The 72,089-nt window shown below is 37.6% G+C and overlaps 1 protein-coding gene across 5 annotated transcripts; it reads right to left on the bottom strand.

Moving 5' to 3' along the window:
- Positions 1-13,348: 13,348 nt before the first annotated feature.
- On the bottom strand, positions 13,349-69,521 carry LOC131439657 (uncharacterized). 5 transcript variants are annotated; one of them, XM_058610951.1, is made up of 6 exons: positions 61,953-62,232; positions 61,485-61,869; positions 38,202-38,729; positions 37,065-37,286; positions 36,380-36,604; positions 13,349-14,567 (listed from the first exon to the last, which is right to left on the bottom strand). In XM_058610951.1, the coding sequence occupies exons 2-6, from the start codon at positions 61,832-61,834 to the stop codon at positions 14,375-14,377; spliced, it is 1,518 nt and encodes a 505-aa protein (XP_058466934.1). In that variant the 5' UTR covers positions 61,835-61,869; positions 61,953-62,232; the 3' UTR covers positions 13,349-14,374. The 5 variants fall into 5 exon arrangements, with proteins under 5 accessions (XP_058466934.1, XP_058466932.1, XP_058466930.1 ...); XM_058610949.1 differs by lacking the exons at positions 37,065-37,286; positions 61,953-62,232 and adding an exon at positions 69,156-69,521; XM_058610947.1 differs by lacking the exon at positions 37,065-37,286 and having other exon boundaries at positions 62,083-62,247.
- Positions 69,522-72,089: the final 2,568 nt, after the last annotated feature.

The raw sequence follows: 72,089 nt of genomic DNA, 5'->3' as shown, positions 1-72,089 counted from the left end.
TAAGCTGTCGTTGTCCAACTTGAGCTCTTGGAGGAATATATACCGAAGCAATGCAAATGTCCTTTCCTTTAATGTTTATTTGACAAGCAACAACTTCTATACTAGAAGTCGAAGGAATGTTTAATCTATAAAAGGAATAACATTTCTTAATTCCTAAAAGCACTCCACCATACGGGGAGTCTCTGTCGAGACGTATAATGTTAAAGTCATTAAAATTTAAGGCTATGTTTGATGTAAGCCATGTTTCGCACAAAGCAAATACATCACATTTTTGACTATGCAACAAAACTTTAAATGAATCAAGTTTTGGCATGATGCTTCGACAATTCCACTGCAGGACAGTGATTGAATCATTTGCGGCGGATGATAAATTATCCATCAAATGATACAAAACCTGTAAGAGCTGGCCATTGAGCTGATAACTGTTTCAAAAAAGTTCTAGCTATTGGAAGGAATGCTGTTATGATGGTCTTTAGAGGTTCAGAAATATTGAATGCAGCGAAAATCCATTCTACAATTTCCGAAAATTTCAGTAATCCTGTTGGTGAATGTGAAATGGAGCCCACTGGATTATTGTCTTTTCTTGAGCTAGTTCCTGGATTGGTTTGTGAATTTGACAAACCAGGAGGCACAGTTTTTGGTTTTAAATTTGGCTTTTTAGCTTTAACACGGGGATCTTTTTTTGAAGGTATAATTTTAGGTGTCTTTTTTGGTATTTTGTGGTTTGTTAATCTCCTCTTAACAGACCCTTGAGGAGTGACAAACGAGGTATCTTCACTATTTCCGTCAGAGTCAGATTCCTCTGGCTCCGCAAGATTTGAAAAACCGTTTTCGGTTTCCAAAGGGGAGACATGTATGACCGTTTTGAGCATTTCTGCATATGTGCGCTTAGACCGTGCTTTTAAAGAAAGCTTCATTTTGTCTTTACGCAGCTTAAATGCAGCGCACACTGAAAGATCATCATGAGGGCTTTCCCCACAATAAACACATTTTTCAACATCTTTATCGCAAAGATTATCCTTATGAGGCCCTTGACATTTGATACATTTGGACTTATTACTACAGTAAGTAGCTGTATGTCCGAATTTTTTACAGTTCGTGCAATTCATAACATGCGGTACGAAAAGCCGAACAGGAAGACGAATTTTATCGATATAGACATGGCTAGGCAATGCAGATCCGGCCAATGTTACGCGAAACGAATCTGAGGGACGATAAGACTTTTTTCCATCGACAATAGATGCTGAGTACAATTGTTTGCACTCGAGTATCTTAACTCCCTCAAGCATGGAGTTTTTAAAACGGCCAACTCCATTTTTAAGTAAATCATCTGCTGTCAGACTTGCTTCAGTCACAACACCGTCAATTTCTACCTCCTTCGATGGAATGTAAACTCGATATTCAATAGCAAATAATTTACAGGTTACAATATCGTTTGCCTGTTTCAAGTCGTTAACTACAACTCGAATTTTATCTCTATTAACCTTACAGATTTCTTTAACTTCAGAGAAATGTGATGTCAAATCCTTTGTAATTTGCATCAAGTTTAAAATCTTTTCTTTTTTTCGAAGATAGACTATCCATGGCCCAGTGGTACCCTGTGGATAATGTTTAGCCCTCGGAGTATTTAAACTTTTACTAGTATCCGGAATCGGATTCGGATGATCTTCCATGAGATCATCCATTACATTAAATTTTTTTTGTAAATTAATAATACCAAAATAAAAACTTATGTTTAGTAAAATTTCAGATATAAGAAATAAAAAATAAATTAAATTAAATCTACCTTGTAGCTGATGTCTCTGTTCCTTTATCGTGAAGAACGACGTGAAGCTCTTCCAACGATTTCCAATTGGCAGTCTTTTGCTGTTTCCAATTGGCAGTCTTCTGTCGTTTACTGCTATCTCAGTTGCTCTGCCGTCGTTGTGAACACCACTGCACTTGCTGTACCTGACCCCAGGTACAGTGCTTTTGCTCTTGGTGGCGATCAAATGCGATGCTTGCAGTGTAGCACCTCGCGATATATGCCGTCTCTTTTGATCCTACGCAGCGTACAAATTCTGGTACCTGGTAGATCAGCACTGGGTTGCTTTAGCACCTCTGTGCCTTTGCACCCCTTCGTCTTCGCACCTTTATGCGATGGCACCTCTGTGACTCGTCACTTCTATGCTCTCGCACCTCTGTGTCTCTACACCTCTGTGCGTATGAACGGGATGGCCTTCGTTGCTAGCTTTCCAGTCGGGAAACGCCCCGATTATTGCGTTTGCTATGGGCAGTTTAACTACCTGAAGCTTAGAATTGTCTCGGTAGCAGCCGTTAACTCACGAGCCAGTACAGTCGAAACACAACCTCTTCGCTTGAATGGTTTTTACTGAATGTAGTTCTTCTTATTCTTCATCTCTGGGTGGTGTCACCTCACTTAAAATGACACCGATTGATGGTACAGCAAGTTAGACTATATTGCCAGTAAAATTTTCGTTTCTTTCCACTGGACTACAAATGAAAATCTCGATGCGTAACAACGTGGAGTCGCAAAAGTACGGGTAAAAATCTTTTCTCGCGAAATACTCAAATTCTCACCGTGTTCACTCGTTGAGGGTTCCACCGGAAGTGGCACAGAAGTTCAATGGCTGTAAAAATCACCAGCTACCGTTAACATCGTGGGTGTGGGTTTGTGAGGCTTACAAAACGGGCATAGTTGACAGATTAATTTATATCAAAATCATAATTCATTTTGCTTTGTAGTAAAAAATTGTCCCCAAAAAAAATTTCTCACGAATGTTCAAACTACTTACACTTGAAGGATTCACTGTTAACCATTTTCAAAATTGAATTTTACACACCGGGAATACACGTACATTGTTTGATGTTTGGTCAATTGACGTAAACGAACTGATGACACTGACTACACTGAATTTTGGTAAAACTTTTACTACTCATTCGGGTCGGGTACGGGTACAGGTAATTTTTAATCGGGTACGGGTAAATTTTTTTATTTTTTACGGGTCGGGTACGGGTAATTTTTTTTTTTATTGTTGATCGGGTACGGGTCGGGTACGGGTAATTTTTTAAATTTTTAATCGGGTACGGGTAAATTTTTTTGCTGATCACAAGGGTACAGGTCGGGTTCGGGTATAGAAATTTCAATACCCGACCATCTCTAATCTGCATGCATCACAAAGACGTCGACCTTCCGAAGTTCTATAAATTTTCAACTTTAAAATCACCACTTTTGAAATATAATAACCTATATTTTTTTCACGTGTTGTTTTCTTCTCCGGCAAAACAACACTAATTCTTTCGCCAGAAAAATTGCACTGACACTAATTTTAAAGTAAACGATACTAAATCTTAATTGTTCTTTTCTTTCAGTACATCCCAAAAAACTCAGCACACAGACCAATAAACAGAAGCAGGTAGGTATAGTTCTACCTTCTACACATATAAGTATACTCTTTCCGTAATACGTCATAATCAAAAATTCAATAACGCTTGAAAGCATTCCATTGTGACCTAAGCTTTTTCACTCATTTACACACACAAATAAAAAAAAAGTTTGATACTTTCTATATACATCTTTTGAAGAATGGTAACAGAGATTAGAGAACAATACACCGAAACCTGTACATCATTACAACACGAATAATAATTAGATCTCAGGGAACAGACATCCAAAGTAGAACAAACATTCTAAAAAACAACAGAACTCAGTACCGTTGCGTACGATTTTACACGCTTGAAATACTATAACACCATAGTTCGAACGCAAGTGTTCGTTTACGTTTGCTGAAACTGCTCACAGCTCCTCTGTAGACCAGTTGGTACTTAGTGATAACTTTTCAAATGGTCAGACTGGACTTTTGAAAACTAGACTTGTACGTCTGTTATCTGTGATCGAACATGTTAGCCATTTTAAATTGTCCTGCTGATCAATGGTCGGCAGATTCAATTCATTTTCGCTGCTGGTGCTTAATAACAAACTAAATTAAGCAGGCATTTATTTTTATACAACTTTGACTCTCGAGTTAAACGCAAGAATGGAGATCGTTATATATCCTGCTTATAGAAAATACAGTTTAGCGTACTAAAATCAAGTATATTTATTTCATTTAATATAAATTAGGTTAGTTGCGAATTCCTCTGTATCAAGTAATTCTCAAAAGTAGTTTGGCACACAATCGATGTAACTTCTGCCTTTATTTATTTGCACTTCTTTTGTGTACATTTGAGTATTTTCACGTCTGCCTTCACCTGATGTATATTATGATGGACTACCATCTTTCGTACATGCTCTCCGACATACTACTCTTTCACCACAGTGCAATTGTCTAGTATATTCGCATTTTCGTAATATATTGGAAAAAATGATTTATTAAATATAAGACATCAATGTATTGTATATTAAACAACGCTTAAGTAAAATGACGTAACAATTATATATCATTCTATTAACGTAAACAATAAAATGTCTATGATTGGAATATTGTATGCTTTACCAATAGAAAATATGAGAATTCTTCCAACCGCCGGGATTTTAAGTTCCATTACAATTATTCCGTTCAATAATATTATATGCTCCCAAAGGTTGTTATTGCCGTAAGAGCTTCACTCCGTAGTGACTCCACGAGGTTCTGATCCGTTGTAAATCAAAGTAGCCTTTTAGACATGTAACTCTTATGTCATTCCTAGTTTGAAGTCTAATGTTAACCGCGAATGCAGTCGAATGTAAAGAATAAAGTCAGGAGTCCATGAGAGTGAACGAAGAATTCTACAGATAAGCGCGAAGTAAAACTCAGTTTCCGGAGGAAAAATCACCCCCATGAAACATCCTGGAAGTCAAGCGAAGGAACATCTGTACCACATAAATGATATACGAAAGTATTATGAAAGGGTAAACTATTTTCCAATTTACCTATTATTCACCTCGGCGAAAGACCAAAAGCCGAGGTTTAAAAAAACTTATTTTCAATCATATTCTCCAAGGGGTAATCGTGCGCGTACTTTGGACTCAAATAAAATGAATCATTCGATCGATCTACTGACCTTCCAGGTTGCAACTCTAGTCTGATGACATCAAGAGTGGGAAAGTTCCGTGGAAGGCAGATGGACTCATCGTTTCATGACGAAAGTACTGAGCTGGATCGATAAAACCCATGGAAGAAATTTACTTTGGCCTGTCAAGACACGGCTGCTTTAGGTAATATTTGTATAGTTTTGGATACATGGCATTCTCTGCCTGTCCTGGTTGCCCAGAGGCTACCGAGACGGCAAATCACGTCTCATATGCATGTCCCTACTTCGCATGCAAAGAACATCAAACCGGAGAACAGCGTTCAGATAATGTGTCAGTACGTAGATAACTGGAATGCAATAACTAACGTACCATCACGGATTCCAGATATGCTGTAACGTGGGAAGGTTACGGTTGCTGATAAAGCGAGCGCTTCAGCACGCACCGAGGAATACGCGCATTCAGTTAGTGCTAGGGGTACCAACGCAAGAGCAGCTTGGCGCGGCGACTCTGGAAGATGGCTGGAGGAATATAAGATCCGTCATAAGTAGCACGGCCGTAACCGTACTAGATATGAGGTTATCGAATCGTGAAAATGACATGAACGAGGAACGATACAGACCGGCACGGAACAGATCGAACTCGGTTTTACTAAAAAAAAAATGCGACATAAGGAGGATCGTGATCGCGAAGCGATGGAACAGCTGTACCGCGCAAATAATACGCGGAAATTCTATGATAAGGTATAGGCCACACGCCACAGGCCGAAATGTGCAGAGATACCAGCGGTAGCCTTATCACGAACGAATGTGGGGTGATCGGCAGTTGAAAGCAGTACCGCATGAATGGATGGAAGGCGTGGTATGTCCCATCTTCAAAAATGATTATAAGCTTGACTATTACAACTACCGAGCAATCACATTGCTGAACAGCGCCTATAAGGTACTCTCCCAAATTTTTTACCGTCGTCTATCACAAATAGCTAAGGAATACGTAGGTCCGTTCCAAGCGGGGTTTACTGGAGCCCGCACCACTACAGTTCACATATTCGCGACAAAAAAGGTACTCCAGAAGTGCTGTGAATCCAACGTACCCACGCATCAACTATTCATTAACTTCAAGGCGGCATACGACACTATCGATCGAGAACAGATATGGCAGATTATGCACGAATACGGTTTTCCGGATAAACTGACGTGATTGGTCAAAGCAACGATGGATAGAGTGATGTTGTCCGAGTATCTGGGCTACGGAACGGCGATGGACTCTCCTGTTTCTTGTTCAATATTGCTTTGGAAGGTTTAATTCGAAGAGCGAGGATCGACACGAGTGGTACGATCTTCCGAAAGTCCGTGCAACTTTTTGGCTTCGCTGACAACGTTGATATTGTAATACATAACCTTGAGAAGATGATGGAAACATACATCCTGACTCCGGAACTTAACTAAACTAAAATATCTACTATTCAGGACACTCGATCTGGGGTCGTCGTTATCCAGTCCCTCTGTATTCTCGCTCAATCAATTATACACGCGAGGTCTGCCTCGCAGTCGACGACATGAAGCTTGCTTCAGATAGAATTGGAACAAAGACAATTGCCTGTATTTCAGTTATTTATTATTGAATTCAAGATCTTTTTTTATACTAATGTAGCGTTTTCTTCATACTTTTAAGAAAAAATACGGATAAAATTATTCGTCACGGTTTCGAAGGAATTCTCGAATTTTTCCTGTAACACGGCTCATTAGGCGGCGCACACCTTCTTCGTCCATCGTTTTAGCTATCTTATTCAACCAGGTCGTCATCTGATTGATGTATTTGACAACCTTTACCTTTGCCTTGAGTCTCCTCTTCATGATTGCATTTCTCAATAGGGCGGAACTGGGGGCAGTTGGGTGGGTTAAGGTTTTTCGGAACAAACTGGACCCCTTTCTCTGCATACTATTCTTGAACGACTTTGCTGTAATGACAGCTTGCCAAATCTGGCCAAAACATTACGGGATGATCGTGGGATCTAATGAACGGCATAGTTTGTGTTTGGAGACACTCTTTTTGGTATAGTTCCGATGTCATTGCCTTATTTGTAAAAAAAAAACTTTCGTTTTTTGCACAGCTGCAAATGCCCTGCCAAATCATAAATTTTCTTGCAAATTTGTCGGCAAAAACAAATTTAAATTTGGCTGGAACATCCCCCCGATCCGTTGCCAAGTAAAATTTTTGACCTGGGATTTGCCCGAAGTCAGCTTTGACATAGGTTTCATCGTCCATCAGAAGACACCCATCAAACCTGGTCGTATAGTTTCCGAGCACGAAGTTTGACCTCACTATTCTGTTTTATGTCCGATTTGGCTGTTTGCTAGCTCGATACGACTTGATTCCTTCCCGGAATCGAGTTCTCCTCACGGTACTATGGGCAGCACCGAATTTTCTGGCCAAATCACGGTCCGACAGATTACGATTCCTCTTAATCGTCTTCAAAATCATACCACGCAGTTTCCGGTCGACAGTTCCATTCCGACGATTGGCTTGAGGCTTCCGAATCGTCGTCAATGTTTCCTTATGTCGTTTGATAATGCGCCATACGGTGTTTCTGGATAATGGTCGTCAAATGGTGAGATAACTAAGTCCTCACAAGTCCCTATCTCATGCCTCCCCGAGCGGCTATGATGACATTTGGTCAATAGAACGGCGTCGACTGGGTGCTATCGCCTTTTGCGTTAGTAGCAGAAAGAGAGGGTGCGAACTGGCTTGTAGGTTGAAGCCCATCCTAAAGTGCAATGTTTATCATAGTATATTACAACATATAATTCTGTTGTTTATTACACCATGTATTATTATTATTATTTTTATTATTATTATTATTAGAAGAGCGTAGCTTACACTGCGACATTAACTGTTATATTATATCATAGCATATTGTTTCATATACTACCGTTTTACACTATTTTATGTTATTATATACTATGTTGTATGGTATTATACTGCATTGCATTATATCATATTATATTGTATTATATTTTATTATATTATATTTTATTATATTATATTATAGGGATTATTATTAGTAGTACTACGTACCTTGTTTCCCTTATAATTTATCATTTTTAATGTAAACTTTTAACTAACTATCAAGGTCGTCACAAGGTGAGCTTGGTCCTCACTGGTTCCTGTTTCATGCCTACACGTGTGTCTGTGGTGACAATTGGTCGAGGGAATGCGTTGATGGCAGAATGAGAGGATGATAAATGACATATAAATTCAAGTAATATAATATCATAGCATATCGCAACATATATATTATTATTCTTATTATGATTATGGATATTATTATTCTTATTAGAAGAGAAATATTCTACTTCCTGCAGTATTGCGAAGACAGAAGAGCATAACTGACACTATACATTAACTGTTGTTTTATATAATGTTTTATAATATATTATATTATATTGTATGACATTGTATTATTAAAATATTATTAATAAAATATAAAGGGTGATTTTTTAAGAGCTTGAGAACTTTTTTAAACAATAAAACGCATAAAATTTGCAAAATCTCATCGGTTCTTTATTTTAAACGTTAGATTGGTACATGACATTTACTTTTTGAAGATAATTTCATCTGCCACAACGTCGAATTTTCAGTGAATGGGCCCTAGAAAAGTTGGCAGAAAATCCGCTTTTTTATCGACAAATTTTGTTCAGCGATGAGGCTCATTTCTGGTTGAATGGCTACGTAAATAAGCAAAATTGCCGCATTTGGAGTGAAGAGCAACCAGAAGCCGTGCCCATGCATCCCGAAAAATGCACTGTTTGGTGTGGTTTGTACGCTGGTGGAATCATTGGACCGTATTTTTTCAAAGATGCTGTTGGACGCAACGTTACAGTGAATGGCGATCGCTATCGTTCGATGCTAACAAACTTTTTGTTGCCAAAAATGGAAGAACTGAACTTGGTTGACATGTGGTTTCAACAAGATGGCGCTACATGCCACACAGCTCGCGATTCTATGGCCATTTTGAGGGAAAACTTCGGAGAACAATTCATCTCAAGAAATGGACCGGTAAGTTGGCCACCAAGATCATGCGATTTGACGCCTTTAGACTATTTTTGTGGGGCTACGTCAAGTCTAAAGTCTACAGAAATAAGCCAGTAACTATTCCAGCTTTGGAAGACAACATTTCCGAAGAAATTCGGGCTATTCCGGCCGAAATGCTCGAAAAAGTTGCCCAAAATTGGACTTTCCGAATGGACCACCTAAGACGCAGCCGCGGTCAACATTTAAATGAAATTATCTTCAAAAAGTAAATGTCATGTACCAATCTAACGTTTAAAATAAAGAACCGATGAGATTTTGCAAATTTTATGCGTTTTATTGTTTAAAAAAGTTCTCAAGCTCTTAAAAAATCACCCTTTATTATATTATATTATGTTATATTATATTATTTTGTAATCTATTGTATCATTTTATGTTATATTAATTTCATTACACTGTTTCATTGTATTTATCAATATAAAACATTTTGCACGGGGGCGTAAAGAATAGGGAGCATCAGGGCATCGGACGAATTGATGACTGGACGAGGGATTGTGGATAGCCAGCCCAAGTCACTTGAAGGAAACTTGTTTCCTTCTGAAGGTTTGAAATGAGTTTGACGCGCCCTTCTCAAACAAACCATCAGGCGGGTTGAAGCATGTATAGCGATATGCTTCATCCATGCACTGGATATTGTGGTTGGAAGAGCATCTTTTACTCCCGCGGAATACGAGTAAGTGACTCTGCTTACATATCCGCCCAACACCTTTTGTTCGCTTTTCGGTAACAGCTATAGTAAGAAGGTGAATGGATGAGTCATATCGGGCCTACTGTAAGTCTACCCGCATCCACTGGCAAGTCCTTGAACTGATGGTGGCTTCACTTCACATCACATACGGTATTTCTGGATAATTTCAGCTGTTTAGCTAGCCTAGATGCAGACCACAAAGGATTTTCCAAATAACTGTGCACATTTTTTTCCTTTTTTTCGGCTTCCATGTTGATTGTTTACAAAGTACAGTCGATTTGCGGAATGTCAAAAATCATACGTGAAGCTGATAAAATTCCCGACACGTGAGCGACAAGAACTTCCAAATCTGTCCACCAGGAACGCCACAATATGAGCAAAAGTTTGTTCCAATTCTAAATTAAGCAAGCTTTATTTCAACTTTCATACTGAACACAACGTAGGACATTCTTTTTACCGGTATTACTGATACATGTCCAGGCATTTTATCAAAAAAATTTTATACTTAGCACAACTCGTACGCCATTCTCCATTGCCTCAACGACATGAACGAGTGTAGTAAAGTCTAATGTTTGTAGTACTTTCTAAAAAACAGAGTCCACAGAATACAGTACAGTGTTAGTATGAATAAGAACAAACGCTATTTTCAAATTTGAGAATTTATTACATCCTCTTCTTTTGACAGCCGAAACATAGCTTGCTATGTTTTATTCATATGACCTAATATATCATGGCCGTACAGGGCACCAGCATAAATCAAATAAACATAGATTTCCCAGTGTAATAGTAATGTAGTTGAGCAACCCGTGACACCAAAAGCGCCGTCTGGTGGAGAATGGGAGCGTAAATGCTCCTAAAATGCATGGAAAAAGTTGCCTGCGCATTTAACACAACCACAGTAGCTAATGGAAAAAAGTACACCCGTTTCTCACTAGAGGTGCTGTTAGTGTCACCGTACAATGGGAAATCTATGTTTATTTGATTTATGGCACCAGGTAATATCAACGACTTCTCGCTTGCTTGGCTGCCAGATGGCTGGCTAAAGGCAGGCCGTGTACAAAATAGCTGACAGTCATTCTGGTATCCACAAGGATTTCGCTACATAGGTTCTGTGGGAGACATAGTTGCCAGCCGTTTGCATACCGCTGGCAGCCAGAGTGAGCAGGACCGCAAGAAAACCGGTTATGATTCTTCTTCTTCGTTTGTTTTCAATATTTTGTTTTCTATTTCAGATTCTAATGATAGTTTACGACGACGGAGAGTTTAGATGTTGAAAGTTCCGAATCATTTACGAGTCTAGTGGTCCAACAATGTGATACTACGGGAGGAACATCCTCGGAACTAGATAACTGAAGGAATAAAGCGATGCCGGAGATACTTTCGTATTTTTTTATATGGTCGTTAAGACTGTCCCAGAAAGTATGGACACACTTTGATTTCGCTGTAAATAATTTACAAGTGTTAGATATTCAAATTTTATTCGATATACTGATAATATTAGACTACAAAAAACAGAATACTATTCTCAACATTTGCTACTTAGACATTGTAGACTAGCTGGCGCACCTTCTTGCGAACGTTCCTCATTGAATTCCGTACAGACTTCTTGGCAACAAGTTTTGACACTTTTTTCCAATCTTTTTCGAACTGTAGATTGGTTTCGACTGCCGAGACATGTTTCCTAAGATGTGCCTTCGTTAATTGGTCGAAGTTGTTTGCAATTTGGTGGATTCATGTCTTTTGGGACGAAAGTGACATTTTTGGTAGTATACCATTCTGACGTTGATTTCGAGTAGTGGCAAAAAGCAAAATCTGGCCAGAAGACAACAGGATCCTTGTGGCTTCGAATCATGGGTAGAAGTCGTTTTTGTAAACATTCCTTGATGTATATTTCGCTGTTCATTGAAGCAGCGGAGATGAAGGGTTTCGAAATCTTACGGCAGCTACAAATTGCTTGCCAGACCATAGCTTTCTTACCAAATTTTTCGACTTCAATCGATGTCTCGGACTGGTTTAACACTTGCCCTTCTCGCACCGTATAATATTGTGGTCCCGGCAAGGATTTGTAATTGAGTTTCGCGTAGGTTTCGTCGTCCATGATTATGCAGTTTAAATTTCCAGCAAGAATCGTATGGTACAGCTTTCGAACCCTCGGCCTGATCGATGCTTCTTGTTTCAGACTACGTTTTGGTTGTTTCTGATTCTTATAGGTTCGAAGATTCAAACCTTCTTTAGCAGGAAGAACATTTGACTTCGAAGTGCCCAACTAAAACCTCCTTCTGTCGCTCGAACGTCTTCAGTACACGTTTATCCAGCTGAGGGTTAGCAGGACCTTTTATCGACCCGTTTTTGGTTTATCCTCAAAGGTGTTATCCTCACCGAACTTCCTGATTGCATTTCGCACGGCTTTTTCAGTTACTTCTTCCATTTTTGCTATCTTTCTCAGTGACAGTTCTGTGCTCCATTTGTACACAATTTTTCGACGTTGTTCTGCTGAAAGTCCACGCAGTTCGAAACAAACTAATGGAAAAGAATAAACAACTGCACAAGTGGTTAGAGAAGAGTGTAAACAATGAGCCGCAGTCATAAAAATTGACAGATTCTGAACCATTGCGAAGTGGCAGCGGTTTTTGGTTGCGTCCATACTTTCTGGGACAGTCTTTAACTGATATTTTTCCTTCGCCTATTTCCTTCACTTTTCCCATTATTCAATCAAAGTCGACTCCAAGAAGAACACATACGATTACTGAATTGCTCAAAGCGACTCTATTAGGTTTTGCACGATGACGACACAAATGAACTGTCGATGAATCAAATTCATTTTTGACATCTGCCGTGTGTTTGTTTTGTTTTGCGACTGCAAATTAAAAACTAAAAAATTAAAAAGTGCCTGTTAAAAACGTATTCCACAGTAAAAAGAACTAAAAAGATTGCCCTGTATGTGTTTCCAGCATCAAGGAGCGATATTTGTATAAATCTGTTTAGTGTGAGGCAACTTGCAATTTTTACATTCAAACGATGAACCTCTGATGAACTTTTAAACTGTAAACAAATACACGTCGACTGTCAAAAAAGTTCATTCGGTTTTTTTTAGTTTATATCATGTTCGTGCAAAGCCTAATAGGTGAGTTGATACTTGATTATACCTTTGCCAAACAACCGTTAAATTTATTACACATAAAAAAATCTCTACTTGAGGTGCCTCGCGCCCCAGCAAACGCTTATAACTACTTGCGCAAAATTGTATGCAACCGTGATATTTTATGAATGTTCATTTGTATGGTTCGCAGTTTTTTGAAGATATTTTTTTTATTTTAGATGTTCTAATCATAATTCGCCTCTTCGGGCCAGAACAACTTTCTGACCCTATGTGCTGGGTTGGATATCGAACCCAGGCAGGCAGTGTGAAATGTATACCCATCACGCTATACCTGTTCCCCTTTGAAGGAAATTTGTTCTAGCTTGGATGTCTGTCCTGTTCTCCGTGCTAATAATATTTTAAGTGATTTCATTACCTTCGCACCTTCATCAGATCCCAGAAAAGAAAGACTCATCAGTTGAATTAAATCCATAGATTTATTTACAAACTCGCTTCTCAACAAAGCGTACGTAACGTGATATATAATTATCATTTTACAGCTAATACACATCTTATTTACTTAGGTTGTTCGAACACAGCTTAATTTATAGTTTGATCTCGCACCTCACAGCATCCATTCTGACAATCGAATAAAAAAGCTCACTCAAACCAATTACTATCAGCTGATTTTTTTGATTATCACCTTTTCGAGACTATAACTTAACAAGCTAGTGTTTTACTAATATGTTAAAATTTATTTTAAATACCTGTGTACTATTTACAAAACTTTACAACTAACATGAGTACGCCACTCATTGTTTTGATTATGGTTTATGTACGCGATTTGAAGTGGCGTTTAGTGGTATCGTAGATAATATTAAAAGCATCTAGTTGTTTTATTCATTGGCTTGTTGAAAAATAGCCAATCAGTCAGATAATTCAATAGATAGACAATAATAAATAGAAGGAAAGGTGAGAAATATGTATTTACAACACGAATTGGACATTACCTTTTTGTCATGGAATTTGTACCAGCAATCTAACAGAGCTATTTTGTATTATCTATTGGATCAGTATCGAAGCTGATTAGATTTTGCTGCCAGTAGTGACGAATGTAGATCTTGCTCTCATTATTTTTTGATTAGTAGTTTAAATATTCCTTAAGACACAAAAATGTAGAAACGTTCATAGTTTCCAACAATTCTTACAAATTAATAGGAATCATTGTTTAAGGAGTCAGTGGTTACGATGCCATAGGCACCAATTTGTGCTACTAATAAATTAACTTAGCACTCTAACCAATAAATAACAGCATTATAACGGCTTGCAGTCATCTGTTAGATGTTATTTTTTTTTCAAGTTGTCAACACGATTGCTTCCGTGTGGGTGGCTTCGATTCAACCAAAATTACTGCTCCACTGTAACGGCTTCTATGATCGAATCACTTTTCGCGTGACGTTGAAATCAGCATTGCTTTATCCGGGCTAACTGGGTGTTTCTGCGTCTAGTATTTCCTATTGTCACGTATATGCGCCCTTTTCCGTCGAACCTTTTTCTCGCACTTGCCCCACCAGGACAACTTTGTGCAGACCGATTCGGGCTTTAGAACAAAACATTTGGACTGCACAATGTTGAAGAATAGTTTCCCTACCATGTTGGCGTCGCTTGAGTCGGCCATTTTGAGACAGGTGCGGAACCTGATTCGAGAAGGGGAAAAAAACAATATAAATGTTTTAGTTATATGATATAAACGATTAAATAGTTTAATAAATTAGAAAGAACCCAAGCAGCTAACTGAAATGAAATAATTTAAAACAAAAACTCATTTTGTTACATTAAAAACATTTTTTTTGCATTTGATCAATCACAAATCATTTACCATCATCATACATTCTGTTCCTAAAAAAGAGACACGGATAGTTTGAAAGTTAAGTATTTATATAAATATTCTTTACAGAGTAATACAATTCTAACAATCAATAATTAAACAGGACAGTCACCGTCGCTGTGGAAAATGGCTTGGAATTTTGGAGACATGTTTCGACTAGATTTTCAGTATAACTTGCTGAAAGAGAATCCGGAATCTTCCGATTTTTCGAGATAACTGCTTCAAACTGTGAACATTTATGATAATGTTTGCGTTAAGAGTTTGGGAGGACCAATTTCAGACACGACAGAGGTGGCTTCGATGTTTCAGTTCATTGTCTTCATGATGGACAAAATTTCAGTAATCAGGTTCAAACATGATCTCGTCTGATTTTATCAAACTTCATTTGAAAATTTCGTATAATCACTGCCATCCTATTCTTTGTGAAATGTTCCACGCAATAAATTCTATGCTCTAAGAAGCACCCACTTTCAGCATTCACTTTTGATAGAGTGCCGTATGACCGCAATGAACGAAATCGGTACTGTTTCCCAAACAGGAACGCCCCACTAGATCCCATGTTCGAAAAAATGCTTAATTTGCGAAAATCGGCTCCGACGTTTTTATTTATCCGGTTTTTCAAAGAGCCTCTTCGACTTTTTAATAATTTTATCTGCATTTTACCGCAGAATACACTGATTTCGGTTCTGCCACGATAAATGCTCTCTCTTCTATCATTGAGGTGAAAAAACAACTTCGTCGTAGCCAACCGATCATAAATTTAAGTCCTAGTTTAAAACAACAACAAATTTCACCTAGAATGTAACTCATCACTATTACAAGGCGATTATTTTTAACTTCGATAAAACAGATCGTAGCGAAATCTGTTCAAACCTCCCTTTTTACGTTGCAGATATTTTTATTTCCTTTCGAGCAGAAGCCGACTTGACCCTATGGCTTACCTACATGAACAAATCCTTCTAGATCTACCATTTCAACGACAGAAGTCAGAACACACCCACTGCTTGGTCCGCCAGTCCGCGCCTGTAGCTCCCATCAGGCAACGTGGTGATGTCATAAAAATGCCATTCGCATCGCTATTTGGCCCGCTTGGTGGAAGAATGATTGCAAAACTTGAAGGACTTTAGCTGCAGCGAAGTTTTCCTCCCGAATCTCAACTCAAACTGCACCATGGAAGGGGGTTCTAGAATCAATTGACGCCATTATTGGCGATTGAATTCGTGGTTAATCGCATTACAGCTGAACGAGTTTCTGTTTAAATTTGATCCGATAAATCTATTTGCTTTATAGCAATTTCTATTTGTGTATTACATGAACGCTGAGGGATCGACTTGGTCATATTTATTAGGTTCGAGTTGTCTTTCTTCGTGCAAGAAGAGTTACAACGTACATCGCAATAAAAATAACTGTTGGCTCATGTTGGCAGTATGTACTTCATCAACCCCTGCGAGAAGGGTGTTCTGTTGTTGACATTTTTATTGTGATTTCACTCGTCATGTTGCTTTTCTATGCACCGAGACTGTGTATGACTGAAAAGGTGCAAAGCAATGGTAGATCAAAACCATTGTATTGCTTGTTGTCTGATCTGTTGTTTTACTTTAGTCGAAACGATAGCTCAGAATGAGGGTGGTGTCCTACTGCGATAAGTGAAGCCGTCGTGTTGACCCTATTACTTCCATCTTCTGCTATTATTGATAGTGCCTTGACGCAAATATTAGTACAAGAATTTGTTTCCCAAGTAACTGTAAGCATTGAGTGATAGCACTAACAAGATATTATCACTAATATGGCATACATGTATCCTAATTTCAACATCGCGTTCTAGGTTCCTACATAGGAAATGTGAATACCTAAAAACCTAACTGCAGTGCTTCACCATACTTATATAGAAGAGATGGAAAGTATACACATATTATTGTTTTTTTTTACTGTACATTTTTAATGCTATTATAAAACAAATATAATGTTATTATAATACCGAAACACTGCTTACTTCATTTTTATAAAAAAAAATCTTAACAGTTTAGTTTGCTTTTTTATAAAAAATCTTGACTGTACAGTTTCAGTTTGTTCAGTTCATAATAATCAAATTAACAAGAACTATAAACAATTTCCTCGAATTACTGCTTTTCATTCGTGAAGTAATATGAACAACTCCACGAATGTATGACATTTTATTTTCGACGTCATACATTTCCTTTTCCTTTCTAATTCCAAATTATTCTAATTCAAGAATAATTCATCATGAATTAAATATAAATATGTCTAAAAGCATGAACTTTTTTCGAATTTTCTATTTTTACATTTATAATTTATAATTAAAATTACTAATATTGAGACCGAGCAATGAATCTGTGCATTATTACAGCTGAATATTTCGTTCTTTATGGTCAAATCTATATCTGTATACAGAGCAAATATATTGCATCCGTTTGATGCTTCTTGATTAATAAGGTCATTTACGGTATAGCAAGCTGGTTGCAATATCCTGAGCATATGATTAAGGGCTGAGGCCAGTAGGTCGCGCAAAACAACGTGGCTTGCTGTGCGTATTACATTTCTGTCCATACTCTATCGCAAATGTGCAAAATGACTCTCGATGTGGCCGGGTTGCCAAGAAAGTTTTGATATTTTCGGTTACAAGTTCGACTACATCACATAAAATCCAAGAAAGCTACCGCTCATTTGGCAGCCTTTTTGAGCCGATTTTATTTCTCTCTCATGTTTCGTTGCGTTACCATGGAACTAAAATGGCGCCACCATAGAAATCGACATACGTTCACAAAAATTACTTTCACTTCATTTTTATCGCGACAGCATACATGTTTCTATGCACTAATCGCATCTAAATTAAATTATCTAGACATTGTCAGGATAGATTTTTGATCCATGCTTTTGAAGGCGAGATATTCAATGAACAAGTTGATAGACGGCGTTTTCAGCTATGCAATTCTTTCTTCAGAAAAAAGACTTTCTCGATCGTTAAAGTCAAATTTGCCACAAAATTTTGAAAAAGAAAACATATATTGAATTTGACTGCGCTCAGTTTTATTCCAAACCTTTTGTATGGTTTCTGATAGTAGAGATAATTTCTGACAGTGTAATCAAATTCTAATGAGTCTTTTATTAAATATAATCATTGATGATTGAACGTTTTACTCCTTCGAGCTTGGAATGTGCCATTCAAAAAGCATTAGCAACATCCGAGATAGATAAAATTCAAGGAACTGTGCAGAACTAAATCGCTCTACTGAAAGAGCTAGGCCTTCGTTGATCTGATTCATTAACTCATTTTATAACAAAAAAGAAAGTAACAATTTGCGACTTTTAGAAACTGATAGGCGACTATAGACGAATCTACAAATTATTGTCTTTCAAGTATTTGTACTGTTAACCATTTTTAGTCATTCCGTTTCCTAAAATTAACTGAAAGGTTGCGAATTTGTTTATTTTCATTTTTTTTGTAGAAATTGTTCAATCAATCTGAATTATTTTGAAACAATTCCTCATTATTAGCTAAGTCTACATTTATTTTGTAAAATTTGACAATTCTGTTACAACCGTTTCAACCGACTTAGCATACAGAACCATTACATGGTTTTTAGCATACAGAACCATTGCATGGGTAATGCTAAGATCTTAAATAGTAACGTGCTTATCACTAGAACAATTATTAAAATCGTTTCGTTTTCAGGATTTCGATACGCACTCACACTAAATTCAACCATTTGTTTACTTCGAGTGAACATCACTACAAATCAGTGTATTTGCAACGACGCTAATTGTTGCACAATTCAATGAGATCATGTAATAAGTAAAAATATGATATTTTCAAACGGATTTGTTCCTAAAACTTAATCATATGTGAACCAATTTTTCATTTCCTCGATTGAAGTGAAATGTAGTACGATAAAAGCGTTTAAAACATTAAACATGAATATCACCGTTCGACATTTCTACTCCTGATGGCGGTTCAATGCATAAGGTTGGTGTCAGAGTGAAAGTGTCACGCGAAGCGTCTGAACGCGCGTGTGAGCTAGTTACATTTGATCAAAGCAAACCTGTCAGAGTAAATGTGTTGCGAAAACAGCACATCGCGTTGAATCGCTCCGCGTTCCGCGCTCACTCTGACATCAACCTAAGACGCGAATGTTGCAAATAGGGTAACGGCTCCCTTTTCATCTGAGCTCCTATTGTGATCTCATCTCTTCATCTCATAACCAAACTGTAAAATGTTTTAAAATGTTTATTTAAGTTTTTGTCACACTTTCCCATAATAAATGGTTTTAAATCTTTCAGAGATCGTTTTTCCATTAAAAATAAAAGTTTTACAGTTGGAAATGTTTCTGAATATTTACTAATTGAATCGTCTCAAAACATGATCACTATTTCCAATAAGTACACCACTATTCAATGTTGGATGACTTCATGGTTAGTAATGTTAGCTTTTTATTTGTTTAATCAACGATTGAAAACTTCTAAAATTACCCACAAAGCAATAAAAATCTTAAAAAATATGAGCTAAAAATTCGCCCCTTATGTCATTTGATTACGCTTTTACTATCTCATTTTGTACCGCGAGGTTGTCAAGTTTTCTCAAAATGTTATGAAAAAAAGTGTTTTTTTTTCTTTTGTAAATTAACATCAACATAATAAAAATAATAAAAAAAAAAATGAAAACGGTTATGTGCCCTAGCACAAACTTTGGCTAACCCCTAAATGATCAACAAGTATTTTTTTGGTATCCGTGACATTAGTTTAATTATATTATTGATATTTATTTTTCTATAAAACTGTTTCGGCAGCATTGGTTTCATTCCGATATATGTCAACATAACGCTGTTAAGGCTGTGAACCATTTCGCGGTTAATTTTAACTTTTGGTTAAAATCTGACACTTGAGTGGTTATTTTGTGTCGAGTAGTTAAATTTAACTAAAACTGCGGCCCATTTCACAGTTCGACGGATGCAAAGTTATTTGCGTTCAGAGATGGCATTTCACCAGAGTTATACACGCTAGAGTCAGATTTTTGCCACACCGAGGATGCAAAAAACGAATCACCGCACAAAGAGGAAAGCGCACTTCTTCTCAGTGTCGAATAGACAGCATTTGAGTGTGTGCTTGTGGTTAAAGCAGCTGGCGCGAGTGAAACACATTCTCTTCGCATGAATCGCTCACACGCGCTCTCGTCTAAATACACCCAAGTGACCACTGGCGCGTGATGGTGAGCGAACACTTCTGTGAACTTCAATTAATAGAGAGTAGATCTGGCCTTGCTATGAAAAATTTGCAAGGAAAACCGAAAATTTTACGATAAATTGTTTTATTTTGCGTATCCACGCTTCATCTACGAAAACCATACAGCAGAGTGCTCACCGGCGTGTACACCTCTGTGAAAGTATCTGCATCCACCTCAGAGAATTTATTAGCTAATGCTCTAGCACTTTGGTGCGATTCAGTGGAAGAGGTAAAAGGAAATAAACAAACGCACTCATGATGCGTGCACACTTACACAACAGTGGTGTATAAATGTGAAAGAGAAGAGCTCTCGTTGAAGTTGTCAGTGCGAGGGGAGAAAGTTTGCTTGCTCTTCGTCACACAGAGGAGATAGACATCTCTGTTTGCGTTTATTTTGCACTGGAAATAATTTTGACTAAATAATTGATATTAGAATTTTCTTTGCAAGATTTTTTTCAGTGTCGGAAAATAACCATCGATCTGTCAAAAATAACCATGCTTTCGAGCAGGGTTATTTTTGACAACATCAAGATAACCACTCGAGTGTCAGATTTCAACCAAGAGTTAAAATTAACCGCGAAATGGTTCACAGCCTAAGTGTGTCTGTTCCAACGGCTGTGCATCTGATATTATCATATCTTTAAAAGAGACAATCCAGATTAACCTTACAGCAAAACTTTAAATTTAAAGCAAAAGGAAATGAAAACGACCCAATCACTTTTGAAAGTCGATTTGTTTCCCAACTAGTTTTAAAACTATCGTGCGTTAAGAAGAATTATGACATTTCAAACCTGATAGTGAAATATAATGAATAAAAATCGATAACGATAGGATGAATAAAAATCTATTAAGATGAAATTAGGAACATAGTAGAGAACATATCAAAAGTGTTATAGAAGAACATGTTGAACAATTTCTATTCGTATAGAAATATAAAACTTGAAAAATTTTTAGTTATAAAGTCGTAAAAGATACTGTTGAAAAGTATCTACTTCATAATTGACTAAAATATTTAAAGAACCCAGTTTCCATGATACTGGGGATATCGCGACTAAACCGGACACATTTTGAAAATCGATTAAACATCAATTACAACTATGTTTTCACGCAAGTTATCTATCTACCTTCACCTACAATTTCCAATTTGTGATTTTGAAAAACATGCATCAGTTTTCTTGCCAAGTTACGCTGAAGTCACTAACCCAAAATCCAAAATTTCACGAAGCGTGGGGCTAAACCGGACTGCTTAGAGGGGCTGAAGCTTGTAGTTATGAATTGAATCGTTTGTAGAATTATGAATATTTTTGGATACAAAAACCGAACACGGATTTAGCACTGCAAAAATTGCTAAAAAAATTTTTTTAAGAAAGCGAACAAAAAAAAACCTTCAATGCAAAAACTGAACAAAAATTTAGCACTGAATGTTACTTCGAGTATCTCATTCCTGCACACGAATACTATTTCGAGACACTCATGTAGAGCCAGTTGACTGGAAAACAACAATAATTTTGTTGCAGAACCTCAAATCAATAATATGCATTCAACAAAGTTCTGTATTGTAATTATTCCTAACATTTTATTTCAATTTGATTATTTGAGTGACCTAGAAAAATGTATCAGCGGGAATCCTGAGCAGCAGTTGGGTTGTATGATGAAAGAATGATATCCGAAAAGAATCGCACAATTTACCTTCCCTAAAGTTGATATGTTCACCAAAACAGTCCAACAAATCCAATTATCACTGCTCGAGGGATGATTTTCACCGTGACTTTACTTTCTATTCAAAATTATCAATCCAGTTAATCTCCAGACGGGGAAAAGTTCACTGAAAACCGTACTGAAATTTCAGAAGCAGATGTCTCGTGTTTCCACACTGCGTCCGTATCGATTCTATTCGGAATGGAGTAAAAGTGACAGCAACAATAAGTGTGCAATTTTGCATGCTTCTTTCTATCGGCCAATGGAGCTCATATTTTACGCACATCAAACGCAAGAGTACCGTGGCAAATCGACACACTCAATTGCAGAAAGTTGATAAAGAATGAAAGAAAAATGCGATAAAATCAGGTTCAATCTAACAACGTGTCTATCTGCGATATTCGCCAGCTGGTCACTATTTTTTATACATTCAGAAGGTACTAGTGATGCACAATGCGCCTAACAAGATCAGATTCTGGTTTCAGGTTGCAGCCAAAGCACACTGGATAATGTTTAATATTGCAATGATTGTCGCAGCATTGTGTGGTCCCGCACTGGGTCCCAATTCCCACGACGCCACAGGAACATCTTTCCCCATTCGGTTTATTCACAGTTGACAGATGACCTTTTCTTCTCGTAATCAATTCTGGCTTTTTCTCCGAGACTGATAGTAGGCAGATCGCATCGATGCTACCCAAGATTAACAAATCGTTGTCAACGGTCAGCGTGAGAAGGAAACATTCAACATATTTGTTCAATAATTTGATACTTTTGGGCCTATGTTACCCGTGATGCTCCCGTGAATAAGACATCGAGAACGTGCTCTAGTTGAAGCGTAAACACGAGATTGCTACCATTTTCCTGCTACGAACCAGCGGTTAAATGCCTGACTTCACCTGTAACAATTGATGGCGCAGCATTATTCTCTGCGTTCTTGTTATCCCGCGTATTATTCTCTAATAAATTCTTGGTCTCTCATATTTCAGTTCTTTCCGTGTCGCCGCAATCAGTCAAAAGTGAAGATACATCGATTGACCAGATAGGATGTGTTCTTTGCCTGCGTACCGGTCCGAACAGAACAAGGTATGTCACTGTATATAACAGTTTTATGAACGTTCTTTTATGATTATTTATGACCGGTAATCAGGCGAAAGCGATGAGTTTTCCTGTTGTTTTACGTTTGCCCCGGAGCTTTGAAACGTTTTCGAACTTGAACTGTTCGTTTTCCTGTACTCGTTATCTCGCTACAGCAATCCGAAGATGATTGTCATAATTAATACCGAGTTCTACTTCTTACCCTGCTTTTTACGATATCCAGATTCGACGCAATATTAAAGGTTCTTCGCTAAATAGCGTAGGATTGCAACTCGCCCCATATCGTCCGGCAGCATTTAACGTCGGATTGCGGTCAATTAGTTACAGGTTATTGGGTTGACGTACGTCAGAAAGCGCCAATTAATGAGCATCAAACGAAAATCTGCGCGCTCCAACGCGTGGCCGTTGTTCTACCAGTTAGCGGCGGCTGGATTCGAAAATAAAGGGGGATGATTGCTGGGCCGGGCGTTAGATTCGTCAAGGAAAATATCCTTTGCAGTTCAAGAGGCATTCAAGGAGCGTAACTAATCCGCTACACCATGCAAGACGGCAGCAAAGACGCCGACAATTCCGAGAATCCAAAAGCAACTCCGAAGAGTGTGAGAGCGTGTAAATATAACAACGTAAATTATCACCTTCGAACAAACGACGGCAGACTATGGGCCAGCAGAACGCTTCGGTAGAAACGGATGATGGGAATGCGTTAAATGGATCCTTGTTAGTCCTTTTCTTTGCTGTCGATTTCTCATGTTCGATAGCGGCTGCCCTTAGTCTAGTAACAAGCGCAGGAAGAGTGACCACAGGCAAAGATTTGAACAGGCCTCTTATGTCAGGTTTACTTTGGCTTTCCTATGGCTTTTTCGCACTTGAACCTACAGCCGCACTCTTCAGCCGTTTTGTTTGTACAGGCAAACGGACAGATCTGTACCTTATTACAGCAGCAGGCAATCGAACCCGAATGCAGTTGAACCAAATCGGACTCATCGCTTCTGATTCGATGCTCATGACATAATCCCAGTGTTAACCTATAACCCGCGTGTAGGACTATCATACAGGCGCCGGTATAGTTTTCGAAATAACTCCGTCTCATGTCTGCCACTGTTCTGACGTGCAGTGGGAATATTTATTTCGATGGTAGGATGCAAAGAACGACTTGTGATTTGGGATGGACTGCTGCGATGGATCACGTTACGAAGCCAATAATTCTATAGGTATTTTTTTTTTGTTTAGATGAAGACTACTACACCGACGACACGACCAGGCACTCCGAAGAAAAAATGAAATGAAAAGTGTCTGTGAGCGATTTACCGCCAGTTACCACAAATAGAGTGACCCCTTGATAATGATAAAAATGTTCTTCTTCAGCAACACTGTTTAAGTTGCTACGAACAAGTTACCAAGGAGCCCCAAGTAAATAAACAAACATTTTGAAGAAGTGTCAATTGAAACAATTCAATTTTTGCGGCCTCAGCGCCACTTTATACTAGCAACTTAAGAAAGTTAAGCATCCAAATTCTACAGCCATAATCAGTGCAAGATATAGTAAAGGTGAGTGCTTAAATTTTATTTGTGAGCTATGAATATAGGAATGTTTTGTTTTTGCTCCTAGAGTTGGACATATACAGCCAGCCAGAGTCACACCAGATATCTTGTCCATACCCAGAAACTAGCATCTGCCTTCCGGCAACATTTGCCCGCGTCACGTGGAATCTCTGTGCACGTGCGCAAAGTAGCTGATCTTGGATGTATTTTTTTCAATAATGCAACGAATTTTATGGACCGAACAAACCCAAATCGATAGCGCCTCGCTGATGTATCCGGTGAGGGTAAAGTGCCCAGGCCCGTGCGCAGGAATCATCCATGGGGGGGGGGGGGGGGGGGGGGGTTCAAGGGGAGAGGGGGGTGTCCAAAATGCGAAAAGGCGCCTCATCCACTATACTGACAATGTAAAAAGCGGGGGGGGGGGGGGTGGCGGGGGGTTTATTATGTCAGTTTATAAATAGATAATAAATTGACAAAAAATATGAATTGTCAAGTTATTTGCACTTTAATATAATAAGTACTCCATTGTTCATGAAACTTAATTTAAAAAAAATCTTCATGGGGGGGGTTAAAACCCCCAAAACCCCCCCCTGCGCACGGGCCTGAAAGTGCCTATAACCAGATTGAAAAGCTAACGAAACTGCCAACATTTCGGATTAAATTTTTTGAATTGTCACTTTGGGTGAGATCATCATTTAACGTTCGTATACGAATCTTTTTTCATTGCTCAATTTTATGTTGATTTACCCGATTGAATCGTTTACAAACGTTAACTGGTGACATGTATCATTGTACATTCAATAAAATATTAAAAATTGACATATTTTAATGCAATGAACAAATGAGAATTGAAAGAAAACGTTCATAAATCATTGACTAAATTTATTTTATACGAATACGGGGCATGGCAGTACATTTGTTCATTTCAAGAACAGTTCACTGCTTTTCGAATATCCTATTCATACTAGAAGAACTTATCGTTAGTAGCATGGAATAAGTAAGTTCCAAGTCCGTTAGAATATATTCTTTCCACACACAGCAGTACTCTGTAGTCGTACAAATCGACTAATTTGTAGTCGCAAATGTGATTTGATAAGAGGAACACGCAATATGGTGCATCTCTTTATGCATACATCACGCATCAAGACCGACTGATTGGTCCACTTCTATGACAGGTAATGATGCTGGAGAACTTGCAATTTACTGCACAGAAGGGATCTTCCACTCGAGGCAGCCGTTGAATCCATTTTAAATTTTCGTAATAAAATATCCATTTTGCAGTTTGTTTTGTTTACATTGCTCAAATCTTCAATGTGCAGTAACCAAGGATATGGTTACTGTTATTCAAAATCAATAATTTAGCAACTTGTGTAGCCAGTTTCATTTTTTTTCAAGCGATTTCATTTTGACATTACCAGTTACTGAGGGGTAGTTAAATTTGCGATACAGTTTCGATAGACGAGTGGCAGGTCGTGTCGTCGACTACACTATTGTTCAGTAGTTTTGGAAAATGCATATAGAACAGACAAATCAACTGTCGATCGAATGTAATGAGTTTGATCAATCTTCTGCTAGGCGAGTTTCCCACAAAGTCGTTGTAAAATCTGATTCTATGTTGTTGATTACAATTTTTTGTATAATTAGTGTTACTGATACTTATCTAGGTCGAATTTTCTACCGATTCAAATTAGTATTCTATAATCAAACTTAATTTGATCGACGACACGACCAGGCCGACGACACGACCAGGCACTCCGAAGAAAAATCAGCATTAAAACTGTTCGCTAACGATTCACCGCCAGTTACCACAAATCTAGCGACCCCTTGTAAATGATAAAAATAATCTTCTCGAGCAACACTGTTTAAGTTGCTATGGACTAGTTACCAAGGAACCCCAAAACAAATAAACATGTTTTGAAAGCGGTGGAATAGTTCTATTAGTGTTAAACTTTGTCCAAATTAAGCAGAAATGCATTTTAATGGACTCGATTTTCGGAATTTAATCGAAACTATGGATGAAACCAACGAACGAGGACAATGATCTGCTTCCAGCGATTCATCCGTACACTTCAACTGCTAGCTTTTCTGGGCAGTAGGATTCGGTGTAATATGCCGGTGTCAAAATTGTTTTGTGTCGGTTCATTGCGCAGCAGTGGAAACAGTATTTCACCTTGTTGGCCACTATTCGAGGATTACTAGTGGAATTCCACAAAGAAATCATTTTACCGTACGTTATGCAGGTACCGCCGAGCAGGTATTAGCCTCGCTCAGCTTGTTGTCGGTCATTTCCATGTCTTCCTTCTCACACAACGGTTCCAAGTCAAGACCTGAATTTTGAACTTGGCTTTATAAAAGACATAACTCATACTCCTCAATTTTTACATTCCGCTCGAGTCAGGTAAATCCATTAAAGTGTTCCGTAATATAATAACCGATCTGAAATTTATTTTGTTTACATTCATCTTACCTTCGATATGCAGTAACCAAGGTTATGGTAACTGTTATTCAAAATCAATAAATATATCAACTTGTGCTGCCAGTTTAAAAAAATTCACTAGCGTTTTCGATTTGACATTTCCAGTTACTGAGGGGTAGTTAAATTTACGATACAGTTTTGATAGACGAGTGGCAGGTCGTGTCGTCGACCAGGCACTCCGAAGAAAAATCAGCATTAAAACTGTTCGCTAACGATTCACCGCCAGTTACCACAAATCTAGCGACCCCTTGTAAATGATAAAAATAAACTTCTCGAGCAACACTGTTTAAGTTGCTATGGACTAGTTACCAAGGAATCCCAAAACAAATAAACATGTTTTGAAAGCGGTGGAATAGTTCTATTAGTGTTAAACTTTGTCCAAATTAAGCAGAAATGCATTTAAATGAACTCGATTTTCGGAATTTAATCGAAACTATGGATGAAACCAACGAACGAGGACAATGATCTGCTTCCAGCGATTCATCCGTACACTTCAACTGCTAGCTTTTCTGCGAAGTAGGATTCGGTGTAATATGCCGGTGTCAAAATTGTTTTGTGTCGGTTGATTGCGCAGCAGTGGAAACAGTATTTCACCTTGTTGGCCACTATTCGAGGATTACTAGTGGAATTCCACAAAGAAATCATTTTACCGTACGTTATGCAGGTACCGCCGAGCAGGTATTAGCCTCGCTCAGCTTGTTGTCGGTCATTTCCATGTCTTCCTTCTCACACAACGGTTTCAAGTCAAGACCTGAATTTTGAACTTGGCTTTATAAAAGACATAACTCATACTCCTCAATTTTTACATTCCGCTCGAGTGAGGTAAATCCATTAAAATGTTCCGTAATATAATAACCGATCTGAAATTTATTTTGTTTACATTCATCTTGCCTTCGATATGCAGTAACCAAGGTTATGGTGACTGTTATTTAAAATCAATAAATATATCAACTTGTGCTGCCAGTTTAAAAAAATTCACTAGCGTTTTCGATTTGACATTTCCAGTTACTGAGGGGTAGTTAAATTTACGATACAGTTTTGATAAACGAGTGGCAGGTCGTGTCGTCGATTTGATATTTAATAACTTCACGAGGAAATATTAAAGTGACGAAGATTCCTATTAATTCCTCTACGGTTATTGCTTTGAATCCGTTACCTTATGCATGCCAATGAGCTGATTTGTCAATTGAGCTACCCTGGTTGTGAAAAACACTTGCCGCACCACGCAAGTAAAAAACAGTAACTGCTTTTTTTACTCAAAGAACATTTTGCCTTTCTAGAAAAGCTATTCAATCACTGTGAAAATCGACTTATGAATTGAAACCCGAACCGAAGAAATTATACACTCAATTTTCTCCGAAGTGGATGGACTGATTTCAGTCAACTTAAATTTTGACGTCAAACTTAAATTTCGACATCATTAACCAATATCGAATTTCATCTGTATCCGAGTTCCAATTTCGGAATTAAAGGATGATGAGTGAACAAAACTTCACGTGCAAAGCATTAAATTCTTCTACTGCCCAAGTTTTGGATCACGTTCCTGTCAAAAGCAGAGACTTTACTACACAACAACTTTCGAACATGTAGTATTTACTACAATTTTTCGGTAGGTAGCTCCAGAGGTTGCTACTCGTGTGTTTGCTGATAAAGTGAGGTAGCAAAATTAAATAAAGTGGCATTTTTGCAGCAGTAAGTACGTTTCTTGCTTTGTGCATACTTATTCCAGCTTTTTCGGCTCAAATTCGATATGACATGCAATAAATGCTCACATTCGAAGGCAGCATTAACTACATGTTCGAGCTTGTGTTTTTTATTCATATCAAACGCGTTTTACTCTGTGGACTTTGTTTTTGAGAAGATACTACAAACAACAGACTTTACTACATTTTATTCATACGGCCCAATGAGTGATTTCTCCTCAAAAAATAAGTAAAAATGATTTTCAGTGTTTTCGTGTGAATATTTGGAAAACATCGAACAGCTTAACTCTTAAATGCGCATGTTGGATTTTTTAGTTTCTTGTATCGATGTAACTTGACATGAAATGCGATAAAACGTTTCCTTTATTCAGAACAACGCTGCGCATTCAGGGGTTAGATTACATTTGGCTTCCCACTAAGAAAATGGTAAGATTTTGTATAACGTTTAATGTCTCTTGAACTGGACGAATTTAGCCGAACAGCGCGAGATGGTCTTCCAATTTGTTGACACGCTTTGTTAAATATTGCTTTTTTCTGCAGAGTTGAAGGCAAACTGTGTCGTTTGTACAAATGAGATGGAAAATATTTACTATGATGCTCAAAGTACTAGTATGTTGTATTTAAAATGATTCAACTACGAACCTCTTTGTGCCGAATTCGCTGAAATTAAAAATTACTCGTTGGCTCACTGCTCTTTTTTACCTAACCGGTCATATTTATTGTATATTGATTGGACTCAACGAACCCAAAGAGGGACTTTGGTCGCACTTTTTTTTTCTTTTTTTCACAAGGATAAAATTATGTCAAGAATTCAAATGTATACAATTGTAATCATACCGCCAATGCCAGTGAGAACACTCAAAAATTCACAAATCGACATATTGAAAACTGCTCATAATTATATGTAATAAGGAAAGGTACCAAAATATTGCGATTTTATTGAGTTGTTAACGTTCAAATCCTGACCACATTAGGTTGCATTTTCTTATACTTTTTTTATGAAGTGTATCCCTATATGAAAAACAAAGACTGTATTCCACATAAAACAAAATCTCAAGATATCGTTACCTGACGAACGATAGGCAATAACTAGAGAATTAAGTAAATAGTTGCTTGAATTTTAAGGATACTAGGGCAAGGCATGGCCAGGCATACTCATTTCATCTTCTCATGAAATAATGACAATGATTCATGGATTTATGACCAAATGATTCCAACCATAAGCAATAACTCTTTTCTCATGAAAATCGATCATGATAACACTATGCGTTACTAGCTGAATGTGTTTTATTCGAAACTCGTCATTCCAATCTTATTTCCGGATATTACTTTGAACCTTCTAAATCAATTGACAATGAGATAAGAGGCTGGAGTTCACTAGGAGATTGGTAGTACCTATATTCTTTCTCCAGACAGTACCAGCCTAGTTACCGTGTGGAATCCGACGGAAAAAGCCTCACCAAGAATAGATCCACTGGGTTTCTGCTTCCATGTCGTAAAAGGCGACAGAATTGCAGGAGTTTCCCTTTCCTTTCTCTTACGAGATTTTTTCGTCATTTCACATCTGATTACTCTATTTTACTAAATTATCTCTTCATTTAACTTATTAATTTATATAGAAAATCCGTTAAAGTAGGAAAATACTTGTTTGTTCGATAAATTATTTTGTTTTCTCGGTAGCCGGTAGGTAGGCTTCCCAGATCAACGAATATAACCAATTAAACATTAAAATAAATAATTAAAATAATAAAGTGGAAATAATAAACAATCAAGACGCGTGTGAAATCTGTTTACTTTTGTTTGGTGACTTAAAAGCAAAGTCCTGGCATTCAGAGATGTCTATCTCCTCTGTGTGACGAAGAGCAAGCAAACAACTTCAACTCCCCTCGCACTGACAACTTCAACGAGAGCTCTTCTCTTTCACATTTATACACCACTGTTGTGTAAGTGTGCACGCATCATGAGTGCGTTTGTTTATTTCCTTTTACCTCTTCCACTGAATCGCACCAAAGTGCTAGAGCATTAGCTAATAAATTCTCTGAGGTGGATGCAGATACTTTCACAGAGGTGTACACGCCGGTGAGCACTCTGCTGTATGGTTTTCGTAGATGAAGCGTGGACACGCAAAATCAGCAAAATAGAACAATTTATCGTAAAATTTTCGGTTTTCCTTGCAAATTTTTCATAGCAAGGCCAGATCTACTCTCTATTAATTGAAGTTCACAGAAGTGTTCGCTCACCATCGCGCACCAGTGGTCACTTGGGTGTATTTAGACGAGAGCGCGTGTGAGCGATTCATGCGAAGAGAATGTGTTTCACTCGCGCCAGCTGCTTTAACCACAAGCACACACTCAAATGCTGTCTATTCGACACTGAGAAGAAGTGCGCTTTCCTCTTTGTGCGGTGCTTCGTTTTTTTCATCCTCGGTGTGGCAAAAATCTGACTCTAGCGGGTATAACTCTGGTGAAATGCCATCTCTGCTGGCATTACATTCCTTTTGTGGAATTTGGCCTTTCTGTTTCAACAGACTTCGCAGCCGATTCTTAGTGTACAGAATCATTGCATGGCTATGGATGCTACTGACACTAAGAATCCTTCCAGGTCGGGGCTCGAACATACGACAACTGGCTTGTAAGACCAGCGTTCTATGCATTGAACCGCCAACCCGGGTTGGTGACTTAAAATGATTGGATATAATTTATAGAATATGTCACTACAATTAATCGACTATTTTGTATAAATCCTATTCACTGGTTTATTTTCTAGCAGGTAATTCCATTTAGAAAAACGTGATTAATCCACCTAGCAGTGAGATGATACCTTTTTTATCAATCCGCATGTGTTTTTTTGCATGGATATTCTTAGGTGTTTTAGTTCTCATGACATTATTTTAATTATCGTCGTTTCAAACGGCAAATTGAGATTTTAATCACTCATTACCCTGTAATTTCGAATCTGCAAATCGTATCGAATTTCAATCTTAACGTGTGACATTCGATTGAACATTCCATGAGATGTCGAAGTAAGTTTCACTTTAGAGTTTTTCATCATTATTTATGGTACTTCCAGAGCTGGTATTCAGGAACTAGCATAACCCAAAATGATTCGAATGGCCATAAATTAAAACGCCAAACAATTTACATCTTCTATATCGGTATGAATTTTAAAAATTCACCATCTGTAATTCAAGAATCGGATAAAATTCACCAATTTTGTATTGGACCTTAAGTCCTTTAATTTGAATTTTTGTTTTTGAAGTTCGATTGGGCCTTTTTGAAAAAATGATTAAACTTTGAGAAACGATTCGAAACTGGATCCGGAGTTCTAAGATCGGTGTAGCCGAAATCAGATAAATTCACTTGAGGAGTGTGTAGACATCTTTGAGAAATTGTAGTGCGAATTAAAATTTGGGGGTACATTCCGAATCCAAAAAAGAATACCGCTTAAACTGAAATAAATTTATTTGGTAATCGACTATCCAAATTTGCAAACCCGATAAACCTGATTAATTTATGTGAAATAGACATTTTTATACTAATCACCTTGTATCTCCTAAACCAGAAATCGGATCTGACTAATTTTTATAGGATTTTAAGACCTCTCATTTGAATCATAGATGATTCTTAGATTTCATTTGAATCTTAGATCGGTTCAGCCATCTACGAGAAAAATGAATTGCATTATTTTAATTTCGTTTCACATGTCATCCTGTGGTTCCGAAATCAGAAGTCGAATCCAAATTTGGAAGTATACTAGTTTTCATATGAATCTGAGTTTGTAGAAAACGGTTTAGCCATCTCCGAAAAAATTGAGTGAAATTATTTGTCACACACGCATTTGCTGATCTCGACGAACTGAGTCGTATGGTATATGGAAGTTATGCTCTTCCAGCTTTTATTGCTGTAAGTAGTTTAAATCAATATAATTATGGAATTACTTTCAACTCGAAAATGCTGATATCATCTGGTTTATAAATGCCATATTCGAACGATTATGTTGCCAAAAACGAACCGTGCTAAAATCGGTCCAAGGCAAATTGTCATGAAAAAGGATGCTGTACACAGTCTTTTGGGCACTTAGAAACAATTGTATGTCACAGTATAAAAATCGTGTTTTCCGTTGCTCCCAAGCATTTCTTTGTCATACAGTGCTCAAAACTTCTACTGCTGGAATGAGGGGAAAAGTCGTTTACACAAAAATATTGATATCTCCGTTAAAAATGGACGGATTTTAACAAACTATGGCTTGTTGGATAGCTTTTACCGTGCGGAATCTAAGTCTAAAAACATATTCTGTTTTCAAGGTCAATTGTGACAGATACTGTCAAAAAACTGAAAATTTTGACATAAAACTCCGTATAACTCAAAAAGTAAACATCCTATGTCAAAACCATTCAATAGCGTTTTGGGTGACGGGGAGACCTTTCATTTGCGACTAGTTTGATCAAAATCGGTCCAGCCATCTCTGAGATCTCGACCTCTTAGTTGGCAACACACATACAGACACACACACATACACACACACACACACACACACACACACACAGACAGACATTTGCTCAGTTCGTCGAGCTGAATCGATTGGTATATGACATTCGGCCCTCCGGGCCTCGGAAATTTTTTCGAAAGTTTGAGCGAATTCTATACCTATTTTTTATATATATAAAAAAGGTAAAAATAGTAAAAATTTTATTCGTTACGCGATAGTATCAGGTGTACAACATTGCTTCCGCCGTTTTCCGATAGGTGGCTGTACCGGCTGAGATTGGTCAAAATACATAGATGATAATCCCTTTACAGTGCCTAACGAATTGTCATCGCCGTTTCAGTGACAGTTGTTCTTGCTTTCGTATTATTCACGCTCGAAAATGTCTGTTTATGTGCCCAATTCTCGCCATTTGCGGGAAGTTTTACTTTTCCGTTACAATTCGAAAAAAAATGCAGCTGGGCGCATAAAATGCTCTCAAAAACTTACGGTGATGCTGCTCTGAGTAAAAGAACGTGTCGGGAGTGGTTTGAACGTTTTAAAAATGGTGATTTCGGGGGTGGAAGAGAAAAAACCTTCAAAGATGAACAACTAGAAGCAAAGCTTGATGAAGATTCGTGCCAAACCCAAGAAGAGCTTGCCGAATCGTTGGGAGTGAGTCAGCAAGCCATTTCAAAACGTCTCAAGGCCCTGGGCATGATTCAGAAAGAAGGAAGGAATATCAAGGGGAACGTGCCATTTGAGCCAATTTGTTCTGAAGGGGTTTTTACATCGAATCGTAACCGGTGATGAAAAGTGGGTTCGATACGATAATCCTAAACGCAGAAAATCATGGGGAAAGCCCGGGCATGCAACTTCGTTGAAGGCAAAGCCGAATATTCACGGCGCCAAGGTTTTGATTTGTATTTGGTGGGATCAGCTCGGTGTGATTTACTACGAGCCCTTAAAACCGGGTGAAACCATCACAGGAGATCGCTACCGAACGCAACTGACGCGCCTTAGTCACACTAAAAGAAAAGCGACCACAATATCAAGAGCGACATGACAAAGTCATCCTCCAACACGACGATGCTCAGCCTCACGTCGCAAAAGTGGTCAAAAAGTACCTGGAATCGCTGAAATGGGAAGTCTCGCCCCACCCACCGTATTCACCAGATGTCGCCCTTTCTGACTTCCACCTATTCCGTTCGATGGCACGCGGACTGGCAGATCAACATTTTCAATCCTTCGAAGAGTTGGAAAAATGCTTCATGGATAGAGTCAAAAAAGGACTCCTTTTTTCGAGCCGGGATCCGAAAATTGCCGAAAAGATGGGAGAAAGTTGTCGCTAGCGACGAACAATACTTTGAATAATACATCTGTAAGCACTTTTTCGCAATAAAGCTTTTAATTTTGGAAAAAACGGCGGAATGCTTCGAAGACATAGCATTCAAAACATTAGCTAAAGTTAAGAAATTTCAAAAATGATGAAAAAAAAATAAAAGATTCATTTTAAAACCATAATGGCTGAATTGATTCTGAAAGAAAGATCATTGTTACAGAAATATACCTATGTAATATACGTTACGATTCAATTTCATCCCAAAAATGTCTAAATAGTTCATGATGCGAGAACTTTTGATCACAGTGTATAATCATAACATGAAAACACACTCTTTCCCTGAAATCATAACTCATATTGCTTATTTGTAGATTCAGAATTCTACCCATGCCTACCATATGATTTCAACCCTGTTGTCTCTTATCGAAATAATCCAGGGAAGAGTATGTAAAACGCTCCTCGTAAGGAAATGATACTATATAACTATTTTTTCTCATAACCACATACAAATACTCGCTGTTCCGACTATCTGAACATAGAGATAAGTTGACTACAACGGGGCAAAATGCGCCCCAAAAAGTTCGTTTTATTTTAAAAGATGTTAGTACTTTCCAGATGCAAGATCCTTCACATGTTATTGATTAAAGTGATAACTCATATATGATTTTTATAAACAAATTCCAAATTCCATAAACACGAAAAGATAACTTTGACGATTATTAATTGCAAATACATCATCTGTATTGGAACATAACTTCAAAAAACGAAGGATTTTCAAATAATTTCACTAGTTACATGAATAAAATGACTTAAGATAATTACTGTGGAAAAACACCGAAAATTATATATAATAACGACATACAAGTTTTTTGTTAATTTTTACAGACAGGATTAATTATTTGCTAGCAATTTTTTATAGTAATCTCTTGTTTTGATGGACTTTCAGTTTTATTAAAATTTATGCTTCAAAAAAAAAAGCATGAGGAAAGTGTTGCCCCGGGAGTGCGGTTTGGCCCATTCCCCATTACTTGAACTATAAACCTTCTGACTTCTGAACAATTTGCACTGCTAATGCATAATATTTCAATAATTTTCTCCAGCATTGCATTGTGCATTGCGTACGATACAAAAAACTACCAGAACTCTGAATTGGAAACTATATGTTCAATAAATTCTTTCATTGCAATTTGGTCTCTATCCGTCCATCCTGGATGAACAATACACCGATTGTAATTTCATACCTTCCAAGTGAGTCGAGTGTTTTGTTTAGCTGTCGGTCAGCAGTATGTTATGCAGTCGTCACCCCATACGCTTCCGTAACAACTTCCATTGACACCCGATGCTTCGTGGTGCATTGGCCGAAATTATTCGCGCATCAATTTCATTGATCGAATTCGTAGGGTTCTTTTAGTCATTGAGTAATTACACAATACTATGATGCGGTCATTCTGTATCGGATGTTTCGGCACTGATTGCTAGTAATTTTTAATGTAAATACCAATTGTAAAGCTAGTGTATGCAAATCACACGGTTACAAAAAAAGTTGTTCAAAGCCGGAGTGTCATAGCAAATCAACTTGCTCGGAACAGACCAACACAAAACTACTATAGAGTGCACGGTACAGGAACTCTTCCAAATAGAAAGCATATAATTACAACACTCCGAAGGTTGTGATTACAAGCTTCGGTATGATGGAAACAGATTTAAATCCATTTCGTAGATAGTCCGAACTGAATTATGCACAGCTTTTTAGTGCCATTAGAACTCATAAATAGATCGCAAATGAGTGACGTGGAGGATGTTGAATATCTCAAGATAAGCGTCAATCACTCGCTAAATCGAATCGATACATTTCACTATTCCAGTTTAGCGTCGATCTAAATGCTACCGATACGGTATCAATCAAATTATTGATTATTAATAGCCCTTAGCTCAATTCAGAAGCCGACCAACATAAAATTGATTGATGGCATAAAAATAAAAATGAACGAAAAAAAACAACATCAAACACAAAACCGTTACGAAACTAATCAGTAGATCAAATCAATCCGAAAATGTGTTACCTCTCATCACAGCTACAATGCATCAGCGTATTCACCCGCCAGTTGAACACACCGTACTTGGTCTCGAATCCCAGGATCCAGAAGGGACAGGACAAATCGTGCTGACGACAGCATCGATCCGCCTTCGATAGTCCGCCCATTTCTACGTAGTTACGCGCGCTCCATCCCTTGCCGCACCATTTAGTACCCGGCACTCGTAGCATACTGGAGAGATCCCGACGCTGTCTGATGATGGGGTCCGATCGATGGGCATGGAGCGAAAAGTGTTTTTGGTTGACGTTTATCAGTGTGTATTTGTTAGAAGATAAGGAACTAAAGGATTTTGAATAACACACTACTGGGAAGGACAATACGAGGCACAGGTAGAACAGGTATACGAAAGCCGAGTTGAAACAACATCAACGGAACGAACTTCGGCTTTCCAGACAGGTTTCACATAAATCTTTTCTCTAGTTAAAATTCAACATTATCACTTTCTTTAATGCGCGCACTCCTCTTCAACACGCTGCTTACCTTGTAGGAATTTTGTTTTCCTCCCGCCCTGGAGCATACGAATCCTTGCATCATTTCAGCCGGAAGCTAACGTTAGCGAGCTTAGGTTCTTTCACTTTAATAACTAATATGGAAAAGAAACACGCGCTTCGAAATTGTTCCCATCCGCCAAACCCAAAAACCCGAAACTAACCTTTGATCACAGCTGCAGTGGCTAATCGTGTACGGACGGTAATTGAACAGTTCCCACTTGGTAGCCATACCGGGTATATTTAATTTACAGTAGTCATGCTGCCGGCAGCACATATCTGCCCGGGATGCGCCTCCTAGCTGGTGGTACCGTTCAGCGGAGTGACCTCTGCCGCACCACTTGGTATTGGGCGATAGGAACCAATCGGCAATGGCGCGTTTATGCCTGTCGGCCGTTGAAGGTCGGTCGATGAGAAGAAAACAAAATAGTCGAAGAAAAATAACATAAATGATAAGAAACTAAATTTGAAGACGGTTTAAAATAGTACTAAAAAAAATCCGGTAAGGAACAGATAATTAGAGGGAAATGTGTATCACAAAAATAAGAGAAAATTTGTCTCGAAAGCAGAATCTAGCATGTTCAGAGAAAATCTTCTTACGTGTAGGATTAAGGAATGATAAAAAGTAGTTTCATTGGGACAATGATAAGAAAAATTGCGAAAATAAACCAAACAACGCACGAACATCACCTCATGCAACGACAGCCTCGTGACATACGACGCGACTAGTCAACATGCAAACATGTCGCGCTACTCGACTTCTGCGCACAGCGCGCGAAATAAAGATACATATTTACAAGCAGGCTATTTCGTTGCATGTGGTTATGTGGAGCCTCCCGGTCTGTAACGACCGTCCCACCCGTTCTACTAGGGGCTAGAGTTCATTGCTGTGCCCGGATATGTTGCTACATAGTGACCATCGGTGACTGCAAGGGGATGATAGACGAGGAAACTGCGATTTCGTACGCCGATTTCTGGTACAATTGTCGATGTGTATGCAAATAGAATTCAGCAAGATTGATAGACGTGCTGTAAGGTGAGGTGTGCGTGCATTTCAGATAGATAGTGTGCAAGGGTGAATGTGCTGAATCTGTGCTCGAACAAAGTGACTTCAAATAGACTTCTCAGTTTTAGATGAGTTATCTTCAGATACTTTGTAAACGAGCATTTCAAAAGTATTCTATCAGCTACCATGTCATGATTTGTTTCAAAACGGCAGGTTAGATTTCGATGTAGGATTGCAAACATGTTAGTGACAAATGAAGAAAATAATGCATTGAACAAAAGATGAAAAGATATACCTTTGAAGGGATTCTCCGGCAGTCTGTTGCTCCTGAGGATCACTGCTCTGCAATCCATGAGCAATATCTCGCATCTGCATGTGACGTTGATCGCACTGTTGTTTTAATCTTCGGTAGTTCAGTTGTTTCAATAGATCCTTCGGTATGTCAGTTTCGCTTAGCAACCGTTTGTATGTCAGATTCCGCATTCCGAAAGCATCATACTGCGACACCGGTGATTGATTTCCCGTACTGAAGTCTTTGATGTTGTACTGCAAGTCTTCCATCTCAGAAGTAACAATGCCATTTTCGAGGAACTCGCGGAAATCATGTTCAGATATTAGTGAATGATGATTTTTTGAAACCCCCAGCGGGCTGCTGAAGTTGCGAGCTCGAGCCTGTTCGATTTCATCATAGAAACGGTTGCGAAATTCTCTGATCACTTTTTTCTGCCGAAGATACTCACAATCCATCAACTGGCCGTCACTGGTGTAGATCATTTGGATGAAACTTCGACCGTCAGACAGTTGCCATAAGCTGAGCGTTTTACTGTGGAGAAAATAAAAGTAACGAATATGTTAGATTTGTCAACAGCATTAACGCGTAAGATGTTTAGATTGGAAAACAGTACATTGTCAAATCACAGAGAACAGAGATCCAAGCAGGAAGCTCAACGTGTGTAAGAAATTGAACGGTTGTTTGGCAAAGTGATCACCAAGTATCAATTTGCCTATAGAGGCGCTTTGAGCAGCCCAGCAATAGTTAATGGACTCTTGCGTTCGAGACTGCATACAATGGTAATTCATGCGTGCAAAATCGTACGCAACCGTTATTTTAAACATTTTTTTTTATTTCTGGATGAGCGTAAACATCTTCTGCAAGTATGCGAACTATCAGAATCCAAGTATTGTTGTTTGTTACAATTCGCATGTACTTTTTCCAAACAATTGATTGATCACAGCTGTACGGTGAAACTCAAAATCTGTTTCAGACACACAAAGAAAACTTCTCGAATCGCTTGAACATTTATTTTTAAACTCGACCAAGCAACAGCCGCTATTCGGTTACTGAAAACTGTTGTCGGAGACACCCATAAATTGGCAAATCAAACTCAAGTTTCGTTTTATTTTTGCTATCTTAGCATTGGCAGTCCCTTTTGAAACATAAACGAGATCGTTTAACCACAGCTAGCAACTGTTCCAGATTCACCCGTTCAACCACACGGTGGCAAGTCCATGACCGATGGCAGTCGTATCAAGTTTAACCTCGCCGCACCGAGTGGCGACCCGACTCGTTGACAAGTTGTCATAAATTAGTCTGATAAATTCGTATGAGTCGCAACTCGATGCGAGCATTCCCCGTAGGAAAGCAGATTTGGATATTATGATGACGAGAGAACTTTAAATTTGTGAATGGCAATCATACCGCTTACTGCCAAGCACGTGACTTTGACTCGATACTCGTGCGGGACGTTGACTGTCTATATTAACGACCGAGAGTCTAAATTTAAGACACGCCAAGTAGTGATAGTTTTACTGCTAAACTGAATACCAGCACGTGAAAACGTCGGTGGGTCTGATACACACCTGATTTATTTACGTTCCAGCGAATAAAACGTGACATACTGGTGCCAGCTATTAAAAAGTGGTAAAAACAGTATAGTGGGTCGGGGATCTCTCATCAGTATCAGGTATAGTGTTTCACAACCGATCTGCCTAGCGCAGGCCTTCCACCGGTTTTGACAACCACCTCAGATCGATTGGACGCACACATTTTTTTTTAAATTTTACTTTCTAGTACATAACAGTTGTTGTCTTCCCCACTTGTCAGTTGGCAAAATTTTCAGTTCTATAATTAAACACTGGGTGTACGGCAGAACGGCGAGGAGAAGGTGGGTTTGTCCGTCTGCCGTTGGATACACTCTGTAGCAACTGGTGGGGCCGTCATGCTTGGGTAGCTTTTATTTTGTGTTCCTCTTTTGAGCTCATTTTCGGACCATCGTACGATATTTTGTGACGTCACGGTTTTTTTGCTTCGTCTGTTTCTCATGGCAAACTTTGCTACCGTTGTGTTACCACCACGATCGCACAGATCATGCCGTCAGCGATCGTACGATGTTGGAATGCTCTCTTCTCTTCAGGCGCTATTTTGCTTATTTTTCATTTACTCTTATTGATCGCTAGGTAATTTTTTTTCAGAATTTAGTATCGCATAGTGATAATGCTGTTTCATTTTTCAACATTTTTAGTTTGAAAACCCTATACATGACATATATGCGCTAATGTATGTCCTAAAACTCTATTCAAATTCCAGAAAATGAAGACAAGTTATTCAACGGAAAGTTCCCTAATAGATCCAACAAGAACAAAAATAAACTAAACTCTATCCGATATAGTAAAATTTTCATCATTCCAAAATTTACAAAAGGCGGTCTATCTTTCAAACTTTATCCTAACCCTACTGGCTAACAAGTTAGCTACTTCCGATTCTAACTAATAATCGCCACTTTAAAAAAGCTAAATCGAGAATTTAGCAGGTCAAATTCAAGGTGACCAGGTATGCTGTTCCATCAAATCCGAACTAATAGCGTTTTCGTTTTCAACGGTGGCACTACATCGGTGTAGGATAGAAAAGGATGCCTTGATTACAGTGTATCGCTAAAAACAAAAACGGCATTCGTTTCACGTTTTCAACAAACTTAAACAATGATGTTTAAAACAAGTCGCATTGAAAACAGCCTTCAACCTTTTATCGGAAGTCGTCAAAAGTGTTCAGTGGCAGTGGTAGGACCTGGGATAGAAATCACCGAAAAAAGCAGAACTCATTTTCGCGGTGCTCTTTTCGGTTTACACTGAAAGACATTCAACTAGTTCCTTCGATTGTTAGCAAAGGTAGACCAACATGTCCATTCGTGTGTATTCACGGGATGATGTGAGAGAGCGTAAATTTAAAATGCAAAAAGGGACAACCTAATCGGATTTGTTCTAAGTTGGTTCCATTTCCGCACTACTCCGTTTGCGGTTTCTAGCCGTGTCGTACAAATAAACATTTCGACACCTTCGACAAGTCCCTCACATGCGCTGTTGGTTGTAAACTAAAATCACAGCAAAACGGATTCAACGCTCGTCATAACATCAAGTGAGCAGAACCCGCTAACAAGTCGGACAGAGTATGTCAGCTCAACCATCAACTGCTAGGTCCATCGAATCTTTTCGAAGAATAAGCTGTTTGTGTGAGGGACATAAGCTTGCTAATATTTGATTGTTGCTACCACTCTACCGTCGGATCACACACGTTTCGCCGCAAACTTTGTTGGCTGCAGGCTGGGGGAATCAACCCAATTGCTTTTAAGGGAACAATAAAAATCGTCGCTGAACTTTCACCCGTCCAACAAGTGGATGCCAGACCCTCGCAACGAACCGTCATCATCACAGGAACAGGGGATTGAATCGTGGTCAGCACATTTGTGCGGTTGAATCAATTTTCATATGTCTCAAACGCTGTAGGTAGCGAAAAATTTAAGACCATTGATTTTTTTTCGTTCCAAGCTACATCTTTCGAGCAACGACGGCGTCCGCCCAACTACAGCGTGCCACAAACGAACCCAATCTGCCTACGTTCGCAAAACTGGTCCGAAAATCGCTTTACTTTCTTGTGCTTGAGCGTTCCCTTTACTTCCCGTTCAATGATGATCACGTTTGCCAGCGTGTAACCCGATGGAATCCCACGAATGCACCGTGGACATGGACGGCCGCGTCTGTCGTGCTAGGTGCTATAAAACAAAATTGTAACTGCACGAGATCAATCAATTAAACGAGCTGTGGAAAATCGATGTTCAACTGGACTCACCGGCGAACGTGGAAGCCCATAAATATGTTCAACATTGAATTGCGAGGCGACAAATATGCATTCAAAACCACCCCGGCCACAGTGACGGTTGGAATTTGAATATCCGAAAGTGTAGTCATGTTGCGGCTTTTGTAAGATAATAAATAACATTAGTTTATAGACCTCAACTGCCAAGCCAGTGAAAGGGTCCGAGACAATTAAAATGATGCATCCTATCGAATCTATGTGAAGGAAAATCGACTCGAGGCAAATTTATGAGCGCTGAACTTCTTCAGGAAGCCATTAACCAGAGTAAAGATCGAAGAGCACGGCATGGTCTGCTTATCTTCTGATGATTTTTTTCCTATCAATTTATCATATTCTAAATTCAAATACATATCTAGCGGCATGATCGGATAAGCACCGCGAAAACGGCTCTACGATGTCAAAGTTATCTACTTTTGCTGAATCGTCTGATCGGAATTTTGAGAGCTCCAGGCCTCTCTGATGACCAAATTTTGTTTACCGAGAATTAATTGAGAAAGGAATGGAAGAATAGGTAGAAACCTAATACGAGCTAACCAGCAGCTTGGAAGATGTTTCAATACCGTGGGAGCACAATTATGAGTCACTCCTCGCATAATGAAAAAATAATGAAAAATAAAAAAACTGTACAATAGATTGTGTCAATCTCCGTTGCGTACGATATTGCATGCATGACGTACCACAGTACGAAAACTTGAGCACAAGTGGCTGTAAGCGCTCGAATCGTTTCCATAAGCTAGTTACTATTATGTAATAACTTTACAAAAGACAGCTGAAATTCATATGCACTTTTAAAACTGAATTTGTACGTCAGTCATTTGTATTTACAACTAATTTTTGATTGCATCTTCTGAATATTTTTGACATCGGTCTGAAAAATTTGAAAAATCATGGAACTTTGTTTCAAGAAGCCAGGACGGCATTTTCAATAGGCGCGAAAATAATGGAAAGTATGTGTCAACATTATGAGAATGTTTCAGGGTTTGTTTCGATACAATACCATTTAAAATATAGGCTTGAAATCGTTAACACTCATCACACTACAATACCGGAACTGGAAGTCAAATTCAGATAAAATATAACAGTCACTTTTGGGACTATAAGAACTTTCATTTGAATCTAATCCAATGCAAATCGATTTGACAATTTTTGTGAAATATTTGATTATTATTATTATTTTCGAAACTTCTGGAACCGAAAACTGAAAACCTGAGTAGTCACAGTCGGTTCAATTGAGATTCATTACATAACATAAAACGTCCGTTTGTCAACTTAGCTACAGAAGTACTTATCCGCTTCACAAGGAAAATTTGTGCTTGGTGAGTGCAAGGTAGGTGAACAGTTGTTGAGAAACATGTAAAACTTAAGGGGGGTTAGGGTCGAAATGATGAAAAAAACAAAATTTTTGCGAATTTTTTCAGGTTTATCGTGCAATAAAATAAATTTAAATGTTTTGCTAAATAAAAAGCATTATTACAACATTTTGTAATTTTTTTTTTTTTCCATAAATACGTTTATTTCATAGGCAATATACATAAGTTTTTCTTCGCCGTGGCATCCACAATACATAGTAGTTTAAACCTAATACATTTCGAATATCATATTAGTATGTTGGTACTCATTAGTTAATCTAAACACTGTTTTTATCAAGCGAGTTGCTATTTTAAATTACATTAAATAAAATACATTTATTTTGTACATGATCTTATAACTATTTCAGGATTGTTTGTATCAGTTCACCACTTATATTCAATATCCTATAGTTGGCTATTGGTTGAACTCATGGAAGAGAAAACAGTTTAACATAAAATAAAATTTAAATTGGAACTCCAATGGATTTAATGAAATGATAAAGAAGTTTCATGTATGGAAGGTCACGACAAGCAAGAATGTCGCGAACTGGGACATTGGATAGTCTACCTTGGGTACGCAAGGAATTTATTAGTTGAGATCTGACATCACGAAACTCCACGCATGTCCAAACAACATGGTCAATATCGCGGTAACCTTCGCCGCAAGCACAATGATTAGTCTCGGAAAGTCCAATTCGAAGGAGATGTGCATCTAACGTGTAGTGATTGGACATGAGTCTGGACATCACACGAATGAAATCCCTACTCACATCCAGTCCCCTGAACCATGCCTTTGTCGATATTTTAGGAATAATTGAGTGCATCCACCGACCCAGATCATCTTTATCCCAAGAAGCTTGCCAGCTGGCAAGTGTTCTTTGGCGAGACGCGCTATAGAATTCGTTGAAAGCAATCGGTCTCTCATAAATTTCACCCTCAATAGCACCACGTTTGGCTAAAATATCGGCTCTTTCATTGCCTGGAATGGAGCAATGAGCCGGAACCCAAACTATTGTGATTAGATAATTATTATTCAATATGTCGTTCAGACACTGTTTTATTTTACCCAAGAAAAACGGTTCATTTTTGCCAGCAGCGTTTGAGCGAATGGCTTCAATTGCACTCAGACTATCTGTGAAGAGGAAATAATGGTTTGGAGATAATGTGACGATTACATTCAAGCTATAATGAACTGCTGCTAACTCTGCTATATAAACAGATGCAGGTTCTTGAAGCTTGAATGAGGCCGAAACATTATTGTTGAACATACCAAACCCTGTCGCTTCTTCCATTCGCGATCCGTCCGTGTAAAACATTTTCTCAGAGTTAATATGCCTGAACTTACTTGAAAATATTTTTGGGATTTCCATAGAGCGTAGGTGGTCCGGGATTCCACGCACTTCGCGCTGCATGGATGTGTCGAAAAATAAAGTTGAGTCAGGTACATTTAGGAGGCTGACACGGATAGGAATATATCTTGAAGGGTTGATTTCCTGTGACATATGGTTAAAATATACTGTCATGAATTTTGTTTGAGATCGAAGCTCGACTAGTCGTTCGAAATTATTAATTACCATGGGATTCAGCACATCACATCTTATTAGCAGGCGTGATGAAAGCTCCCAAAATCGATCTTTTAATGGAAGAACTCCCGCCAGAACTTCAAGACTCATTGTATGTGTCGAATGCATGCAGCCTAAAGCAATTCGCAAACAACGGTACTGAATTCGCTCAAGTTTGATAATATGAGAATTTGCAGCGGAACGAAAACAAACGCATCCATATTCCATCACTGAAAGTATCGTTGTCTGATACAATTTTATTAGATCTTGCGGATGAGCACCCCACCAAGACCCTGTTATTGTTCGAAGAAAATTTACTCTTTGTTGGCATTTCGTTATCAGATACCTAATGTGTCCTCCCCACGTGCATTTGGAATCAAACCACACCCCGAGGTATTTGAAAGTCAAAACCTGTTCGATTATTCTTCCCATCATATGAAGCTGAAGTTGCGCGGGATCATGCTTTTTTGAAAAGACGACCAGCTCTGTTTTCTCCGCAGAGAATTCGATACCAAGATGAACAGCCCAAACGGACAATTTATCTAAGGTATCTTGCAATGGTTTTTGCAGATCAATAGCTTTGGATCCAGTAACTGAAACCACGCCATCATCTGCCAATTGTCTTAGTGTACATGGGGTTACTAGACAGCTGTCAATGTCATTCACGTAAAAATTATAGAGGAGCGGACTGAGGCATGAGCCTTGCGGGAGACCCATGTAGCTAATTCTGATTGTTGCCAAATCGCCATGTGAAAATGCATGCGTTTCTCTGACAAAAGGTTGTGCAAATAATTATTTATAACCGCTGGGAGTCCATGTTGGTGGAGCTTGTCTGAAAGAACATCAATGGAAACTGAATCAAATGCTCCTTTAATGTCTAAAAATACAGATGCCATTTGTTGCTTTTGAGCGAAGGCAATTTGGATGTCAGACGAAAGTAATGCAAGGCAATCATTCGTCCCTTTATTTCTACGGAAGCCAAACTGAGTATCTGACAACAAACCGTTCGTCTCGACCCAAGTGTCGAGACGTCGTAGAATAATTTTTTCGAACAATTTTCTGATGCAGGACAACATCGCAATGGGTCTATATGAGTTGTGATTGGAAGCTGGTTTCCCCGGCTTTTGAATGGCGATAACTTTCACTTGTCTCCAGTCAGGTGGAACAATATTTTGCTCAAGAAACTTGTTGAACAATTCCAACAAACGTCTTTTTGCGAGGTCGGGCAGATTCTTCACCAAGTTGAATTTAATTCTGTCCAATCCAGGAGCGTTATTGTTACAAGACATGAGTGCTATGGAAAATTCCATCATTGAAAAGGGGCTATCAATGGAATCATCATTTGAAGAAGACTCCCTAACAATGCTATGCGTAGGAACGGAATCTGGACAAACTTTCCTCGCAAAATCAAATATCCATCGATTCGAGTACTCCTCACTCTCATTTCCTACGTTACGATTCCTCATTCGTCTGGCCGTATTCCAAAGAGTGCTCATTGAGGTTTCTCTTGACAAACCTTCCACAAAATGTCTCCAATAGCTGCATTTCTTAACCCGAAGTATGTTCTTGTACTTGGTTTCTAAAACCAAGAATTTTTCAAAATTCTGAGGAGTTCCTCCTCCTCGTTTTAAAAACGTCTTGAAAGCATTTTGTTTCGCGTGTTTAGCATCTGAGCACTCTTTGTCCCACCAAGGATTTGGAGGTCTTCTGTTAGACGATGGACCAAGAAATCGTTTGGTTTGGGCTTGTTCTGCGGCCTCCAGAATCGAACAAACGAGGAAGTCATATTCTTCAAGTGGGGGAAGCTCTTCCATTGAAGTTAAGACACTTGAAATATTACTTTGGTATTTAATCCAGTCAATATTTTTTGTCAAATCATATGGAATATTAACTGAATTAGCAATGCCTTTGTTACTGCTAATTGAGATGATGATTGGTAAATGATCGCTACCATGTAAATCAGGAAATACTTTCCAGGTGCAATCTAGTCGAATTGAAGTCGAACAAAGAGATAAATCTAATGCACTTGGACGTGCAGGAGGTCTTGGGATCCGTGTCATGCTACCCATATTTAGTACCGTCATGCTAAAATTGTCGCAAATATTATATATTAGAGATGATCTGCTATCATTGTAAACGGAACCCCACATCATTCCGTGCGAATTGAAATCTCCTAAAATCAAACGTGGAGCAGGAAGGGCTTCGACAATTTCATTAAGCTGTCGTTGTCCAACTTGAGCTCTTGGAGGAATATATACCGAAGCAATGCAAATGTCCTTTCCTTTAATGTTTATTTGACAAGCAACAACTTCTATACTAGAAGTCGAAGGAATGTTTAATCTATAAAAGGAATAACATTTCTTAATTCCTAAAAGCACTCCACCATACGGGGAGTCTCTGTCGAGACGTATAATGTTAAAGTCATTAAAATTTAAGGCTATGTTTGATGTAAGCCATGTTTCGCACAAAGCAAATACATCACATTTTTGACTATGCAACAAAACTTTAAATGAATCAAGTTTTGGCATGATGCTTCGACAATTCCACTGCAGGACAGTGATTGAATCATTTGCGGCGGATGATAAATTATCCATCAAATGATACAAAACCTGTAAGAGCTGGCCATTGAGCTGATAACTGTTTCAAAAAAGTTCTAGCTATTGGAAGGAATGCTGTTATGATGGTCTTTAGAGGTTCAGAAATATTGAATGCAGCGAAAATCCATTCTACAATTTCCGAAAATTTCAGTAATCCTGTTGGTGAATGTGAAATGGAGCCCACTGGATTATTGTCTTTTCTTGAGCTAGTTCCTGGATTGGTTTGTGAATTTGACAAACCAGGAGGCACAGTTTTTGGTTTTAAATTTGGCTTTTTAGCTTTAACACGGGGATCTTTTTTTGAAGGTATAATTTTAGGTGTCTTTTTTGGTATTTTGTGGTTTGTTAATCTCCTCTTAACAGACCCTTGAGGAGTGACAAACGAGGTATCTTCACTATTTCCGTCAGAGTCAGATTCCTCTGGCTCCGCAAGATTTGAAAAACCGTTTTCGGTTTCCAAAGGGGAGACATGTATGACCGTTTTGAGCATTTCTGCATATGTGCGCTTAGACCGTGCTTTTAAAGAAAGCTTCATTTTGTCTTTACGCAGCTTAAATGCAGCGCACACTGAAAGATCATCATGAGGGCTTTCCCCACAATAAACACATTTTTCAACATCTTTATCGCAAAGATTATCCTTATGAGGCCCTTGACATTTGATACATTTGGACTTATTACTACAGTAAGTAGCTGTATGTCCGAATTTTTTACAGTTCGTGCAATTCATAACATGCGGTACGAAAAGCCGAACAGGAAGACGAATTTTATCGATATAGACATGGCTAGGCAATGCAGATCCGGCAAATGTTACGCGAAACGAATCTGAGGGACGATAAGACTTTTTTCCATCGACAATAGATGCTGAGTACAATTGTTTGCACTCGAGTATCTTAACTCCCTCAAGCATGGAGTTTTTAAAACGGCCAACTCCATTTTTAAGTAAATCATCTGCTGTCAGACTTGCTTCAGTCACAACACCGTCAATTTCTACCTCCTTCGATGGAATGTAAACTCGATATTCAATAGCAAATAATTTACAGGTTACAATATCGTTTGCCTGTTTCAAGTCGTTAACTACAACTCGAATTTTATCTCTATTAACCTTACAGATTTCTTTAACTTCAGAGAAATGTGATGTCAAATCCTTTGTAATTTGCATCAAGTTTAAAATCTTTTCTTTTTTTCGAAGATAGACTATCCATGGCCCAGTGGTACCCTGTGGATAATGTTTAGCCCTCGGAGTATTTAAACTTTTACTAGTATCCGGAATCGGATTCGGATGATCTTCCATGAGATCATCCATTACATTAAATTTTTTTTGTAAATTAATAATACCAAAATAAAAACTTATGTTTAGTAAAATTTCAGATATAAGAAATAAAAAATAAATTAAATTAAATCTACCTTGTAGCTGATGTCTCTGTTCCTTTATCGTGAAGAACGACGTGAAGCTCTTCCAACGATTTCCAATTGGCAGTCTTTTGCTGTTTCCAATTGGCAGTCTTCTGTCGTTTACTGCTATCTCAGTTGCTCTGCCGTCGTTGTGAACACCACTGCACTTGCTGTACCTGACCCCAGGTACAGTGCTTTTGCTCTTGGTGGCGATCAAATGCGATGCTTGCAGTGTAGCACCTCGCGATATATGCCGTCTCTTTTGATCCTACGCAGCGTACAAATTCTGGTACCTGGTAGATCAGCACTGGGTTGCTTTAGCACCTCTGTGCCTTTGCACCCCTTCGTCTTCGCACCTTTATGCGATGGCACCTCTGTGACTCGTCACTTCTATGCTCTCGCACCTCTGTGTCTCTACACCTCTGTGCGTATGAACGGGATGGCCTTCGTTGCTAGCTTTCCAGTCGGGAAACGCCCCGAATATTGCGTTTGCTATGGGCAGTTTAACTACCTGAAGCTTAGAATTGTCTCGGTAGCAGCCGTTAACTCACGAGCCAGTACAATCGAAACACAACCTCTTCGCTTGAATGGTTTTTACTGAATGAACATTTTGTAATATTTTGTAGAAAAATATTGAGAAATAAGACGGTGAAGAGGAATTTTTGAGAACGCTTCTTAAAAATCATGATTTGCGGTGTCCAAGTATGTGTAAAATTTGAAAAAAATTGCTGCAGTAGTTTTTGAATGACGATGGACATGGAATTTCAAAACGTTTGCTTTCGAGAAAAATACGTTTAAAGTTTTTTGTCTATAAAATCAATGGAAACAATTGATTACTCAAAGGAGCCCGTAGGGTCTAAGATTTAGAAAAAAACATATTTTTACCTTTTTTTATAAATATAAAAAATAGGTATAGAATTCGCTCAAACTTTAGAAAAATTTTCCGAGGCCCGGAGGGCCGAATGTCATATACCAATCGATTCAGCTCGACGAACTGAGCAAATGTCCGCGTGTGTGTGTGTGTGTGAGTGTATGTGTGTGTGTCTGTATGTGTGTTGTCAACTAAGATGGCTGGACCGATTTTGATCAAACTAGTCGCAAATGAAAGGTTTCCCCGTCACCCAGAACGCTATTAAATGGTTTTGAGATCGGATGTTCACTTTTTGAGTTATACGAAGTTTTATGTCAAAATTTGACAGTATCTGTCACAATTGACCTTGAAAACAGAATGCATTTTCAGACTTAGATTCCGCACGGTAATACCTATCCAACAAGCCATAGATTGTTAAAATCCGTCCATTTTTAACGGAGATATCGAAATTTTTGTGTAGGCGACTTTTTCCTCTATTCCAGCAGTAGAAGTTTTGAGCGCTGTCTGGCAAAGAAATGCTTGGGAGTAACATAAAATACGATTTTTTATACTGTTACATACATTTGTTTCTATGTACCAAAAAGACTGTGTACAGCATCCCTTTTTGTGACATTTTGTGTCGGACCGATTTTAGCACGGTTCGTTTTTGGCAACATAATCGTTCGAATATGCCATATGTAAACCAGATGATGGCAGAATTTACGGGTTTAAAGCAATTCCATAATTATATTGATTTAAACTACTTACAGCAATAAATGCTAGAAGAACATAACAGCCATATACCATTCGAATCAGTTTGTCGAAATCAGCAAATGCGTGTGTGATAAATAATTTCACTCAATTTTTTTTGGAGATGACTACACCGTTTTCTACAAACTCGGATTCATATGAAAAGTGGTATACTCCCAAACAAGGTTCCTGAATTATGTTTGCTTCCGACATCTGGTTCCGGAACTACAGGATGATATGTGAAACGAAATTAAAACTGTGTAACTCATTTTTCTCGTAGATGGCTGAACCGATCTAAGATTCAAATGTAATCTAAGAATCATCTAAGATTCAAATGAAAAGTTTTAAGATTCTATAAAACATCTTGTTTTTCAGTCAGATCCAACCTCCGGTTTCGAAGATACAGGGTGATTAGTATAAAAATGTGCATTTCACATACATTAATCAGGTTTATCGGGTCAGCAGATTTGAATAGTCGATAACCAAATAAACTGATTTCATTTTTGGTTGTATTCAGTTTTCGTTTCGGAAGGCACCCAAAAATTAAATTCGCACTACGATTCCGCAAAGATGTCTACATTGATTTTCACACATTTTGAAACAAATGTAAACTATACAGCTACTCAGGTGAATTTATCTGACTTCGGCTACACCGAATTTCGAATTCCTGTTCCAGTATTGAATCGTTTCTCAAAGCTGAATCGTTTTCTCAAAAAAAGCCAAATCGAATTTTAGAAACAAAAGTTCAAATTAAAAAATCCAATTTTATCCAATTCTGACTTCCGATTCTGGAATTACAGGTGATGAATTTATAAAATTCAAAGCGATATAGAAGATGGCATTCCCGAAAAGCTCTAAAGTTGGACTCAAAAATATTGCAATTTATTAGTCATATGGCCATACGAATCGGTTTGGGTTATGCTGGTTCCTGAATACCGACTCTGGAAGTTCCTTAAATTACCCTTAACTGTAAAGTGGAAATTACTTCGACATATCATGGAATGTTTAATCGATTGTTACACTTTGATATTCAAATTCGATCCGATTTGCAGTTTCGACATTGCAGAGTAATGAGTGATTCAAATCTCAAAGTGCCACTTAAACGACGGACATTAGAATAATGTCATGAAAACTGAAACACCGAAGAATATTCATGCAAATATTCACCGAAGAATATTCATGCAAAACACATGCGGAGTGATAAAAAAAGGTATCATCTCACTGCTAGGTGGATTAAGCACGTTTTTATTTTATAATTTGTTATAATGAAACATTCCAAGAATGTTTTGTCAAGTTTTTAAGTCAACCAGAAATCTTGGACCTGTGCGTGAAGCTCTTACTTCTTCGCAGTATGAGATAAGCAAAGATAATGAACCATAACTTGCTGAATTTTGTTCCGAACAACTTGAAAATATCACAGAATATTCTTGAAATGTTTTACTATAAGAAACCGTTCGAGTTGAACGAATCGTCGCACAAAGCATAACAAGCAAAACCGACACATAGAAATCAGGAATATTTCTTTGAATGAGCGCAGTAGGCTTACCACACGTTCTGCTGGCTTGTAAAAAAGAGACTCTTACTGATTCGTAATGAATTTGTGAATATATCCTAATTCAATATTTACTGTTATGGATTCATATTACACTAGAATATCAATAGTATTTATAAATCACTAATATGAGATTATATATGCATATGTATTGACAAACATGCTAACAATGTATATGCCTAAATTTAGTAGCAAGTATAGATTCTCCTTCTAAAGAACGATTGAAAATAAGAAAACATGCAAGTATTTTCGATATCTTTACCAGTACCAAATAGTAATTCACTGCATGAGCTCGGTCAAGTTTCATTATCGATTAAAAAACTTCAAATCAGAAATTACTGGACCTTCACTAGGCAACGAAAATAATTATACCAAATAAATACATTTTCCGTTAACGTATATATTTTTTAATTGTTATGTCGGCTACAATATGCAGTAATATCTTTTATATGATATTACACAACAAAGTAACAAACTAGCGTTATAAAAATCAGTTACCTTAGGAAATGAACGATTTCTTATAATACCCATTTTATAGTACTCAACTCGTTATTATTTCACCACAAAATCCAATGCATAAATTTGAAACCATCACAGTGAAACGTAACAGTAACCGTTTCTACATTTCGAAACCAATTACGACTCGGCAAAGAAAAATTTCAAAATCCTAAGAATATTTAGCTGTGATAAATTTAATTGCGAAAACTTAAGTGTTTTGGTTTTTCAAAATGTCGACTAATTTCACTTTAATTATCCATTTCACTTTAATTAGCCATTAATTTTAGCCATTCTTTATTTTTAGGATTCTTAGTGTCAACTTAGAAGATCAGTTGTAATGATTTTCAAAAAATGATGCTGTTTAGGAGATGATTTCGGTATGTTTTTGAAGGTTTAGTATGTTTTTGCTAGAATGTTTTTCAACCATAAATCCATCCGTAAAAAGATGATTGAAACATTCAGTAAGCGAAAATTAAACATTACCCGAGTTACTGTAAATATTTTTACTTTAAATGGAAAAATGCGTTATTTTTCACCTTGGCGAAAACAATTCTTTCAATAGGCAAGCGTGAAAATCATATCAACAGGAGATTGATAATCGTGGAATAACTGTACTTCAGGCGATCATCCACTATCGATCGCTTTTTCTTCCACGATAAAGATCATCAACAGATTGCGCAACATAAAAAAGCGCTTTAATAGTCTAACAAATAGGATTAGACATTGTAATCTAATAAATTTCACTCGATTATGAGCTATAAACATGATAGGAGATGAAACAAATTTTATTAATTTTCCCCCTATTTCTTACCTCTTCAAGTCGTAGTTCGTAAAGATCGAAGCACTAGACAGTGCATTCATTCGAGATCGTCGGAGTGCCTGAGAGCCCGTTGAAAAGACGAAAGATAAGCAAGCTATAATCATATAATTTTTTCGATCACCGATAACTAGGCCAACAGATTGGATCCAATTTCGCAACAAATGCTTCCAACACCCACTCGACCGATGGATTTTTTCAATGTTTAGATAAAAGACGTAATCTAAACTCTTCTATTCTGAAGAGGTATTCCAGAGAAAAATTAATCATCACCAGTTGCAAGAAAAGTATAAGCATCATTTACATAATGAGCTCCAATCGTCGGCTAGAAGCCAAAGGGGGGTTGAGCATTCGGCAGTTTTGGAAAACTCACGTGCAACGTGTTCGATCCACTTTTGATGTGTGTTCCTTGGCCTGCATCTGCATACGATGATACACATATCGGCCTGGAGTTGATTGAGTTGCCGGTCGGCAGTCGCCCGTGCGGGAAGCAACTCTATTCTAGAGAAATGTGTATACACACACTGCATTCTTCAGATCGATGATTTAATTAATTGACTTAGCTGAAAGCGGTTCAGTTTACAACACCGGCGACTCGCGACGACGATCGGTGGGAAGTCAAAAAAGACTCCCGATTGTTTTTGTTTCCACATTCACATTCAGCTGAGGTCTGTGCTGTTCTGAAGTGGTAAAATTCCTATCAACTTGATGAAATAATAAACAAGATTTCCGAACCAATTCTGTCACATACGCCTAGTAACTCATATCCAACGTTAGTTAAGCTGGCGGTTTAGATTTTCAGCATTTGTTGCGTCTTTTAGAGAAAAGCGAGCGCTTGTTTATTTCTTTTAAGAATGCACTCAGCAGAAAAAAGACGGCGATCACGTGTTGTTTATGTTAGTAGGTATGGTAAAAAAAATACGAATCATCAATTATATAAATAATCCAAGTGGCAAATCAAACACATCAAAGATTACTTGTACAGATGCAGCAATATACAAGTCATAAAGCAAATTGATCTAGGTCAGAGTTTCCCACAAACGAGTGCATGTACAAATTAATACCCTTTTTGAAACACATTCGGATTTCGCTCTCTGTCCTCATGAAACTGAATTCGGAAACAACTCTATTCCCCCTAGCGCTGTTTCGTTCATTACATCTTGACATGCATTTATCCCTCGCACACCAATTGGCTCAATGTCAGTGTAATTATTTCGAATTAAATTAAGTGTAAATATGTCTAATCTATTCCGAAACGTACAGGAGCACTTTACGGTGAATGTTTCACTTCACCATATCACATATCAAATTGCAAACAAAAGATTCATGGTTTCGAGTGGAAGGGGAAAAATCTCACCCTCATAAAATTCGGCCCGCGGAAGAGAACAATGTTGCCGGCGCATTAAATGTGCCATCATAGAAATTTCGCCATAATGTGCAGACGCATTCATAGGCAGATATTATGCTGGCATCTTCGGGGTTGTTCACTAAAGAACGCCATGCCATAAGTGGAAGGGCGATGGTTGGATTTCTAGTTACTGTTATATTCTGAAACTTTCGATTTCTAACATTTTCAATTTAGCACTGTTCGACCGAAATCTGAAGAATGGAGAGTTCTGCAAAGATTCTAACTACTGAATCCACATAGTCAACCTACGTGGTTTCAGAATCTCTCATAATCTTGTGGTATTTTAAGAGACTGATGAAGTGATGACGATGATGAGATAACATACCTCTCAGGCTGGGCAAAATTCCTTGTCACCAGTGGAGCATCACACGATGTATGTAAACAAAGTACGTACGCCTGTTTGCCCTCGATCAACGTCGAAAAGACACCCGCGTAAAGAACGGAAACGCAAACGGAGCAGGTCACAAAAATGTAAAGAGTACTCTTCCACTTGAAGTGCCTGTTGACAAAAGCACAAAGCTAGTGACGTTTTTAACTCCGCTTATAATGGTAGTGTATGACAACATATATTTCGGTTGGTTGGGGGACGGGAATGAGGTTTTCACTTTTAAAGAGCGCTTAATTGTTTGCATATGCCCGGTGTCGAGGATGCACCCCGAAGGAGGTTTATGAGACTTAGAACGATGTAAGAATTCGCTTTGATTTGCTTTGCGTTCTCCTTCTGAAGCCGAAACGAGTGTGTTTATTTCCGCGTGTCGGCAAGGGGTTAATCATCTGATGTCAAGTACCGCTTGATGAACTCGGACGTGGGTTGGCACATTAGCAAATTATTTACGTTGCGCAATTACCAAAAAATAACATCAGTTGTTTAGACCGTCGAAAAGGGTTTTGCGAGACGCACCTCAGTTCGGTCAACCCCTACTAATTCCATAAATCGTTCTCTAATCTTGCTTGGGGTTTAATCAACGGTGAATATCAAAGCAGGCCGCTAAGCATATCGATGAAAGCTTTTTTCTTGTATTTTTCTTTTGCGTAATCTGTTTACATCGCGCGAAGTGTCAAAACCTGGTATAAAAATGGTGTTACAGTTTGAGCATTATAACTTAAAATAATTAGAAGGATCGTGGTTTGCCTTACTCAGCAACGCCAAAGAAATTGGTACCAAAAGAAAGTAAACCATGATATGATTTTTTTACACAATCGATTTCACCAGCAAATTTCAACAGACCTTGACAAAATTCATCATTAATATCATTTTTGTTCTTGCAAAACTTGTTCTCGAATTATTAATTTGAAAAAAACTTGCATCGCCACAGAAGCAATTTGAATACAAAATTCATTCGGACGAATTTCTGCATTAATTTGCAGTAATAAGTGTTCGGATTAACGTTATTATTCCGGCTTCGGTGTTGCTTTTCGTGATCATTTGAATGAGTGGTTATAGAGTGATTCTTGAGATTTAAAAGACCAAGTTTTCATAAGTCAACATTTGATACTGATGACGAATGAACGATGCCGGTCAGTTGTCGAAACTGGATAAATGTGAGTGACGGATTAGATGTGTTTTCCGCCGGTGAGTTAGTTTCAATACTTTTTTATGGTGAATCATGATATTTTAATGACTAGTAGTTGGAAATTGGAATATTTCTACGAATATCTACGGAAATTGGTATTTTTATACAGAAATCTATGAAAACTGTTTGCCTGACGACCAGGAAAAGGTTGTTTCCTGGTTTGCATTGCAGGAGTTTCCGAGGAAGCGGCCAATCTACGGAAATGATACTATTACTATCTCAATGTTTCTATCACATTACTACTATCTGGCATCGATGGCACGCAATGCATACGAATATAAATTTGATTCCTTTCTCTTGGCATGTTTCAGTCATTCTTTGTATGTTTCATAGTACTGTTCTTGTATTCCTTGTTGTTGTAGTAATTACTGTCGAATGACAATTTGGGCACTACGTTTGTTGTATTGAATCGAAAATGTCAACAAACTATTACAATTTCCTCTACAGAAAATTGGAAAAACAATTTAAAACTGTATTTAACGAAAATACTATTGAATCAGTGATGGTATAAGAGATTTGCACCCACCGATTGAGTATACCGGGTACCAGTTATCATTTCGTACTCCCTACATTCTATTAATCTATTAATAAATATCTCAATATTTCAAGGCTACCATTATTTTGCAACCTAGCTAAAATGGGTTCAATGTACATCGCATGCGATAAGACTAATCGCTTTGGCGCGGCGTCAACACATTTGTCACACGCAGTACAATTAAATCTTGGAATCCATCATCAAAACAAAACAAAAGTCTGTTAATCTCAAATTTCAAATAAACAAATTAAAAAGTGAACGCTGTTGTGTCAAGTCATGTGATACATTTAATCTAGGACAGAGAAAAAACATTGTATTATATAAAACAATGCCACCATAGCATTGCTTGATATCCAAAACAATGCATTTTCAATAGATTGCTGTTATCTGCCGAAAAAATGTAACAGATTGCAACAATATCGTATCAGACTACCTCAAATATCGCACAAAGACTACCTCACAGTGTTGTTCTTATCACTGAAGCGCTTGAGAGACATCTAGATTGTTGGTCAAGCCCGAGTTGCCATCAATAGGTGATACCATTCGTCCATGGCTACCCAAGCATGTACATGTATCTTATCATTCACGTACTTTTACCACTTTGATGCCGCTACTATCGTGTCATACGATACATATCTGCAGTGTGCAATTCCACGCCATCGTCGTCGTTGGCGTTGACGTAAAAACACATATCGTACGATGAAAATTTTGTGGGTAACATCCGTTCAACCACATGTCTTGACGTCGTCATTTTCATTCATCTGGTACTGTCAATACAAACAACGCGCAGAAAGCCATGCAACGATAATCTAGGTGGCGTGACATTCATAATGTTATGTCATCCTCGGGCAATATCTACAGAGCGCCGTCTATTCTTAGCTGAACAACGTGGTCCTATTTTTATCTTGACGTCTTTTCATTAGAATCGCAAATCAGAAATGGCGTGCGATTCTCATTTTTTAATCGTCAGATCGACCTTTAAATTCAACGTTCTAGTAGTTATCTAGTTCATGTTTGTTTCACCAGTTTCATTTCTACGGTGGTCTTTTATCTGACACGCAGCTTATCATCGTCATTCATGTGACTAACTGAAGATGATAGAAAAAAAACATCTACAACCATGAATCATTTTTATTATTTCTCACCCGACGGATCTGAAACGCTTTTCAGGCCCCAATTGTGGCTGTGTATAACTCAAATGACATACCATTTTTCGTACTACTTCGGATAATAGTACCCAATGAAGGTGAAGGTACACCAGCACACCAGATAGAAGCTTTGGGCCTTGTGCAACAACTTGCACCATAACTGCCGACAATGTTGAAATTCTCCTTAAACCGTCAAAAAATCGGTTGAATTTTTATTGAAACCACACGCTTCCAATACTCTGCCGCATACAATTTGATCATTCGATCACGATCGTGGCGACCAATTGCCACGGACAACTGCCTGTGTGTGTGTGTGTGTGTGTGTGTGTGTGTGTGTGTGTGTGTGTGTGTGTGTGATTGACATTTACGGATTATTCAGTGAATCCGTAAGAGTCACTAATGTTTATATCAATCAGATCGAGCGCAAATTTTTTAAGATATGGGTATGGGAATGTTTCAAATTTCAACATATGATATAGAAAAATTATGCATAAATACCAAATATGTTTGAAAGCCTTCTTAATTGGATTCATTTGAAATACTTGTTTTGAACACACAGTAGTGCCTTTATAGGCTCTACACTCGAATATTCTGTTGTTGCCTGTTTGTTTTTCACCAAAACTATTTACAATGAATTAAAGCTATGAACGAATCGGTTTTGGGTTCGTTCTTCGTTGTCTTCCAAGAAAATTCCTCTTGAAACTTTAAGATCATACACGCTTGTACGTGACTATTATCTGTAAAAAATTTCTGCCGACATTTTTCATGATTTCCGTAAAACATTTTTGGCAGCAAAGCAACAACCGTAAATGAGAATTTAGCCTAGCAATTATAATAGTTATTATGCACTCACGTAGTTGAAACGTAAAACAAATAAAATTACTTAAGTGCACTTAACACACTTTACCAAACCCCCTAAAAGAATTGGCAATAGTTTTATTTCAGCCGGTATTGTGCCAGGTAAGGCACGTGACGATTTTGTTTTTTTTTGTTCTATTTTATTGTTACAATAAAATCTTTGTGAGTAGTGTTTGCACTGCTTTCGAACTAACAAGCGGAATGAATAACCGTCAGAGAATGTGAAATCTGCTTAAAATACGAACAACAACGAACTCTATCTTTTGTTTGATACTTTACATTTCGCAAGTTATAACAAACATAAAATATTTACCATAACGAGAGTGTTAAAATTTAATATAATAATTAGAACTGATTTAGAGGATTCACCTTCATCTGGTTACGAGATTCTTTCCGAAGGTTTCATGATCGATAAAATCCATGAAGAAAAACAGACAAAAAAGCCAACAAACAGAAAGTTGAAAGGCCCCGGCCAGTAAGAGAATGACACAACTCGTCCAAATCTATTTTGACAACTATCGTAATTCAACCAGACCTCCACAGGCTGCCAACATTCCTACCAAGCGGGTATAATTTTAATTTTTTTTAGTTCTTCGGATTCTCTTTCCAGAAAACTAGAGACAGAAAAAATATTGTAAAAGTAAATTCCGGGTAATTCTAACGAATTTTTGCCTTTCTCATTTAAAACAGCTATGCAATTACTGTGAAAACCTACTTTTAAATCGAGTCATAAACCATTCGACTCAATTCGTCGAGTACGCAAAATGTCTGTGTGTATGTATGTAACCAAAATGTGCACTCGATTTTCTCAGAAATGGCTGAACCGATTCTCACAAATTTAGATTCAAAAGAAAAGTCTCTCGGTACCATAGGTTGCTATTGAATTTTACCAGGATCGAACTTCCGGTTCGGGAGTAACGGGATAAAATGTGCGAAAAAAAGAAAAAAAATACACTATTTTCTTCAACTCAGATTCAAATTTAAGACCTTATAGTTCAATAGCCTGCTATTAAATTGCATATGGATCAGACTTCCGATTCCAGAGCTATAGGGTAAAATATGCAAAATGAGCTGAAAAAGTACACTCGATTTTCTCAGATACCGCTCATCCAATTTTCGCACGCTTAGGTTCAAATGAAAGGCCTTAGGGATCCATATAATCCTTCCGAATGTCATCCTGATACAACTTGTGGTCTTGGAATTACAGGGTGATAAATATTAAAATTTTATTCGTTGACTTTGGGTATACCGGACCATCGTTCCTGGTTCTGAAAGTACCGGAAAAGTGCTTGTGTGCTCCAAACCGGAAATCTTTACAATTGCTCAGCAACGGCTAAACCGATCTTCGAAAACTCAGATTCAAATGAAAAGTTTAGAACGAAAATGCAAAAACGAGGAATTTCTAATCATTTGGATCGAAACTGTTCAAAATCTAAAAGGTTATGCTAGTGTATGCCCAAACAAACTTTTTCGTTCTTATTCAATATTGAAAGAAAATTTTTTTGAAGAATCTCTTAGTAATATTAATGATCAGCTGTTGCTCATATAGATCACCTTGCAAAATAAGGGTAGACTGTATCTGAACAATGTTTCACACATACTTCAGATAGTTCTAGAAAGCGCGTTCTACTGGAATTTTTTATATTGTAACTAAACTTGGGTTGACTTTTCAATGTTTCAAGAAATCGCCATAGTTTGGGGAAAAAACGCTAAACCAAATAGCCCTAAACTGGTACCACAGCTTTAGTCCAAAGTTGATGCTTGAATAATAAAATGAATTAAATTTAAATACGGAAATAAAAAATTAAAACGTTAGTAACATTTGAAAAGTACCTCATATTCATCAGTCACATTCATATCTTATGCTTTTGAAATCAGATTATTGAAAAAATGTACTTTTATACCAGTTAGTCATTCGTTCCGAATGCATTTCTGAATGTTATCGTTATAAACTGTTGACCAAACATTGGTAGCCGTTACCGGCCAAACCTCTACCGGCTTAGAGAAATTTAAAAGAGCAAATTTCTCACCTTCCAGTATTAGGTCATCATCGAGCACCATAAACCACAACAATTAGCACATCGTGCACAAGTTTCGCAAACTATTTGAACACACTACATTAGGGCAACGCATCCGGTGCATGCTCGTATACCGAGTTTATTACGTTTCTTTTAGGAAAACTTTTGTCCGCAAGCGACCGGAACAGGCTATTAAAGGGCTGAGAAATTCCGTACACATTCAGAACTGTCCTTGCACTGAAAACACTTATTACCTACTTCCTTTCCATCAGGGTTAATGATTGGCATCAAATAAATGCCTACTTCAAAAACACTTATCATATTTACCGACCGACTGGTAGGGATTTCAAAATTTCCCTTCCAAGCAAGCCAGAGCGTTCGTCCGAACGTCGTTCAGCAATTAAATCACTCCCACCCACCCGACTATTATCTGGGGAAAATGCATTCCAAAAATTCAATGTCGTCGCAGTCACAAACTATTGAGTAGTTGAGTGGGATCGATTAAAACCGTTCGACTTACCTACTGTCACCGATGCTGGTCTCCTTGCCGGCAATTCCGTTCCAACTGATGCGTCGTTCCGCCTCACCATCGCTCAGATAATCGATCAGTATGAAGTTGTCCTTATGGGGCTGTTGTTGCTGCTGCTCGGACGACGGGTGATGTCGATGGTTGTGACGCGTTGGCGAACTGTTAAACTCATCCAGTTTCAGGAAACTGTCGGATGACACACCGGTAGATGCGGCTCCTAGATTCAGCAAGGCTGTCACAACCGTCAGCAGAAAGATATTTCTGATTTCGATCTTCATGCTTAGCATGTTCTTAACTTTCACTTTCAGAACGAACATTGAGTTACACTGTGTAGTTGGCATGCGCAAGTTGCACTATTTTTTCACGGATGGTTAATCTGGAAACACACAGAGAAAAACAGAAATGACCGTTACCAATGATGCTTAAAGATAAGTTTTATTGTTTCACTGATATAATTACTTCACGCCGTGTAATTTTGAAGGCAGGTAGAATAAAACGAAGCCAAAACACACAATTTTCAGATGAACTGAACTTCGGCGCGAAATGATCTCGCTTGCAAAACTCAGTTAAAATCACGCTAATGTACTACCGATGGATTGAAAATTAACACCGACTGCTGTTACTCTTTTCTCAACTTGATCGGTGAGCGGCAAACATACGTGTAACTTTTGCTACACCGAAGCGCAACGGTTTTATATAGACTTTCAGCAGCGAACATCGCGAAAGGAAATTCGCGAATATTGCCGATCAAGTCTTCGGCCACATTGCCGCCGGTCGGTATCGTACGACCGCACTCAAAGTCTTGTTTCCGAACAAGGTGATGACGCGATCCCTCTCTCTTTCTAGCATGCTCGATACAGTTGGTAACGTGTGGTGGTAGCCCGGTTGTGTCTGTGGTGGAAAATCACGCGATATTCGAACATTATCATATCAGTTTCATGAGGTAATTATACGTTTCACCTGGTCATGGCGGTAAGAATTTGTCGTGTGTAGTAACGTGGCGGTTTCTCGCAGGAACTTGAAACTTATCAGCAGACTAGCGGCGCTAGTACAATTGCAAGCTTGTTTACCTAGGGCTTTTGAATATGCCGTTACAATGTGTTTCTCCTTCTAGCTTCAACCGTGAACCCCCACTTAAAGTTTGCATCTCTTTTAACTTCTTGATATTGCAGAATCTCTCAAAAAAATTTAAGCTGCAATATCTATCATCTGACGTAACATATACCAACATACTGCAAGTTTGAGTTAATAGTATATGTATACTATCTGGGCAGGAGATTAGTCAACTCTCGTTTACCGAATGTATCACCATATATGTTAAGTTTAACACCATGCAGATTCTTCCTATGGCTGAGCTTGAAACCTTTTCTCATATAACTTGTACGGAACTGTCTGATTAGGACACGCATCATAACTGGTAATTAGCACCTGCTTCGATGTGCATCAGTTGAGAATTCTGATGCTTGCGTAGACTTGCCGATTGGCTGTTTACTGACAGGGTATGTTTGTGTGCCTAGTTATACACCCGAGGTTATTACTGACTCTATGTTTGACCACACGATGATGTATTGACTACGTTTCTTTCTTGTTAACCAGTTGCGGATCATACGATATATGATGTAAAATAGTGACGTTGGCGTAGTCAATTTTACCTCACGCTCACTTTTCACACTCTCGTTGTTCGGTTCATATGATTTGAGCGAACTGACAAGTATGCCATTTCCCAACATTTCCATGGCTTACTCATTCAAGGATGTAAAATACCACGAAACCTCATCGGCGAAGATCGTAAAACAAAACTACCCGAAGGCTACCAAATTCGGGTGCTGAATAAATAAACGTACATGACGATTCATCAGAAGAAAAAACCTTCCATCACCATCATCTGATCCGATGAATGATATTTTGTTTACCTTAAAATCATTACTCATTCGTTTGGAATCAGCAAGCGCCACCACCCACAGTTGAAAACGTCAATCGCAGGCGTGATTCGCATCGATGATTGAATTGTTTTGTATTTCAGTAGAATACGTAGGTGAGCTTTCGGAGTCATGCGACTTTCGCGACCTTGTGTTCATATGGAGCAATGGTTGTGTGCAGGTAGCTGTAGTAGTTTTAGCCTGTGCGCTGCATAAAAATAAAATTATAAACAAAATCTATTTTTAGCTTTCCATCATTGCTGATGATTGAATGAGTTGTTCATCAGAGGTGCCGAAGCCGCCCGGAGGTGTGTCGCTCCGTGCAAGTCTCCCATTGGCCGTCTGAGATCGGAAAGCTTGTGCTCTGAGACTCGAGGCAAATTGTTTGCAAACCTGCCCCCCTGGAGGGATTGTGCACAAGCAGTTGAAGCAATATCATTGTAGATTGATTGCCCCATTAGAGCCAATGGAACGTTTTGTCGATGTTTTTAATTAACTCAATTGACCATACCTCACGTGGGAAGGCGCAAACAAATTGCATACACAACTAATTATACCAATATCGCATCTAATTTGCTTACATATAAATATGAGTCATTAGAAATTTAAATATAATATAAATATAAGTTTTAATTATATTTCAATACATTAAGTAGTTCAATGATATCGATTATTCACATTAATCTAACTTATTTCTTAGTACAATGAATATTTTCGTAGTTATAATAAAAAAATCAAAAGTTATATGACTTGATTTACAACATTGACAAGAAACATAGTTTTTATTGAATTGCAGTTCACTTTAATTGTTTTTTGGTATGTTGTTTACCGATACAAGTGTAGCTTTGATGGGTGATATAGAGAATAGGTTACTGTTTTCGCAAGCCCGTTGGCGTATGTTTTTAGTGTTATTAGGCTTGTAACACTAGCCACATGAACTGTGTACTAAGTCTGTGAATCATTTCGCAAATGATTTCAACTTTTGGTTAAAATTTGACAATTCGTTTTTTTTAATTAACTAAAACTACCTGCGAGTTCAAAGTTGACGGATAAAAAGTTATTTGTGTTTATTTTGCAATAATTTGTGTTTATTTTGCAATAATTTGTGTTTATTTTGCAATAATTGAAAATAAAATGATTGTGCAATATATACTTGAATTATTTTATTGTTGAATCTCGACAAAATGTATAATTACTGATAATCCCGATAATCCCTATTTTGTTCACTGTCAGTTATTAGCGAACTTGTCTGCAGCAATTTTGCTGTGAGCTCGATAAAAGTGATCAGGATTGAATCGTGAATTGCCGAGGCATCAGTAATTGAACATATAAAGGATTTTTCTTTATTATTGTTTGAAATGAATATCACAAAAGCTAACATTAAGGAGCGCGGGTGTTTTATTATTGTTCATTTTAATTCAGTACACAAAAACAAAAGCAAACCATTGATGAAAACATCACGACTAAAAACAATTATTTCTAGTGCTTCTCAACACCTCTACCTGGAAATAAGCAGATATTTGTGAGTATATACGAAAAGAGATAGATCTTTATTTCACGAAATATAAAAATCTTTCTCTTTCATCCAATTTCAATGTTTTCCGACGTGGTGCTTTGTGAAACCGACAAGAGACATTAGACAAGTGTCTCATCGAGTTTCAATAAAAGCAACACACTGCTCAAAATCTCGGCAAACGAATTTGCTGATCTCGATATATTTATTTAGCATAATATTATTCAGAACTTCGGTAAAAAAAACGCACTTTACCAAAATATCAGAATATTACTTCAACAAATTTCAGAAAAGAGCATGTCTAAGAATCGCAACAACAAAAAATCACATAGTCCAAAACTATCGACGGAGCACAACAATCGTTGAAACCCAAACTTAGTCAAAAAATACTTGCATTCAGGTGCATACCCAGTGCATATTTTTTTTCATGAGAGGGGGGCATGTTTATCAATTGGAAATTTGTTTATAATTACTTGAAAAGTGTTTGGTTATAAAGTCGTTTGTAGTAAGTTATCCATTTTATTATTAACCTTATTATAAAAGGAAGAATTTTAATAATATAGGGGAGACCGTTGCTAAATCAGACACTTTTTGAAAATTAAAAAAAACATCCATTACAACTAGGTTTTCACCCAAATTTTCTCTACCGTTATGTGGATTGCAAGGCAATCATTCGTCCCTTTATTTCTACGGAAGCCAAACTGAGTATCTGACAACAAACCGTGTCGAGACGTCGTAGAAAATCTTTTTCGAACAATTTTCTGATGCAGGACAACATCGCAATGGGTCTATATGAGTTGTGATTGAAAGCTGGTTACCCCGGCTTTTAAATGGCGATAACTTTCACTTGCCTCCAGTCAGGTGGAACAATATTTTGCTCAAGAAACTTGTTGAACAATTCCAACAAACGTCTTTTTGCGAGGTCGGGCAGATTCTTCACCAAGTTGAATTTAATTCTGTCCAACCCAGGAGCGTTATTGTTACAAGACATGAGTGCTATGTAAAATTCCCTCTTTGGAAAGGGCCTATCAATGGAACCATTATTTGGATAAGATTCCCTAATAATGCTATGCGTAGGAACAGAATCTGGACAAACTTTCCTCGCAAAATCAAATATCCATCGGTTCGAGTATTCCTCACTCTCATTTCCTACGTTACGATTCCTCATTCGTCTGGCCGTATTCCAAAGAGTGCTCATTGAGGTTTCTCTTGACAAACCTTCGACAAAATGTCTCCAATAGCTACATTTCTTGGCCCGAAATATGCTCTTATACTTGATTTCTAAAGTCAAGAATTTTTCAAAATTCTGAGGAGTTCCTCCTCCTCGTTTTAAAAACGTCTTGTAAGCATTTTGTTTCGCGTGCTTAGCATTTGAGCACTCTTTGTCCCACCAAGGGTTTGGAGGCCTTCTGTTAGACGTTGGACCAAGAAATCGTTTGGTTTGGGCTTGTTCTGCGGCCTCCAGAATCGAACAAACGAGGAAGTCATATTCTTCAAGTGGGGGGAGCTCTTCCATTGAAGTTAAGACACTTGAAATATTACTTTGGTATTTAATCCAGTTAATATTTTTTGTCAAATCATATTAAATATTAACTGAAATAGCAATGCCTTTGTTACTGCTAATTGAGATGATGATTGGTAAATGATCGCTACCGTGTAAATCAGGAAATACTTTCCCGGTGCAATCTAGTCGAATTGAAGTCGAGCAAAGAGATAAATCTAATGCACTTGGACGTGCAGGAGGTCTTGGGGACTTATTTTGTGGTTATCCTCAGTTTGTGCTTAGTCAAAGCAGAGCAGTTCAACTTCAACTGCTTAGTGCAAACTTAAACAGTTCAACTTTTAGGGTTATTTTAATTGTTGAGTGTCAATTACTTAACATTTAAATACAATGTACTAAAAAATGAACAATTGTAACGCAAATTTGATGTATATGAAATGAAATTCCACTCAAAATCTAAGTGCTAATTACTCAATTTTTGGCTCATTAAAAAAAATTAGATTTTACCCAAACATCGTTTCCAGTGGAAGAACTCAAATTTAAGTAACTAAGGAGTTACTCTAAATTAGAGTTGTTCCACTTTTTCTGTAGATGAGTAGAATCTTAGTCATTTTTGAGTAACAATTTTCAACCGTGTAGCGCAAAACGTATCCACGAAAATTCATCGGAATATTCCGAATTATTATTTGTATTTGGTGCTGTGTTGATGACTGCTTTATTTCATAACAAAAAACCACAATAAATTTATTATATCGTGCGGTTTCAAATTATATTTTGAAATTTAGATTTTCCGCTGTTCAATTCAATGTAATTCTAAACTACTTAACAAATTTGAAATCTGTTTAACTTTCGGTTTTATCATATTTTAAAACTGTTGAGATTTGTTACATGTGTATTTGTTTGACTACCCCGAAGGAATGTTTACTTTAACTAACTAAGGGACTAAGGTATTTTTTTAATTCATTGCATAACATCTCAAAAATATTGGATAACGCAAATTAATCTTGCCCCAGACCCATCAATACGTAAAAGCAGCGCTGATTAGTATAGAGTATAAAATTTAGTGTAGGAGTATTTAAAAGCGTTTTCCCCACAATTCACATTGGTGCACCTCATAACTTCATAACTAACGCACCGATCCTTTTGAAATATTGAACCCTATTTCTGTACAAAATTAAAGAGGTAACGCCGAGTTTTTTTCCAATTTTTTTTAATAATTTTTAATTTACAATAAATTGACCGATTTTTTTTTTTGCAAAAATCACGTTTTCCCTTTTATAGAGTTCCAAAAAAGTTAAAAAATGTTATCAAGAATAAAGATTTTGACTATGTCCTTGACTTTAGCCCCCTCTTCAGAGGTAAGGCCACCACGGAACTTTAAAAAAAACTTTCAAACTTTTTGTGAACCTAAAATTTTCCTGAAACCCTCTAGAATGACAAAAAATGTCTTGTGGTCAAAACGAATCTCGAACTGGTTGTTAGCGAAGGCGCCTTGCGACGCGTTTCATGCATCTTGAGATAACTTTGAACGCTGCAGCTACAAATTTTTATCGATTGGTTCCAAATTTTTAGGAGACTTTAATAAACACATTAGCTATTATACCACATAGGGGTTTCTTAATATATTGTAAACTTTTGTTTTATAAGCAATACAATATGACATTTTCATGTAGAAAAATGAACTTTTCCGCAATTTCCTACGTGGTATGCTAGTTTATGATATTTACTTTATAAAACTTTGGTACTTGCTCCTACTTCAAATTTGAAGACACAGCCGGTTCGGACCTCCCTGAAAACTAGTCGCAATAACTTGGTCATGAAAAGGCTATTTTTTATCGGATTTGTATAACAATAATTTTTTTTTTGTACGATGAAGTACACATAATTGAACACTGAAAAATAAATTTCAATAGCTTTCACTATATTTCCGGAAAACGTTTCTGAGTTTGTCCTATTTTTTTGACGCGCATGGTGGCCTTACCCCTTGAAAAAATATAAATTTTATGCCGAATGAGATGAATGAGATTTTCAAAATTTATTAAGATCTTTGCAATACAAAACTTATAACATAACTTCACAAACCCATATCAAAGTGGTGTATTAATCCACCTAGTAGTGTAATGATGCCTTTCTCGTCAACGTTTATATGAGAAATTGATGTAGCCAATGTAGTTTATATGAGAAATTGATGTAGCTACTGCACATCAAATATTTCTGTGTATCACTTTTGGTTTTAACGTTTGATATAACTTATGATGGTATAAATTGTGAGGCCAATGTTCTGATAAATTGTAAATTACGTTCAAACTTATTATTTCATCCTAAATATTAGGTAATGATAGCAATAATTAAAAATATGAGAGAGGTCTGATCTCACATCTCGACGAACTAAATCGAGCTTTCTTAACATCTTAATGAATTCCAACATAAAAGTTAAGCCAAATTAAAAAAAAATTCTTCATAACCCTTAAACCGTTTAAATAGTTTTGAAATACTTGAGGCTAATTTTAGTTTAATAACTAGTAATCGACGAACTCTGGATCTATAAAAATTTTAAAACCAACACAAAATCAAAGCCTACTCATCCGACTATTTTACCATTTATTAGATTTTATAAAACAAATTTGTTTATTATCCGGGAAAAGGTAAGATACGATCGTTTCGCAATTTAATCCACTAAAAATGATAACTCTTTCTGCACGCAACACAAATATACAATCCAGACTTACTTTTATAGCTCGAATTATTTCAGCAATATTCTGATAATCCAATGAGTAAACGTTGACAACTACACCAGTAAACAGCATTCAAAATTGGTGAACTAAAAAACACTTTTCGCATTAGTCACATTTAACTATTTCATTCACATGTTTGGTACAATTGTATATTCACTGACAAATCAAACCGATTCAATACATATTTGTGTCCAGATTTCTATTCTATCGTCACAACACTTCACCAAAAACCATTATATTAACTATTCCCGACGGATCACGGCAACGTTTATTTTTTGGTGCGCTTCCGACCGATTAGAAGATACTCGAAATCAAATTTAGCCTGCGCAATCGACAGCTATCTCACCGACCGTCCGTACCGTAGCGCATCCGAAAAGCGAATAAAAGATATATTTCTGATATTGGACTGAACACCTCTGTCGGGCGAATGCGAACACGCGGGCGGACGAGGACACAGCATACCGTGTCCGTAGGTGCACATGCGACGCTGTTCCAACCGTATTCCGACGTTGAGTTCTCTACTTTCTATCGCTTGTTTCATCCTTATTCCTTGAGACGACACACTTGTTATTTGGAGTTATGTTGTGGCGTTTGTAAATGCTATAGCAATTATAAATCGACAGTAGAAACTGATGAAAATCAATTCAGCTTAAAAACTATTTATTATATTGAAAGTATAACATATATTATAAATATAGGTAGATAAAAAGATGGTAAATGCAAATCCACAATCATGGCTTATAACAAAAATCTTAGTTGAATCTTCAAGAATAAGATATCCAAAAGCAAAAACTAATTTTCGCTTCTACCACAGGTTTATGATCAATTATTCAAAAACTAGACAGAATTTCGAAAATTCAAAAACTCCAAACAAAGTTTTCGCAATTATATTTATTACGACTAAGTAGTCTTAAAATTTTGAAATTTTGCTTTGCCGAGCCGTGATCGGTTTTTGAAATGCATAAACGGTTAGTGTTCCGTTCCACAAAGATGACTTTAGAACTGCAAACAGTGTTTGAAGCAAAATTAAACGAAGAATCTGAAAAGGCAACTCAAAATTATAAAATTTTAGTCAAAATAACCGAAATTTGTAAAAGTATTTCATCAACTTTCATCATTTTATATTTTGCTTGCGCGCCGCTGTTTCGCATGGAGGTGGTGTGCTAAATTCACGGTGGGTTCAGTGGCGTTATAGCGTGAGCAAAACTTTCATATAAAAACGTGTTTAATCCACCTAGCAGTGAGATGATACCTTTTTTTATCAATCCGTATGTGTTTTTTGCATGAATATTCTTCGGTGCTTCAGTTTTCATGACATTATTCTAATGTCCGTCGTTTTAAGTGGCAATTTGAGGTTTTAATCACTCATTACTCTGTAATGTCAAAACTGAAAATAGGATCGAATTTGAATCTAAAAGTGTAAAAATCGATTAAACATTCCATGATATGTCGAAGTAATTTCCACTTTAGAGTTTAGGGTAATTTAAGGTACTTCCAGAGCCGGTGTTCAGGAACCAGCATAACCCAAACCGATTCGTATGGCCATATGACCAATAAATTGCAATATTTTTGAGTCCAACTTTAAAGCTTTTCGGGATTGTCATCTTTTATATCGCCTTGAATTTTAAAAATTCATCATCCTACAATTCCAGAATCGGAAGTCAGAACTGGATAAAATTGGATTTATTTTAATTTGAATTTTTGTTTCTGAAATTCGATTTGGCTTTGAGAAATGATTCGATACTGGAACCGGAATTCGAAATTTGGTGTAGCCGAAGTCATGCAAATTCACCTGAGTAGCTTACATAGTTTACATTTGTTTCAAAATGTCAATGTAGACATCTTTGAGGAATCGTAGTGCGAATTAAATTTTTGGGTGCTTTCCGAAACGAAAACTTAATACAACCAAAATGAAATAAGTTTATTTGGTTATCGACTATCCAAATCTGCTATCCCGATAAACCTGATTAATTTATGTGAAATAGACATTTTTATACTAATCACCCTGTATATCCGAAGCCGGAAGTTGGATCTGACTGAAAAACAAGATGTTTTATAGAATCTTAAATCTTTTCATTTGAATCTTAGATGATTCTTAGATTTCATTTGAATCTTTGATCGGTTCAGCCATCTACGAGAAAAATGAGTTACACAGTTTTAATTTCGTTTCACATATCATCCTATAGTTCCGGAACCAGAGGTCGGAACCAAACATAATTCAGGAACCTTGTTTGGGAGTATACGACTTTTCATATGAATCTTGTAAGTTTGTAGAAAACGGTTGAGAAATCTCCGAAAAAATTGAGTGAAATTATTTGTCACACACGCATTTGCTGATCTCGACGAACTGATTTAAATGGTTTATGGCTGTTATGTTCTTCCAGCATTTATTGCTGTAAGTAGTTTAAATCAATAAAATTATGGAATTGCTTTCAACTCGAAAATTCTGCCATCATCTGGTTTACATATGGCATATACGAACGATTATGTTGCCAAAAACGAACCGTGCTAAAATCGGTCCGAGGCAAAATATCATGCTGAACAAAGTCTTTTGGGTACGTAGAAACAAATGTATGTAACAGTATAAAAATCGTGTTTTATGTTGCTCCCAAGCATTTCTTTGCCAAACAGCGCTCAAAACTTCTACTGCTGGAATAGGGGAAAAAGTCGCTTACACAAAAATTTCGATATCTCCGTTGAAAATGGAAGGATTTTAACAATCTATGGCTTGTTGGATAGGTATTACCGTGCGGAATCTAAGTTTGAAAATATATTCTGTTTTCAAGGTCAATTGTGACAGATACTGTCAAAAAAACAAAAAAAAAAGAAAATTTTGACATAGAACTTCTTATAACTCAAAAAGTAAACATCCGATCTCAAAACCATTCAATAGCGTTCTGGGTGACGGGGAGACCTTTCATTTGCGAC

This window comes from Malaya genurostris, chromosome 3 (assembly GCF_030247185.1).
Source record: "Malaya genurostris strain Urasoe2022 chromosome 3, Malgen_1.1, whole genome shotgun sequence".
Classification (NCBI taxonomy): domain Eukaryota; kingdom Metazoa; phylum Arthropoda; class Insecta; order Diptera; family Culicidae; genus Malaya; species Malaya genurostris.
Note: the sequence above shows the minus strand (reverse complement) of the source record. Positions and strands in the feature narration are given on the sequence as shown.

What these genes read in the sequence shown, in the direction of transcription:
- LOC131439657 (XM_058610951.1), bottom strand. Translation starts at nt 61,834, where the DNA reads ATGCCAACTACACAGTGTAACTCAATGTTCGTTCTGAAAGTGAAAGTT. An exon ending in ACCAGCATCGGTGACAGTAG is followed by an intron (nt 38,730 to 61,484) that starts GTAAGTCGAACG and finishes TTTTCTCCACAG; the next exon opens with TAAAACGCTCAGCTTATGGC. An exon ending in CATTGTAGCTGTGATGAGAG is followed by an intron (nt 14,568 to 36,379) that starts GTAACACATTTT and finishes TTCTCGAATCAG; the next exon opens with GTTCCGCACCTGTCTCAAAA.